At 45.4% G+C, this 72,089-nt stretch overlaps 1 protein-coding gene across 1 annotated transcript; it reads left to right on the top strand.

Moving 5' to 3' along the window:
* Positions 1-46,325: 46,325 nt before the first annotated feature.
* Positions 46,326-65,897, top strand: LOC146813258 (olfactory receptor 5B21-like). The gene is made up of 2 exons (XM_085615345.1): positions 46,326-46,339; positions 64,892-65,897. Exons 1-2 carry the CDS (start codon positions 46,326-46,328, stop codon positions 65,895-65,897), a joined length of 1,020 nt encoding a protein of 339 aa, XP_085471471.1.
* Positions 65,898-72,089: the final 6,192 nt, after the last annotated feature.

Here is a 72,089-nt window from a genome sequence, read left to right as displayed (position 1 = left end):
GTTGGAAATGAGCAGGAATAGCTAGATTATTACCTGCTGCTGCAACCTCTTCCTTCCATACCGGAGGAACCTCTCTCATGGGATAATTTTTTAGTGTCAATCTAACTGACGGATCAGAATCAAGGAAAGCCTGAGAGGACAATAAGGATCTATAAGAAATAGGTGTCCTTACAGCTTTCTCAACCTTAGAACCCACAACAAGTCCTTTATCAAAATCAGCCTGAACATCTAACAGATCTTGTGGGATCGGACTCGAATTCACATCTTCCCATTCTTTAATGAGAGTATCGCACATTATATCGAAGACAGATCTTTGTGTAGGCGCATTCCATTGTGAGAAAGTGGACATGATATCAAGTACACTGTATTGAGGACCCTTTTGATCCATTTACGTGCGAGAGAGTCCAACCTTTCTCGTTCTTCAAAATCTGGGAACTGACTACGAGATTGTCTTCGAGCAAAAGCCGGAGACACATTTAAAGCTTCAAGGAAAGGAGATAAAATACCTGTGACAGTATCTGTGAGACGCTTACGCACAGACGGAGAATTAGACATAAGAATAGGGGACAAAGTTTAGGCGAACTAGTAGAAGGAGAACCGATCTTTGCAGGAGGAGCAGAAGGCAAAGGAGATCGAAGATCAGTAGATGAGGGCAAAGAAGTTGAAGTTAAAGGCAAAACTGGCAGAGGCGGAAATACTGGAGGAGGCAGATGCGGAAGAGCCGGAACAGGCGGAGGTACCGCTGGCAGCTGAACAGGCTGTAACAATTGGGGTGCTTTACTACCTTGTACATCGGGCGGAGGCAACCTCAATGGATGGGACATTAAGGGATCTTCTTCTAAATCTTTCTTGTTATCGGAAGGGGAAACAGGCAACACCGGATAGCATTTATCTATCGCCATACGACGCTGTCTCTCTAAAATTTCAGTCGCATTATTAATTTCATCATCTTTGAATTGTTGGGCAGCCTGTATAATTGTCATACCCTGTGCTTTCCTATCTCATTTTGCTTGCTTAATTTCTCTCTGTTTGGCTTCCTTACGCCAAAGGCGGAAAGAGTCAAACATTGCCGGCCGGGCTTTTCTTTTGAATAGAACTGCTTCCAAATTATCTAGCACATCAGAGTCGAAACTACCATTTTCTGGCCATTTTAAAACACCATCTTTCCTTGTGTATCGGGTCCATGCCTCGTTAAAGGCAATGAGGCCAACACCATGTTTTGAATAGAGTTCATAGGTGGGAGTTCCAACCGAAGGAATCGGACAAGAGTCCTCAAGTCGGGAATCCCTACTACAACCAAAGCAACAAAGTTTCCCAAACTTAGTCAGACCAGGCATCTCGTGATTTTACCTGACTGTTCACAAACTTCAAGGGGGTAAAACTCAGTTTACACAGCACAAATGCACTTACCCTCGGCTTCGGCTATTGCAATAGTCGAATCTAAGGACCACAAAGAAACAAAGGACAAAAATTGTGGGCGCGACCCACGAATATACTTAACTAAGGACGTCTTCTTACACCAACAAAGGCCCGTCTATCGTCTCGCCTTACCATACATCATCAAAGGAAGGGCCAAGGCAGGGTGGCAGTCAGGGCAGCAGTTGTTAGTAGCCGTCAGGAAGGAGTAACCGCGCTGCAAAAGACCTTCGGACCACTTTCGACATACAGGGGTCGCTTGATGTGGCTCGCGATTCCTCCAGAATTTTCTTGCGGGGTTCCTCACGACCTTCGGGCAGAACCGGTGCCACTGAAGCCGCCCTACGTTGGGCGCCAGTTGAAGAACCAGAACCTTTTGGACCTGGCGGCGCAGGGTACGCCTTAATCTCCTGGGTTCTCCTGCTTAGCTACTCAGAGACACGGGAACACTCTGTTGGCGTAAAAGATCAGATTTATTAGCTGCACCTAGTACAGTTGTCCCAGAAGTACACAAGGTAGGTTCTCAGGAGACTGCCACTTCACTCTGTGGTGCACAATCTTATATACCATATAGGTAACATATACATTAACCAAATATACACCCAGAACATACAAGAAAGAGCCAATAAGGAAAGTTGGAAAACAGGACAGAACCAATAGGAGAGATTTGAAAACAAAAGTGTCAGATGACTCGAAGAAACCTCTCCTCCAACTATGTTTGTCACCCCTCCCTCAAACTAATTCATTAACGGATTCGTAACTAACTTGCAGGTGGCGAGATACGTTTGTGTGTGTTGGAGGACAGTTGTGAAACGAGAGAATGCTAGCAGAGGACGGTGAAGGCCAAATGATAAGATAAAGTCAGAGAAGAATAGTGTGAACCAACAGATAGTTGAGACGGGGATTAGGAAAACCAGACAGGGATTAGTGTACTCGGCCAAACCTAACACCAGCTTTGCAAATAGAGGCAGAAGGTTAATTTTGACACGAAGCTTGCAGAAAAAGCAGAAAAAGACTTCGACCGACGTGCTGCCTGAGTGAGGGCAACACAAGATGGCGGCGGAGCACAAAATGGTGGGTCGATACGATCACAATCGAAAATCGAAGTTCCTCACGGTGGCTCATCACACTCACTATTGAATAGACCTTGCCTTTCTACCCACCTTGGACTGACAATGATTGACTCAGATGCGGTATCTGGACCCCTCTCCTCTGCTCCTACATGTTAGACACCCTCCCACAGGTCAGCACCTGATGTGGTGCTTAAATGCCTGGTACTTGCACAATGGGAAACTCACAGATTCCCTAGGGGTGGCACTGCAAATTTATTTTGAAGAAAATGTAGGCAGACTCTGTTAACCATGTAGGGACCCTATGGACTGTGGGCAAAGCAGTACTGGGAGGCTCAGCAAAGAGCTGCATCAGGGCCCGGGAGCGGGAATGTGGAGCATTCATTGCCCAGATTGAGGCTCTTGCCCTCTGCCTGGGGGGCAAGAGTAGCAGTTGAGGTCTGCCCCACGGTCTGGTGTCTCTTGAAAGCTGGGCCTCATCCAGGATGATATTTATCTGCATTCCTTTGAAGCTTCCAAACACATTTGATGGGCTACAACAGCTAGGATCTAAAGCTGGGTAGATAAAAATGGGAAGCTAATTTACTGGCTGGTTTCTTCGCAACAGAGTGATAGAATCATCCCGAGATCTTGGGCGAAGCTGGTCATTTACAGCAGTCCCGTTCACAATATCACAGTCATTCACCCAATATAACCAAACTCTCTATGCCAAGTGCATTGCTAGGGATGGGATATCACCCCAGGATTTCCTGAAACCCATTTACCTCCCCAGGCTGACCCGAACGAGTCCCATGCACTGGATGAGCCTCTTGAGGCAGATGAAATAGCATGGCCGTGGATGGAATGACGGCGGGTAAAACCCTGGGTCCAGATGGTTTTCCAGTTGAGTATTACACTGCGTTATGGGAGGCTCTGATCCCTCAACTCTTAGTTCTGTATTAGGTGGCCTGTCAAGATGGGTCCTTCCCTCCAGAATTGAACTCCGCTAGCAAAGTCGTAATACAAAAATACGCAACCCCCTCCATGTTGTGTGCGGAGTGCCACCCGTTATGCCTCCTCAACTGTAAATTAAAAATATTTGGGAGATACTGGTGAGCATGCTCTGGTGTGTCCTACCCAATCTGGTGCAGCCTGATCAGTGTGGCTTTATGCCATCTCAGAGCACGAGCCACTGTATCCACCAGCTACAAGTGGCTTTGGCTCACCATAATCAACTTCCTTCCCATTTAGCTCTGCTCCTTATCGACTTTGAGAAGTCATTCAACATGGTGGACTAGAACTACCTCCAAGCAGTTCCAACCCAGGTTGGCCTGGCACCACACTTCTGGTTTATGGTCCGGGTTCTTCATTCCAACCACAGTGCTCGGGTTCAGGTAAATGGGATCCTTTCAGACTTTCAGATGCATTTCCCATAGAGTGTAGTACAAGACAAGGCTGTTCTCTATCTCCCCTCCTCTTCTCTTTGGCAATACAGCCTCTAATGGAGCTCGTCTGGACAGACCCCCACTACGTCAGCTAGGTCTGGGGCAGGGGGCAAGACAATCGCATCGTCCTCTATGCGGACGATGTACTGTTTTATTTTGGCCACCCAGCTGTGAGCGGGCCCAGATGTCTTATATTGCTCGAGCAGTTTGAGTGCGTGTCGGTCCTCTGAATGTACCACTTCAAGTTGGTACTGGAGCCACTGGTGCCCTCGAAGGACTGCTACAACTGGCAAACGACGATATCTAGGAGTATGGTTTTCTCTACACCACAAACTCACCTGGGTCCTTAATCTTCGACCCCTAACTCAAAAAGCTCAGTCAGATCTCAGTATGCGGCATACCCTCCCCCTCAATGTCGTGGGACATTTCGCCCTTTCACAAAATAATGATTCTTCCTCGAATTCTCTACATCTTTCAGAACTTACCACTTCACTTGCCCTGGACCTGGTTCTCCGAGCTAGACAGTGCAGCTAAAGCATTTCAGTGGTGAAGTTCCCGGTTGCGCATTGTGTTTGCTCACTGCAAGCGGGGACCCTACAAAGGCGGTCTGGGCATGTCCAACCTCTATTTCTACTATCTGTCTTCTCACCTTCTGGTCCTCCACGACTGGTTCAACTGAGGATAGTCCAATCCCGCCTACCGACTGGTACTGACTTTGATGGACTTTCTCCAACTCCAGGCCCAGCTTTATGGGTCTCTGACCCCCCCTCAATGCCACTGGTAACCCGGGTAGTGTTTCTTGCGTGGAAGGCAGCCCACCGTCATGATCAATGGGATGGGAGGCTCACGCAACCACTCCCACTTTGGCATGGTACTTGGCTGGGGGAAGTGGCTGGACTCAGCAATTTTTTTATCCTGGGACCTCATTGGCATTGAGAGGCTGGGTGATGTATGGTCGGGGACACACTTGCATTCCTTCCAGGACCTCCAGAAAATGTATAGTCTCAAACACACCCAATTCTTTAAGTACCTACCACTTAGGCACTCTCCCTACCGATATTCTCCCTGAATTCAGCCCTTCAGAAGCCAAGCTTCTTATGGGCCACAGATGTATCGCACACTCATTATCAACTCGTCTGGCTCATTAGATCACCTATGGGCCTGGTGGAGGATTGGATTGTTCCAGTGGAGAAAGAGGACTGGTGTGATGCTCTGATGGCCCCACGGGAGCTTACCACCTCCTCCGAACTGAGACCTACTCGGAATAATTATCTATATGCAGTCTACCTTTCACTGTCTCACTTGTACTGAGCAAGACTGCACCAAAATCCCGATTGCCCTAGGTGTGAAACCATTCAAGCTGATTTTCTCACAATGTATGATCCTTCATGGTGATTGGGCCGTTTTGGGGAAGGGTAACTCTGGAATTGTCAGAGGTGTCAGGGTGGGAAGTTTCCCTTTCTCCCCAGATGGTTCTGTTGGGGGTAGTTAAGGGTACCAGGGATACAAGGGCAGAGAGAGCACCTGGGCATGGCCCTACTAGTTGCAAAGGGACATTGACGTGGGTTGGATATCTCCTGGAGCTCCTACCCTTTCAAGATGGAGGGTGGGGATGGATGGTGTGTGCAGCAAGAACATGTGGTTTTGAGGCTTGTGGCTGGGACAACTGGCTTAACTAGAAACAGGGATGTGCTGGGGGCCTCTTTTGTAAGTTTACTGCTCTGTCAACTTGACATCTTACCTAGTATGGATTGCATACCTCCTGCAATTCTTATTGTTGTATCTTATAAGCCTGGTTGGGGTAAAATGCAATCAAGTTTGTTTATTTCCCATAAAATTAAAGTGGGCTTTTAATAGATATTAATAAGAGTGGTTACATTATTTTTCTAGCTGTTCCTAAACTTAAGTTAGCAGAATTTATAATTTAATCTGTACACAGTGAAATAGCTTTCTAACATTACATACATGTCCCATTTGTAAACATTATACATCCTACCTTGTGGACTATAATGCCTACATAGTTGTGACTTTTTAATATTTAAAAGGAAGGTTAGTTCCCTATCAAAGGAAATATTTTGGCAAGCTGGGCTGCAGGTCCAAACTGCACAGTGAGGCTGCACTAGGCACATAGACCAGAAAATAGAGGTGACCATGCAAAATGTGACATTTTCTCACACTTATACATATAAATCTATCATTTAAATTCCCACATTATGCGAATTCGACATATTTAATTTAATCTGTTGTTTCTGAAGTAGAACATGAGTGAATGGTGAGCCAGATGGGTTCAGTCTAGTGTCAGAAACCTACCACATATTTTGTATTTAGACCAGGCTACATCCTATGAAGTGCAGTTGGTAATGCTGCACCTCGGCTGATACATATCTGCACCCACGACACCTCGTTGGTGGCAGTGTGGAAAGCAGTATATGAACCATCATGTGAAAGATATTTTGGTTTACAAAGAAATTGGCAGAATTTCACAGCTGATTGGGGTCTTGAATATGCACCAGGTGGTGAATATCGGGAGAGTAAGATTATATGGTACAATATGACCAATCTAAAGGTTCGGGTGCAGGTGCTGAATCTATGCCTGAGAGAAATGCACACATCAAAGGATAATCGGTGCACAGAGATGTGGAAAAACTTGATCCATGACTGTCCTTGTTTCATCTAGTTGTGATCAAGTGTTCATAATAGCTGGGCATCTTTTGTGTGGAGTTCAAATATGAACGATTAGGTAATTGGTTTGATATAAGTTAGTTTTGGTAGAATAATTTTAGTTAGTTAATTGATGTCCAAAATTCTGATTTTTCCTAAATGGTATAATGAAACAAACCCCTTAGTCCCACCTCTAACCACAAAAGTGTAATTGCCTTCATAGTTTTGAAGGGTTAACAGTGCTTAATTTGTAAAATATTAAGGGTATATTCACAAGAACGTGTGCTAAAAATCACCTAAAAATGTTAATGCAAATTTACACATTGCAGCCTATTGCTGGAAAATAACCCCGTGTCAACGTGGCATTCACAACAAGGCAGTACCAAGCGATAGTCTGCCGAAACCGTGGACAATGTCCGCGATACAACCACCTCGATCGAGATAAAAACACAAACCACAACACAAAAAAACCTGCGATGGGCCAAAGCGCGATAAGAAAACAGTGACAACCAGCGCGAGGGCAGAAATACTCACGGGTAATGCAGGAAAAAGCAGAACAGCATACGGAAAATGCCACAGCAAAAAATACAGCAACTGTGGAGTACCACGGATGCACCCTGACCGACTGCAGAGGACAACATGTACCCCACAACATCCAACCACCGTGGAAGAACAGAACTGACAGGTACACCGCATGAAAGAGAGCAGTGGCAGACAAATCAGATCCACAGGAGCAACTCGCCCACCGTGCAGTATATGCACGTAAGCATAAGTGCACCTCAACATTGACAACAGCCCGGTACAAACAGCAACACCTCCACAACAGAACTCAGGACACAACTCGTTCCGCAAATGTGCACAACATGGCAAGTCACATCTGAAACCGCAGGAAAATGTAACATGACAATGTACAAGTACAACCTGTAACCTGCAAATATGTTTTAATCACACATGATGTGCAATTGGACAGCTTGTATTGTCCCATGATGGTCATGGACGGCCACAATGTGATGTGCTCATGAGGAGTAAGTGTCAATGATGGTGTTACTAATGGCCATTCCTGCTGCAGCTGCAGTGGGATGTGGACCACCTGTCCAATCGTCACCATCAGCGTCCGGTGCCTCTGGAACTGGGATCCATGGGGCATTGGTGCGAAAACAGATGTTGTGCAACACACAACATGCAACGATCATATTGCACATGATGTCTGGCCTGTCCAGGAGCTTTCCACCTGTGCCGTCCAGGCACCTGAAACGTGTCTTCAATACGCCAAATATGCGTTCAAAGATGCCCCTGGTTCGCATGTGGGCCGCATAGTACTGCCTCTGGGCGGGTGTGTCCTGGTCTCAGAGGGGTGTCATCATCAAAGGGCAGAGTGCATATCCTTGATCACCTGTGACAGTGCAGGGAGAAAAGAGTCAATACTTGGTTTGGCAGGATGTGATGGCAGGCCCACTAATCCAGTGACGCCTGTGCTGGCTGTTTGTGGGATGAGTGTAAGCCAGCCCTCAGGGAGTAGCTGGTGCTGGCAACAACTCCAACAGTCATCAGGCATTCAGAAATGCAATGTCAGAACAACAAGTGGGAATGACTCGAGTCGCACAGGGCTAGTGGCCCCAGATGCACAGCGGCCAACACAGGCCCACCGCCATGGGACGCTGACCTGCTGGAGACTGGGGTAGGGTCATGAGGGCAGAGCAGGGCCTCGCATGTGTCATAGGTGCCTTCCACAGAGTGTCACGGGGAGAATGGGAGGTCTACCCCCAGGGCATGATGTGGCAGGCACATGCCAGCTGTGTCCGGCAACATGGCGGATATGAATGCCAAAGACCTGGCTGAAGAGGGGTGAAACCCCGAAACCAGTCCTAGGATGCTTGTTTCCAGTCCAGGGAGGACCTGGCTTGGTAAATTTATGACATTGTTCTGCATTCTGTCCATGAACTGTTGTTTTAGTATTTGTCACCCGGAGTAGGACGGGTATGCCCAGATGTGGGTCCCGTGCTCTTCATGCCACTGGAATCAAGCTATCCAGGCTGAAGAGGGGTGAAACCCTGAAACCGGTCCTAGGATGCTTGTTTCCAGTCCAGGGAGGACCTGGCTTGGCAGTTCGGCCTGGACTGTTCCCATGAGGCACAGGATCAAGACTGATTTGCATATGGCTGGGTTCAAACTGGAATGGCATGGTGAGCAAAAAAACTATGGATTTAGGCCCAGATCTCTGTACTGGGGTGATTGTATGACATTTTTCTGCATTCTGTCCATCAACTGTTGTTTTTGCATTTGTCACCCCGAGTGGGACGGGTATGCCGAGACGTGGGTCCCGTGCTCTCCATGTCACTGGAATCAAGCTATCCTGACAGAAGAGGCATGAAACCCTGAAACCGATACTAGAATGCTTGTTTCCAGTCCAGGGATGACCTGGCTTGGCATTTCGGGCTGGACTGTTCCCATGAGGCACAGGGTCAAGACTGATTTGAATATGGCTCGGTTTAAACTGGAATGGCGAGCAAAAAAACGATGGATTTAGGCCCAGATCTCTTTCCTATTGTGAATATATGACATTGTTCTGAATTCTGGCCATCAACTGTTGTTTTTGCATTTGTCACCCTGAGTGGGACAGGTATGCCCAGACGTGGGTCCTGTGCTCTCCATGCCACTGAAATCAAGCTATCCTGGCTGAAGAGGGGTGAAACCCCAAAACCGACACTAGGATGCTTGTTTCCAGTCCAGGGAGGACCTGGCTTGGTAGTTCGGGCTGGACTGTTCCCATGAGGTACAGGGTCAAGACTGATTTGCATATTGCTGGGTTCAAACTGGAATGGCATGGTGAGCAAAATAACGATGGATTTAGGCCCAGATCTCTGTACTGGGGTGAATGTATGACATTGTTCAGTATTCTGTCCATCAACTGTTGTTTTTGCATTTGTCACCCCGAGTGGGACGGGTATGCCCAGACGTGGGTCCTGTGCTCTCTATGCCACTGGAATCAAGCTATCCTGGCTGAAGTGGGATGAAACACAGAAACTGGTCCTAGGATGCGTGTCCAGTCCAGGGAGGACCTGGCTTGGCAGTTCGGGCTGGACTGTTCCCATGAGGCACAGGGTCAAGACTGATTTGCATATGCCTGGGTTCAAACTGGAATGGCATGGTGAGCAAAAAAACAATGGATTTAGGCCCAGATCTCTGTACTGGGGTGAATGTATGACATTGTTCTGCATTCTGCTCATCAAATGTTGATTTTCCATTTGTCACCCCGAGTGGGATGGGTATGCCAAGACGTGGGTCCCGTGCTCTCCATGCCACTGGAATCAAGCTAACCTGGCCGTAGAGGGGTGAAACCCTGAAACCGGTCCTAGGATGCTTATTTCCAGTCCAGGGAGGACCTGGCTTGGCAGTTCGGGCTGGACTGTTCCCATGAGGCACAGGGTCAAGACTGATTTGCAAATGGCTGGGTTCAAACTGGAATGGCATGGTGAGGAAAAAAATAATGGATTTAGGCCCAAATCTCTGTACTGGGGTGATATTTTTACTGTCATCTCGCTAGCACGCCGTTTCTTAATTGACTAAAATTTACTTTTAACTTAGCGTGTGGTGCTGAGTTGCTGTGGATGGTGGGTGAGGCTTGGGGCTGCCACTCTCCCGGGATGGTTGGTGTAGCTCCGCCATCTTGGATAGGGTGGAAATTAGCAGTGCAGCTGCCCAGGCCGGATCTTCCCAGAGGCACATAAGTGCAGGCGCAGCCGCGACCGCGTTAGTAGAAGGCTCCTGAGGCTTGAGCCGGGAGCGAGTTCCAAGAAACCATTTGGTATTCTGTTTTGATATTTTTACTGTCATCTCACTAGCGCGCCATTTCTTAATTGATTAAAATTTACTTTTAACTTACTTTGAACACGTCTGTGGAATTGCGGGTGGTGCTGAGTTGCTGTGGGCGGTGGGTGAGGCTTGCGGCTGGCACTCTCCCGGGACAGTCGGAGTAGCTCCGCCATCTTGGATAGGTCGGAAGTCAGCAGTGCAGCTGCCCAGGCCGGATCATCCCAGAGGCACATAAGTGCAGGCGCAGCCGCGACCGCGTTAGTATTAGGCGGGGCGGTAAATTCCGTTCCGCTCACGGAATTTGCGGAATTTCGGTAATTTCGCCTTCCGCGGAGATCGCGAAATTGCCCAAAATTCTGCTTTCCGCGACTTCGCGAAATTTTTTCTTGTTCGCGTTCTCAAAATGCGTGTTCGTAAGATATTTCTCCCCGAGCAGGCAAACAGCAACTCTTGAGTCTGAACAGGAAAAATCATCGCGAACAAGCAATTCCGCGTGTTCGTGGAATTTCTGCGTGTTCGCGGAGATTTTTACCGTTTCGCGGAGATTTGCGTAACGCGATTACGCAAATTCCGCCCACCCCTAGTTAGTATAAGGCTCCTGAGGCTTGAGCCGGGAGCGAGTTCCAAGCAGCCATTTGGTATTCTGTTTAGATATTTTTACTGTCATCTCGCTAGTGCGCCGTTTCTTAATTGATTTAAATTGACTTTTAACTTACTTTGAGCACGTCTGTGGAATTGCGGGTGGTGCTGAGTTGCTGTGGGCGGTGGATGAGGCTTGGGGCTGCCACTCTCCTGGGACGGTCGGAGTAGCTCCGCCATCTTGGATAGGGTGGAAGTTAGCAGTGCAGCTGCCCAGGCCGGATCTTCCCAGAGGCACATAAGTGCAGGCGCAGCCGCGACCGCGTTAGTATAAGGATCCTAAAGCTTGAGCTGGGAGCGAGTTCCAAGCAGCCATTTGGTATTCTGCTTTGATTTTTTTACTGTCATCTCGCTGGCGCTCTGTTTCTTAATTGATTAAAATGTACTTTTAACTTACTTTGAGCACGTCTGTGGAATTGCGGGTGGTGCTGAGTTGCTGTGGACGGTGGGTGAGGCTTGGGGCTGCCACTCTCCCGGGACGGTTGGAGTAGCTCCGCCATCTTGGATAGGGTGGAAGTTAGCCTGTCAATCGCGCCACTGACCTCATTAGGTATTCGCGGGAGGAACTCCTTGCCCTGGCCTCTATTTGTCCTTCCCCACCCTGGTCCTTGCAGGAACACTCTTTCCATTGTGAATTCTGTTCGCTTGAATTGACTTTGGCACAGAGGGACACTTGCTCATCAGGGTTTAAGGAGTTCAGATTCCTCAGCCTTAATTGCCGTTCCTTGGCAAAGCACCATGCTGAAGTCTTTGACCTTCTGACCGATGAATCCCCAGATGCCCTCTTCCTCACGGAGACTTGGCTTAGCCAAGATGCCGTGGCAGTGCCTTGGTTGGCTCTTCCGTCTGGTTACGTGTTGAAAACTTTGAATCGTGAGGGGGGAGAGGAGGCGGGGTTGCAGTGGTAGTTATGGAGGCCCATACCGTCAGCCTGGACAGGGAGAACATAGTGGGCTGTGAATGCGCTTCTTTTAAAATCAGGCTAACCCACAACTTCACATTATCTGGCTTCTAATTTTTAGGACCCCCGGGCTTTAGGGAAGATCTCTTGAGCAAAGTGGGACACTTCGCTAGTAAGGCAGCAAATTTTACTATCTTAGGAGATCTTAACCTCCACTTTGAGAATGGAGAGAGAGCGGAGATCGTCCGTTTCCTGGCAGACCTAGAAGCTTTCCAGCTGAGGCAACACGTGCTCGAGGGTACCCACAATGGCCGGCCATTTGCTGGATCCCGTTTTTTCCAATCTTCATTGGATACAAATGTGTACTCCGATCCCGAAGGCTTGGACTGACCATTTCCTGGTCTCCTTCTCTCTGCAATTGCAGAATAAGGCAGACCCAATATGCACTGCTAACGTTTTTAAATGCCCTTGGCACAGGCTTGACCCAGAGCTTCTCTCTGCCTGGCTATCTGGCCATCGGCCTCAGCTATCTTCAGATGTGGACGCGGCTAAACGGTGTTTCCACGAATGGCTGATGGCAGGTCTGGATAGCTGTATTCCAGCTAAATGGAGTAGGAAAGGACGTGGGCCATCTAACCCATGGTTTGACGATGCCCTTTCTCTAGCTAAGAAGGGCTGTAAGCAGCTGGAGCGTGTTTGGTGACGCTCATATGATGCAACAGCAAAACTTGAATATCGGATGGCCCTCAAGCAATATCATAAGGGTATCCAGAGAGCACGGGCGGAGTTTGTGGCCAGTAAAATTCTGGGCAGTTCTAATCCTGCTAAGAGCACAGGAGCCATTAGGGCTTCTCCTATTGCCTCCAACCACCAATGTGATGAACTAGCCCAGTATTATGTTAACAAGGTGGACTAGATTTATCTGGCTCTCCCAAAGGCAGCTCCCTTGTTGGAGGAGGTGAGTCCAAAAGGGGGAGATGCTTTGGGGAGTCGCAATTTGGTACACTTCCTCTCATAAAGCCTTTGGAGGTTGGAGTTTGAGGCGCTATGCTTGAAAATCATATCGGGCTCCCCGGCTGACCCAGTGACCCCCATTCATTTCTGCCAGTTTTATTCTTCGATGTCGGACGTGAGTTTAGATCTGGCTAATCTGTCTTTGCTGACTGCGTGAGTTCCACAGGCATGGAAACATGCAAAAGTTGTCCCTCTGTTGAAAAAACCTTCTTTAGATGCTGCTGAACTGGGTAATTATCGACCAATCTCCCAGTTGCCTTTTTTGGCCAAAGTGGTGGAGGCACATGTGAATTCCCCTTTGGCTAACTTTGTTGAGCAACATGCCATATTTGAATCTACTCAACATGGCTTCCGGCCCAGGCATAGCACTGAATCCGCGCTTTTGGCCGTGTTGGAAGCTATCAGGAGCAGTCTTGAAGTAGGGGACTCAGCGGCCTTGGTCCTTCTGGACCTAAGTGCCGCTTTTGATATGGTGTCCCATAAAATACTTCTCAAACGCCTACAGGATATTGGGATCAGGGACTTAGCTTTGGCCTGGATTAAATCATTTTTAACGGAAAGATCTTTTCAGGTCTTGGCACCCCCTTTTTCCTCACAGGAGTTTGCGTTGCATCAGGGGGTACCACAGGGCTCCATATTGAGCCCTCTATTGTTCAATCTGTATGTCAGCCCCTTGGCAGAGCTGGCTAAGGGGAGGGGTTTGTCGCTGGTGTCGTACGCTGACGACACCCAATTGGTGATATCCTTCTCAAAGAAATGCACCACCAATCTTGACAAATTCAAGGATGATCTTCTGGCTCTCTCCGACTGGATGGCAACTAATTGTCTACAGCTTAACTCTGGTAAATCAGAGATTTTGTTATTTGGGAAGGACCGGGAGCTGTGGTCCGATCATTACTGGCCGGATCGCCTCAAACCTGCCCCACTTCCTAAGGAAACCTTGGGGTATGGTTTGTCCATGGACTGACCTTCGAAAAACAAACAAAATCTGTTGCGGGGGTCTGTTTCGGACTCCTTCGGGGTCTAAAACCTTTGCTCGGGTTCTTCCCTCCTTCGGTGCGCCAGACTATTGTCCAGGCATCTGTTTTGTCAAGATTGGACTACGACAATTCCCTCTACCTGGGAGCGACTAGGGCCAGCATCAAGCGCCTCCAGAGGGTTCAGAATGCGGCAGCACGGATTCTGGTCTCAATACCTAAACATTGCTCAGTAGCGCAAGTTCTCCCTAAACTCCATTAGTTGCCAATGGACAAACGGATACAATTCAAAGCACTGTGCATCTCACACAAGATCTTGTCACGACAGGCTCCACCGGGCCTTTTTCAACTGTTGTAAGCCTATGTGCCTAAGCGCTCGTTGCGATCCGCCGACCTAGCTATGGTCTGCAATCCCCGAGTGTGGAGGGCTAGGGCAGGGGGGCGTTCTTTCCGCTGGATGGCGGCAAAACTGTGGAACACACTTCCGACTCCTATTAGAACTCTTCCCAACCACCTGGCATTTCGTAAAGCTTTGAAGACATGACTTTCCCCCACTTCTACCATCTAATTGCCTTGACTCTTTCTTAGTTTCTCATCTCTGGTCCTTGTACTGCGCTGGGACGCCTCGTTGCTGTGGCAGCCATGCGCATTATAAATCTGTAAATAAATAAATAAATGTATGACATTGTTCTGCATTCTGTCCATCAACTGTTGTTTTTGCATTTGTTACCCCGAGTGGGATGGGTATGCCCAGATGTGGGTCCTGTACTCTCCATGCCAGTGGAATCAAGTTATCCTGGCTGAAGAGGGGTGAAACCCCAAATCCTGTCCTAGTATGCTTGTTTCCCGTCCAGGGAGGACCTGGCTTGGCACTTTGGGCTGGACTGTTCCCAGGAGGCACATGGTGAAGAATGATTTGCATATGGCTGGGTTCAAACTGGAATTGCATGTTGAGCAAAAAAACTATGGATTCAGGTCCAGATCTCCGTACTTGGGGTGAATGTACAACATTGTTCTGCATTCTGCCCATCAAATGTTGTTTTTGCATTTGTCAACCCGATTGGGACGGGTATGCCCAGACTTGGGACCCGTCCTCTCCATGGCACTGGAATCAAGCTATCCTGGCTGAAGAGGAGTGAAACCCCGAAACCGGTCCTAGGATGCTTTTTTCCAGTAAAAGGAGGACCTGGCTTGTCAGTTTGGTCTGGACTGTTCCCATGAGGCACAGGGTCAAGACTGATTTGCATATAGCTGGGTTCAAACTGGAATGGCATGGTGAGCAAAAAAAACATGGATTTAGGCCCATATCTCTGTACTGGGGTGAATGTATGACATTGTTCAGCATTCTGTCCATCAACTGTTGTTTTTACAAACCCATGCCAGACACTAAGTCCTTACCTGCCTGTTGCTGATGACAACCCCAGGCCACATGCTCAGACACCAACGATGTTCCGCCGGAGGATGATGGTCACTCATGGAGCACAGGGTGAGTGGCATCACATATCGCTGGCTTGCGTTGAACAGGGTTACTGGCACCACGTGTCACCGGCTTGGTTTGAACAGGGTTAGTGGCACCACGTGTCACCGGCTTGAGTTGAACAGGGTTAGTGGCACCACGTGTCGCAGGCCTACGATATGGACTTATGTCTCACTGATCGAAGGGGGTCTGGTGCTGTGGTTGCTGCCATGGACTTGGGGTCACTGCCATTCAGGACTCAGGACACTGTTCCACATGTGGAACCTACTGGGCCGAAGAGGACGCTGGTGGAGTATGTTAATAAGTCCGGCCCACCAGCATCGGGGGGTCCTGTGATGGTCTGCGGAGGCTGCAGAGGTCGTGGGACTGGGGCTTGGAGCTTGCACCAGCACATGGTGGGCCCTCTTTGACACACAATGGTGTCGGCAGGTGAGCAATGCGGCCCTTGTGCACTGGGGTGGGCAGGCCTGGTCTGTGCATCAGCATCCTGGGGTGCAGCAGGTGCACAGGGTCACAGGCCCCACTGCTCACGGCATCGGCCTCGTGGCAGGCCGCGCGGCGCCACACTGTCAGTGATGTTGGCCTTTCCGGGAGTGAACCACGCTCTGCGCAACAGGGTATTTGACCACACCCCTGCGCAGCCCTGGTGTACTCAGGGCCAACCCACTACGCATACCGGGGGTACGCAGCGTGCAACACTTCTGCTATCTGACCCACGGCCTGGGGTGACATGGTTGTGTCCACTGCTCACTACTCTCTAGTCACGAGCAGTTGTGGTCTGCATGGACATGTCTGTGGTTTGCATACCCATGTCTGTCCTGCACATCCACGCCTCACTTCTTGTTGTGTTCATTCCCATTCACGGGTCACTTGCATCCTTCGCACATGGCTGCATTCCGCATCTCCACACGTTCAGCTGTTGTGTGGCTGTTGTGCCATGATATGTCTGTATTGGGTGCAGGGATAGCCCAGGATGTCCACGGAGTGGTGTTGTCCTGTCTGGTAGGTGGTCGTGTAGTTTGACATGTTGTATGTGGTTTGGTCACGTGTGCATTCCCACAGTTTTGCGTGGTCTGTTGGTGGCTTTGGGGTGTGTGATGTGTTGATTTGGCACTTACCAATGAGCAGTCCAGTTCCATATGTGCCATCCTGGAAGCGCTGGTTGATGATGGACTGTCAGAAGATGAAGGAATCATGCACACTGCCTGGGTAGTTGGCGACGACATTGGTGAAGAGTCCCCGGTGGTCCACTATTGCCTGCATATTGATGGAATGTGTGTGCTTTCTGTTGTGGTAGTGGTGTGCAGTATCTGCAGGGGGAACAAGTGGGACATGTGTGAAATCGATTGCCCCAAAATTGCTGGGAATCCGGCTATGGCTTAGAAGCCTTGCTTTGTCTCCAGCTGTTCCTGTGCAGTGTTGGGGAAGTAAAGGTACTGGAGTATGAAGCTGAGGATGGCATCCAGGACAGGTATGATGAACTTTGATAGGGCTGGCTGTGAGACCCCTCCGACTCTGGCAGTTGTTGGTTGGAATGTACCAGAGGCCAACAGGTGCAGCACAGCCAGCAGCTTTGTCTGCGGAGGGCTGTTGGTTCTCCGCTTTGTTGGGACCGTCAGCCTTTGGGCTATGTGGGTCATAATGAGGAGGATGGTTGTCCTTTTGAGCCTGTAGTAGGCAATGACTTCCTCAGGCGTTAGGGCTGTGAGAGTGGTGCGTTTTCGGTAGGTCTGCTGTCTTACTCCGCGCTGCTTCTGTGGTGGTCCGGGGGGGTGGGTCCAGGTCCTGGGGGTAGTGGCGGTCCTGGGGGTGGAGGCGGTGGGTGTGGTGGCCCTGTTGGGGCTCCGAGATGCATGATGAGTATCTCCATGGCGTAGTTTGTTCTTCGGGTGTGGCTGTGTGCGGGCTCCGTTGCCTACTGCAGTCATCTGTCTTTACACCTGCTTGAAGCAGGTGTTAAATACCTGCAGCTACCGCTGCTTATCGCCTGTTTTTGGTTAACTTTGCAGATCTGGCAGTTCATTGTGAAATTGGTGTTGCGGTTTTTCCGTGTGTTTTTGCACAGGAATGCCTACTCTGCATCTCAATAAGGTTTAGTTGGTGGTGTCCACCATGGAGATACATTTTGGGGCAGCTATCGCGGGAATACTGGCGATGTCTGCAGTTTCCACCAGCTTGTATATCTCCACTGTTGATGCGTTAAGGTGGAGATAAATCGGAGATAAGTCCTTGTGAATATGCCCCTACGTGCCAGGGCTCTGACCAGGAGGTCACGGCACCTTGCACCACCTTTCATCCATGTCATCACTGCCAAAACAACTACTTACCATCTCTCTTGCATGTAAATGCGACAGTTCAGATTATTCATGGTCCCTAAAGCTAAAGAAGTGATTGAGGAGGCATGTATTAGCAATTTTTTTAATGTAAATTGTTTTCCTAAACAACTGTTATACTGCCCATCTCTAAATTACATGAGCAGCGCCACCTTGTGGCAGACTGCACTAAGTGTGGTGTTGACAATTAGGTGCCGGTGCTGAACACCGTAAACCAATTAAGTGCCGATGTTCAGCACCGGATAGCTCGGGCTCAAGTTTAGCACTGGTTAACCCACCATGTGAAGGTCGGATGAGAAGAGGATTTTGTGAGGGACTGGTCGGTGCGTTATTGGAATAGCTTTTCCGGGAATAGTAGTCACCTCCAAAATTATATATGTTATAGATTGCTGTACTATCTCATTGGCATTACCTAAATATATGTAAGCAATTAACTGCTATGCAAGACAAAAAGAAAAGATTGTAAAGCAGTAGTGCTATTTCAGAATCCATATTGTCATTGTACACAAGACGCACACACCATCTTAGAAAACAGATGCTCTATTAGACAAAGTGCCACATTATTGTCCTGTCCATAATTCACATTAATTAGACCTGATATACGGACATGTATTCCTACATATACATGAAGTTTCTTTACTTAAGCTGTTACCTTACCTTCATCTATCTTTTCCTGCACACAAATATATCTTCTCAAAAACTCTGTGATGACAATAATATTGTGGGACAGAAAATCACAGATAAACATTTTGGGGCATATTTACAAGCCCCTATCGCCACTTGAACGTCCCTTTTTTTGATGTTGGGGTGGCGATACAGTCTTCACCCTATTTACAAGGCACGTTAAGCCATTTAACATGGCTTAATGCTGCCTTGTAAATGAGGCACCATTTAATGCTATACTTAGCCATTACACAGCAACACCCATTGATTTTACCGCTGCTCCATTAAGCGAAGAGAAAACCTGGTCTTAATAGGGCGCAATGAGGAGAAATGCTTTATTTTTCCTTATTTTTTCAGTATTTATGTGTGCTGCATTGTGCAGCACACATAAAAACAGCAAAATCCCATGCAGGGGGTTCCTGAGTTGTGGGGAATGATTGTTTATGTGCAGGAAGGTGTCCCTTCCTGCGCATAAACAATCATCTGGAAAATGATAAGTTGCAGCTTCTATGTGTGCTGCACAAAGCAGTATAATTAGAAGTTACAAATCGCCATATAAGATTGTTTATGTGCAAGAAAGGACACCTTCTTGCACATAAAAAATAATTCCCCACAATGCAGTCACCCTTGCACTAATTTAGTGCAAGCGCAGGGGGAAACACAGGGCTGCACCGTATTGTTGTAAATATGATGCAGCCCTGCGTTTCATAAGTGACGTAGTGCGGCATTTAGCCAAGAAGGCTAACGCTGCTCTCCGTCATTTCTTTGTAAATATCCCCCATAGTTTTTAAAGTGTCTAATATTGTTTTATTTAATAGAATGTTTTATATTAATTTATTTCCTGATTTAAAATATTTTTGTATTGTTTATCATATTTCTGTTATAAGTTATCTTTTGCTAATTTTTTGCAATGATCTTTTTGTAGAGCACAATAATATTTAGCTTTTTGCGATATATTAAAAAAGACTTTTGATCTTTTGTTAACATTTTTGCTTGAGAGATGCTGGGTTCGTATGGGAACACGATTTTTATATTGGTTAATTAGATATTAATTATATACAATATTTAATTTATAAATTATTTGTTGATCTTTTTTAATATTACCTTTTCCAATTGTAAATGGGTAATTAGATTGTTAATTATGTATTTTTTTATTGTTTAAATGAATTGATTTAAAATATCTGAATGTATTTTGAGTCTCTTTTAAATATTTAATATTTTTATGCAATATTATTATTTTACTATAACTCTGAATCCTATTTGTGAGTTGTTGGATTTGTAGGAGAACATGGTGGGAAGTGTTTTACAGAAACACACATAGAGACACTTTTGAAATATACTTTGTTAAAATGTTTTTTTCAGTAATCACATATTTAAAATTATTTTTTAAAAAGGTGGGGAACATTGTGGTAATTAGGGAGAATGTTAAATATATTTTTTTAACCATATCGTTATGTTTTATTTTTATTATAATTAGTTAATTTTTGTTATGTTTGTTGGGTTGTTTAGTTTGTGTGGAATTGTAGATGTATTTATTAAATATATTTGCATTATTATTGTATTATTATTTAATAGGATAAATAGCTTATTAATTGTGTATACTCAATTGTAATATATGCAATTTGGTTCATATAAATATTGTTTGTAATTTGTTTATTTATATTATTGGGAATATGTAGTATTTTTAAATGTCATATTTGTTTTTTTATTTTATATTTTTTATTTTGTAATAATTTTTATTGATATTTTAAGGAATAGTTATTGAAGAATCTGTATGTCTGTTTAATTATATTTATTGATTTTTTTTTAATATATATTTTGTTTTGGTAGCTTCAAAAATATATTGCAATAGTATCCAAAAAGTAATTCTTACACAATCTAAGAACCATTACCATCAAGAACAAATCAATAAGGTGGCAGTCAATCAATACGTATGTATCATGACAATTGCACGAGAAAATGCATCACTTTCACAGTGATCTGAATAAAAGTGGCATTGCATCAAATTCTATTATATCCACCTATCTGATTTCTCTTTTTCGCATAGGTCTCAGCGCTCAGGTGCTGGCAGCTCATTATAGTTTACTGCGCTGCGCGGTGAGGCTGTTTGCTTTTAAAATTCCCGTTTTTCATTTCTGTTCGCTTTTGTTTGCTTGACCCTGCTTTTAAAATAGAGGTATTTACTAGGCTCTCCCTTTACCTGCACACTAAATTGTGAAGCACCGCTGCTCGAGCGGACCCGGTTCTGGGGTGGTCGAGGGTCCCCCGAGTTGGTTGAACGGCCGCCATTTTGGGAAGGGTATTGACGCTCTTTGAGCGCCATCTTGTGTGTCCTGGTGGTGCGCTTTGACCCTCACCTGGAGGCACTATTTAAGGCGGTCCTCTATGTCAGACCTTGATAGGTCTCAGCGCTCAGGTGCTGGCAGCTCATTATAGTTTACTGCGCTGCGCGGTGAGGCTGTTTGCTTTTAAAATTCCCGTTTTTCATTTCTGTTCGCTTTTGTTTGCTTGATCCTGCTTTTAAAATAGAGGTATTTACTGGGCTATCCCTTTACCTGCACACTAAATTGTAAAGCACCGCTGCTCGAGCGGACCCGGTTCTGGGGTGGTCGGGGGTCCCCCGAGTTGGTTGAACGGCCGCCATTTTGGGAAGGGCATTGACGCTCTTTGAGCGCCATCTTGTGTGTCCTGGTGGTGCGCTTTGACCCTCACCTGGAGGCACTATTTAAACCAGTCCCCAGAGCGTAGCGGGATTGCGTAGCGGGTCGGCCTTCGCTTTGCCTGAGTCTTGCCAGAGCCCTGCCCGTCTGCGTCCGTCAGCGTCTCGGAGGCGGCGGAGCGGCGGTAGGCTCTGGTGGTATTTTGTTCTTAGGCAAGATGATTTGTTATTCTGCCAGGGAACTTTTCACATTGCGGAAATGTTCCTGTACATGCCGATCCGTGTTCCCGGGACGTTATAGGGGTAAGCGGCTTTGCCCGGGGTGTGGTTGGGTGCCTAATTATGCCCCCGTTTCCTCACAAGGGAGAGATGAGGATCGAGTGAGACATCTTTTCCTATTGCTCAATACTAGATCGGTAGGCAAGCATGCTCTGGAGATCTTTGATCTCCTTGTGAAAGAAAAGCCACTCTGCCTGCTGCTGACCGAAACCTGGTTGGGGGAGCTGTCTAATCCGGACATCATGGCAGCGATTCCCCCGGATTATAACATCTTCCGGAAAGATAGAGCCAAAGGCAGGGTTGGGGGGGTAGCGGTGGTAGTGAACAAAGCAGTTTCCTGCTCTATTCTTCCTCTTAACGCCATCGCAGGATCTGAATCCCTTGCTTTTACCATCAGACTGTCCCCGCAGCAAGCCCTGAAAGGGCTGTTGGTTTATAGATCCCCTGGCTCAGTTGGATCCTTTTTCGACGATCTCCAGGCCGCCACTGCTGAGCTGGTCTTGAGTGCGCAGCACTCTCTTCTGGCAGGAGACTTTAACGTCCATATGGATGTTGCCGGTGATTCGGATGCCAATAAACTGCAGGATATCACGGCTTCTCTGGGCCTTGCCCCTTTTTTCACAGGTCCTACTCATGATAAAGGACACACCTTGGACCAGGTCTTCTCTTCAATCCCTCTCTTTGATATCAAGCTCCTTCCGGTGCTTTGGACTGACCATAGGCTGGCCAGATTCTCGATATTAGCCAGCAAGAAACCCCCTTGTAGTGGGCCGAGACAGCATGGCATGGCGCGGAGGGCTCTGCATAGAGTTACACCTGAGATGTTAAGTCAGGTGGCCGAGGACCATCCGTGCCCTAAATCAGGCAACTTGGAGCAGGACGTTGAGTCCCTACAGGGGTGGTTGACGGAGAGGTTGGATGATCTTGCCCCAGTTATGGCCCCGAGGAATATGATCAAGAGGGTCTCGGCCCCCTGGTTCACTGAGGCACTGCTGGCCACTCGTCGCCAATGCAAGGTGGCAGAAAGGGCGTGGCGCCTCCATTATGATCTGGAGGCCAGAGCGGCCTATAGGTCAAGGGTTAAAGCCTACCACTGTGATATTCTCCGTGAAAAAAAGGTTTTCTTGGCCAGGAGGATTGAGGCCGCCTCAAACTCATGCAAGGAGATCTTTGCGGTAGTTAGGGAGTTTATGGCCCCCAGATCCAACCTGCCCCAAAGGGTTCCATCTGAGTTGTGGGTCTGTAACCTGGCCAGATTTTTCATGAATAAGATTAAGTCCATTCAGGACTCTTTCGCAGTGGGCTCAGCCGTGGTGCATGCGAGCGTGGTGGTGGGACCGGTGTGGCGGCCTTCACAGGCTGCGGTCCTCGCAGAGTTTCCACCTATTTCCACCGATGCTTCCTTGGCGCTTCTGGTCAATCTTAAGTCGGGTTCGCCATTAGATCCTTGCCCGGCCAAATTTTTGGCTAAGATGGCGACTGTGGTCAACCCTGTGGTCAACCCACTTGTGAATTTGTCTCTGAGGGAGGGGCAGGTTCCATCGCCCTGGAAAAGGGCGATGGTGATCCCCCTCCTCAAGAAGCCTGGGCTGGACTCGGAGGTATTGGCCAATTACAGGCCGATCTCCCTCCTTCCGGCGCTCGCCAAGATCACGGAGAAGCATGTGCACGGCGTTCTTTCCAGCTTTCTTGAGTCCAGTGATCTGCTACACCCTTCACAGTCCGGTTTCCGTCCTAATTTAAGTACGGAGACGGCACTGTTGGAGGTGTCTGAGAATATTAGGGAGACGCTGGACTCTGGAGGTCGCGGTCTGAGGGGGACGGTGTTGGATTGGTTTTCATCTTTCCTGGAGGGCCGCCGACAAACGGTCTGGGCCTCTCCGAGCTCCGCCGAGATGCCGCCATTGGGAGTCGGTGTTCCGCAGGGATCTGTGTTGAGCCCGACTCTCTTTAATATCTTTATGACACCTCTGGCGGCACTGGTGGAGTCTTTTGGGGCCCAGATCATTTCCTACGCCGATGACACGCAGCTGCTTTTCGCTTGTGGGAAGGATCAGGCTTTTGATGGGGAGAACATCCGGGGCTGCTTGGAGTCGGTCTTTAGCTGGTTCCAGTCGAATGGCCTTAAGGCCAATTCAGATAAATCGGAGGTGTTGTTTTTTGGCTGCTCCCTCGACCCTGATTGGCGGGCCTGGTGGCCGTCAGATGTGTGTCCCCCTGCCCTGGCTTCGCTGGTGGCAAAGAATTTGGGTGTAAAGATGGATAATAGCCTGACACTGGTGCCACATGTTCGTGGTCTAACGGGCACTTGCTTCGGGCTACTCAAGATGCTCCGGAGGTTTTTGCCTCTGCCCTCGGAAGAGCACAGAAAGATCACTGTACAGGCCTTGGTTGGTTCCAGATTGGACTATGCTAATGTCCTGTACAGTGGTCTCCCGGACTATCTTGTTCAGCGGCTGCAGGCTGTGCAGAACGCTGCAGCTCGCGCTATTTTTGGCCTCCATAGGCGAGTTGGAGCCTCCGGTTTGTTGCAGTCGCTTCATTGGCTGCCCATCCGGAAGCGGATCATGTTTAAAGTTCTGACGCTGGCGCATAAAGCGCTTTTTGGCGTGGGCGCGAAATACCTCCAACGCAGGCTCGCCTTCTACCGCCCTGCCAGATCCTTGCGATCCGAATCTCTGTTCTTGGCTGTGGTTCCTCGAATTAGGAAGGCACGCTCTGGAGGGCGCTCCTTTAGTCTGAGTTTACTGGTAGAAGGATGCCTTCAAGGGATTTTTTTAGAGTACTCTGTTGTATATTTATTCAATATAGGGTAAATATATCCCTATAAATCAAAATCTCACATGGAGTTCAAATATTGTAGGCTATACACTATGCTTTGTCATATATATGTGTATCACCTCAAAGTGGTCAAATCAAGTAGTCAAATAATCAAATAATCATAAGAAGCAAAAGGTGTGTAGAAAAAATCAAATTTATATCAATAAATGTTATTTAGGGTACCTAAAATGTGGACAGCTTTACATAAATTCGGAAGGAAAGGAATACATTCAATAGTTCCTTCACTAAAGATAGATCAAACACTTTTTCTTAACAATATTCAAAAATTATGTAGAAAACAGTGTGAAAAGTCAACGTTTCGGTCTTTTAAATTTCAATGCGTAAGACCATCTTCAGGACAAAGTAGATTTAAAAGTTGACCCCTTATTGAAATACAGCAGACAAACGCGTGTTTTTATGATTAACAGGATGCTAGTTGTTTGTTAATCTGCCTTCAAGGCGCACAAATTTAGTTTGGAGTTTTACTTGTTGTGCACGAACATTTCGACTACTTAATTAGTCGGAAAGCTTAAGGTTCGAAGTGAAGTTCCGAACAGATCTCTTCGTGGAGTATAAATATCTTCCTCCGAATGTTACTGACAATCGTTCAGCAGTCGTTCAAACGGCATGAAGTCGGGTCACCTTTAGTCTGAGGGCCCCTCAGTTGTGGAACACCCTCCCTTTGGCCCTACGGTCCTCTATTAATCTGCTTCACTTTAGGAAGAGCCTGAAGACCTGGCTTTTTAACCTTTAGTATTTCTGTTGTTCTTTTTTTTCAGTTGTTCGCTGTATGGTGTTATGTTTTTTATTCTGAGCTGCCTCGATAAAGCGCCGGGACACTCCTTTGGAGTAGCCGTGCGCTATAAAAATAAATGTATAACATAACATAACATAACATAACATAGACTAATTCAAAGAATTTAACTCAATCTACTTTTAGCGTCTACTAAACAAAGGTGTATTTCAATTGTTTTCTAGCACTGCAGCATTAATTAATGGTCTACTGACATGCAACATCCGTTCTGCTACTAAAAGGATCCATCCTTGGGATTATCTTTCTTAATTATACCAAACAACATTTTAAATGTCTTATTCATAAACCTAAATATGCGGCTAGCTGATCCTAGAAATTATAGAGATATGTACAGGTGGAAGTCACATGCTGCAAATCCCACTTCCCCTCCTGATGACATCTGAAACAACTCTTTATGGAAAATAGATAAAAATTGTTCATTAATTTAGGAGTATAATAAAGAAGCCAGAATTGTAAAAAAACAAATACCTATCATTGGCGACCCTAAATTGCTTATAGCTATTTTGACTAAGGGTCTGATTATGAGTATGGAGGTCCAAAAACCCCCACAATCATTCTGGTGCGGCTATTACAACCTGGCCGATCAAACAACTACTGCACCACCACAACCGCGATCAGAGATCCCTGGTGGTGGCGCGGTGGTCTGAGGGCTGCAATATGCCTTTTGGTGCCCTGAGGCACCGCCAATCATATTACGACTTTCCTCACTGCCAGCGGTTTCATGGCGGTTCTTCTCCCATAAAGCTGCTGGTGGAGAGGAAATAGGGCCCCCTCTTGCCCCTGTGCATGGGGGTGCATGCAGGGGACACATGCTGTGCCCCCTGTACTTTTTCACCCCCCGTTCTTGCACAGGAAGGTATGCATGGCAAGGTGTATTCCTTCCTGTGCAGGAACGTGCATTGACAGTGTCGCTGCAGTGCAGTTTAAGGCTCAGTATGAGCCTTTTAACTGCACCATCATGGGACTGCCATTTCACCCACCTGTCAGACCCTACAAATACTTGTAATCTGGTGGGCAGTGGTGGGTTTTGGTGGTTTGGGAGCGTGGTTTGCTGCCTTCTCCCGCACCACCAAAACTCATAATCAAGCCCTTAGTTTATCCCTCTCCTTTTGTGGAACACTTTCCTTCTCTACTCTCTTAAGATGGCTAGAGAGTACAACACAACCTCTCTGTACACACCTGGAACTCTATACGGTCACAAGTACAACACACTTCCTGTAATGCCAGCACCACTCAAACTTTATATTACTTCTATCAGAGGTTGTTTTTACCCCATTATCTATCTCCAAATATAGTCCTGATATATTTCCTAATTGTTGGACCTGCACAAACACTCCTGGTTCATATTTACATTCCTTTTTCCTTTGTCCTAACATTACCTCTTTTTGGACACAGGTTAGTAAATAAATCTCCTCCATTTGATCTATTAATTTTCCTTTTGAGATTTACTCTATATTTCTGGGTTGTAATTCTGCAAATTGGTCTGGTGCTCACAAGTTAGGAATTTTTGGGGATTTGTTATTTGCCATTGGTTTAAAACTTATTACCTCTAATTGGAAATATGCCACTAAGGTCACCTTCTCTGACTGGTGGAACATTCTCTGCTATCATTATTGGCTGAATAGAGCTCTGCCACTACCTCTCATTAACTTCTTCAAAAGGAAGCCTTTTGGTCTCCACTTACTAATTATTTATCCTCACCTGTAATGCGTAACAACGTCAGTACTTTTGTTTTTCAACCTCCTTCAATATTGAGACTTTTTTTATTATGCTGTTCATATTAATACTTCATATTATTACCACTTAGCTATTTTAACTTTTATAGTGCCTGTTATCACATTTTCTTACTAAGTATGTTTGGGATAGATGTTTTTTTCTCCTTTCTTTCTTTCTTTCTTCTCTCTCTTTCTTTTCTTTCTTTATCTATAAAATGTAAAATGCTAAGCCGCTAAGGTATCTACTCTTGTATCACTGTTCCTAGTTCTTGTTTTTGCATTTTACAACAGGAATTTTATTAGGTTTTCATTCCACTATGGACCTATATACTCTATACTATTTTTATAATGTTCCTACAATTGTAGCTGCAATGCGGTACCTTTGTTCTAACTTTCATCAATAAAGCTCTTTTAACCTAAAAAAAAAAGATGGCTAGAGAGCTTAAGGTGGACATGCTGACTTACCTGCATCTGCCCTTACCAGCTGCAAATACCTCTAAGCTTAAATATAAAAATGTTTAAAAAACCAAAAGCTCTCTCCTCTAAAAGTTCTGGACACAATTGTAGTAGAATTTTGATTTTAAAAAAATATAAACTAGAGACTTTTACCAATATTGATATCTAAAAGACCTAGCGATGTATTTAAAATGGTCAACCGGGCTATTCAAGTGACAGAGTTCTTCATTGGAAACATTTAGGTCAAATACTTTACAGTCTTTCAATGAGATGAATGCATAGCTATCTTGTATATTATATGTTTTGAAAATTTGATTTTGCAAAAATATAGCTCGAGTTGATTTGTATTTATTTTTGTAGGCAAATTAAATATTTTAATAACAACTAGTAATTGGATTTCTTTCTCTTCAGTCATTACTTACAGAACACAATTGTCAAATATTAGGGCAAGGAGTTCATCAATTAATTGAAAAAATAGTGTCTGAAGAGACCTGCCTCATAACACATTCGGAGATGGGTAGAGCTAACCCACCAAGCTCTTTTTCCACTCAACTGCGTGCATGAAGAGTCACAGGTCGCCTGTGATCTCGCGCAAGACTTCCACAGTTAGAAAGCCCTAACAAGACTTTGTGCTCACTCGCAAGGCTTCTGGCCGCAAAGCCACCAATCTAGCATTCTAGAGCTGATTGTGATTGCCCCTTTTTTGCTTGAGAATGCAGCTTAGAGGCATTTGTAGTGGATTTTATTTTCACACTGGCCATTTGAATTCGTTTTGTGCATTAAGCCATTTTTAAAAAACATTTTTTAAAAACCAGAAGGAAGTGCTGTAGAGACTCCAACTTCCTTTTCCTGTTCAGCAGGCTCCCCACAGTGCTTTGTCCCTCTCCTAGTCACTTTTCATTGGAATTTGGAGCTGGAAGGATCACTCTCCTTGTCTGCTCCATATATACCATTGGATTTGAGGACTTTGGAATATCACAAGTATGGGGCCGATTCCGATCCGTTAAAAATATTCCCCGTACGAATCGTATCCGGATTTTTTTCCATACGAATTGTACAAGTCCCGTACAAACTGGCAAGTACGATTCGTATGTTAAAAAATCCATACGAATCGCATTGGGAAAATTCCCCGACACGTCCTCGGGTCGGAAACAGTGTCCGACACGTCCCCGGACAGTTTTACGTACGAATCAGTAAACTGAAGTCCGAGCGCGCAAGTATGATCCGTCCCGTCGGTCCGAATGCACAACCGTATGGAAAAAACACCGTACGGAGCGAACTCCCATGGCAACCATGGAGACATCCAAACATGTGCCCGCATACGCGCCAAACACCCCCCCAGCCCACCCCCCATGTACGCACCGTACCCCCAGCCCCACCCCCAAGTACACGCCGTACCCCCAGCCCACCCCCCACGTACGTGCCATACCCACAGCCCACCCCCGTAGGTATGGTGCGTACCCCCACCCCACCCCCGTAGGTACGGTGCGTACCACCACCCCCGTAGGTACGGAGCATACCACCACCCCCGTAGGTACGGAGCGTACCCCCACCCCACCCCCGTAGGTACGGTGCGTACCACCACCCCCATAGGTACGGTGTGTACCACCACCCCCGTAGGTACGGTGCGTACCACCACCCCCGTAGGTACGGTGCGTACCTCCACCCCACCCCCGTAGGTACAGAGCGGGGTGGGGTCGTGCATCGCAGCGCACTTAGCTTTTCCGGCACTTTTTGGGTCCCTTAAAAATATTGCCGTGCGAAGTGCTGTGGGTACGAATCGTGCTTGCTGGGCTGTAAAACGCTGCCTGACTCCATGCGAATGTCACGTACACGGTATCCCGGATCGGAATTGTGGGTATGTTTTAGCCAGTCGGTGTTTTTTACGATTCGTACGGAAATGGTGTTTCTGTACGAATCGTACTTGAGGGTTTGTAAGGTGTTTTTCCCGGGTACGAGTCGGACAGAGAAAACGCTCCGTCCGACGGTTCGTACCCGGGTTTTACAGGATCGGAATTGGCCCCTATGTTGTAAAACTGGAGTATAAGGGTGTTGTTTGTTTGTCTGGGGGCATGCACCTGGATTCATTTGTACTGTTATTCAATTTTTTAAACTTATTGTGGTGGGTGGCTTGCGGTTTTAGTAGAGGCCTAGTTTTTTTGTGCATGAAATTTATCTTCTTTTGTAAGGGAATTTGGTGCACAGTTCCGTACATTTTCTTCTCCATGTTTTTTAAATAAGGTTGCAATATTGATTAATTGATTTAATTCACTATGTGGCCTAGTCTGCCAATAAACCTTCCAGCCAGTAGCCTCTGAACTCTTCATGGGTGCATGAAACAATGGTTTTTGTGGTGTCTGTAGATTTGGAACATCATTTACCACATGGATGGCATTGGTTTAAAATACTAAAAGTGTTTAGGTGGGGAAATGCCTTTTGAGGATGTGTGTTGTTGTGAAAATGTTTTGCCTTGCTAATTTTCGTATTTGGCATTGCTGAATTAAATCTGTGTTACCATGCCTTTTTTGTCTGGCCACTATGTGTGTGTTGATGTGTTTATCATAGGCCACCATTTGTGCCATGTTGCCAAGGGCCATTTTGTATAGTTGTTGTCTACTTTAGGCCTGCACATGTCCTTTGTGTTCGAGGCCTCCTGCTTGTTGTTGTTGTGGGTGGCCAATGTGTCTGGCAGCCATTTTTTGTAGCCAGCCAGTGTGATTTCCCCATAAGCCTGCATTTCTTCTTTGTTTGTGGCCAGGCCCCCTTGCTTGTTGTTGTTGTGACCATGTGGCTGGCACCCAATTTGTGTAGCTAGAACTTGTGCCTTCCCATAAGCCTCTATTTCTTATTTGTTTGTGGCAATGCCCCTTGCTGGTTGTTGTTGTAGTGACTATGTGGCTGGAGGCCATTTTGAGTAGCCAGACAGTGTGCTACTTATAGACCTATTTGTTCCCCGTGTCTCCTTGCTTGCTGTATAACCATGTGGCTGGTGGCATAGTCTTGCGTATGCTGTTCTTCTATCAATATGTTGCGGCCAATGGCTCCTTGCTTGCTGGTTCATCATGTAGTCAGTAGGTGGCCATTTGTGTAGACTTCTAGTATGTTTTTCCATAGGCTTGCGTGTGTTGTTCTTCTATCAATATGTTGCGGCCATGCCTCCTTACCTCTGGTTCACCATATGGTCAGTCTACCATTTTGTGTAGGTAGCCAGTGTTCTTTTGCCATAGGCCTGCATGTCTTCTTTTCTTTAATCCCATTCTCAATTCCTATTTGCTCTGTGTTGTTGTTGTTGATGACCATGTGGCAATTTTGTGTGTCCAGCCAGTTGGCCCTTTGCCATATGCTTATATGGATGGTTGAACAATGAGATAGCAGTTTAATAAATTAAAACAAATGATACGCTTGAGGATAACGTCACTTATTTATAATTTTTATATATTTCTTTTACATTTTTGTTTTATTTTTCGAATGTTTGTATTATTTTTCAACTGTATTTTAAAAAAAACAATTTTTTAACCCTTTGCATAACATCTGGAATCAATGAATCGACCCCATGTCTGCTATAGTTGCACACCAGCAATCATTGTGTAAGGATTCGATTGTCATTTGTCAACTGCACCCCCGTGGGTGGCACATCCAATGTGATGCATCGCACATAAAGCAAACAGTTACAGCTGTATTGCTTTGTTGTTGTTGTTGCTCGTTCTAATCCTTCCTGAGTGAACAGTCACCATGAAAGTTTATGCTGGTGTAGTTTTCCGTTTTACAAATTAACACTGTATACTATTGTTAATTATTTAAATTAGCGTAAGTAACCACACTAAATAATTTTGTTTGTTTGTACTTTTACTTGAACTGCAACAATGCCACGTTTCACTGATGTGTTTCATGCTTGTTTGTTTCTAGATTCACAAGAGAAGAGACATCATCCTCAGTACTGCCAGACAAAAGGCCTCTGCATGATGTGACGCATGACTGACTAGGCAACACTGTCATCTCTTCAGCATGTAGTGAAGCTAAGTGACACTGCCAACTGACAGCTTCAATATGGCCCCAAAGAATGGAGCTTCCAGGAGAGGGGCTAGTGGGGAGCAGAAGAAGCAGATTTCCACCCCTGGCATGCCGACTGCAACCTTGTTCAGGAAAGTTGTGTCTGCTGCAGTGACAACAATAATTGCTAATCTACCCTTTTGCTAGTTATTTATACAGTTCTGTAAAGAATCAAGGATAAACAATGTCCCACAGAAATATGTTTTGCTTAATTTATTATCATTTTTTTTTTTCGTGAATACTTGCATCACATAAATATATACAATAAAAATGACATTCAATAGTTCTGTATGAAGTTCATACAATGCATAGGAGCCCTAGTCTAATGAGAAGAGAACCACACAATTTCAGTACATGTCTCCACAAATAACAAAAGAAAAACATGAAGAAACACATAATGGAAAAAGCACAGGTAACAATATCACAATAGACTCCGATCAGGAACACAAATACAAATTACACACAATGTACAGAATACAAAAATAACGAAGATGCGCTGACGCGCATTTCGGGGGTACAATGTACGCTACACCATCCTTCATCAGGGCGCAAGGTTCTAAGTTTAATTCAATGAAGATGAGTCATCTCATCATTGAGATATTAAAAACAGGCTCTACACAGTGTAATATGTTATATTCTGTGGAAACAAACAAACAAGATAAATATATATGTGCTTTCCAATTTTTGGTCATTTTAAATTTGTAAATTTTAAATTAATTAGAGAGAGCAAGGTGGCTAGAGGTACGCCACAACCACCTGTGAATAGTGGTACAGGAAAATCCATATCACTCAACGTGTCATATAGCTAGAAACAGATGGTGACAGTGTAGCGATAATTAGAGAAACACACACAGATCCAGAATGAACCCAATACTGCCTTGGGAGAGCAAGCTTTGAGCAGCACTCTTGCATCAACAGCCCCACCTCCCAAACCAGGGCCCTACTGGTTGTTGTGGGCACCGGGCATTTCACCGCTGGGCCGTAAGGGTGGGGGCTGTTTTTGGACCCCTGGTGGCCTCTTTCATTACTGGGGGCCAGTTTTATCAGCCCCCTACAACAAAAGCAGCCAAAGTGTTTTCCAAGCACATCACTGCCCCCCACCACGGCAGGTCTGACTCAATTGCCAGGGCTTGTTTGCTTATCCAGTCCGGCCCTGTCCCCAACCTAAGCCCAGGACCACTTCTGTCAGCGAGGCAGCCAGGGCAATCATGTCGATGACGATGTGTAGGGATGTTGAACTGGACTTGTCCCTTTCTCAAAGTAGTGCACAATCGTTTCAGGAAACATAGCCGAGTGGACAGCAGCTGCAGCCAGCAATGGATTTGTGTGATGTTGGAGCAGAAAAGGAGGTTGAGCTTCCTTCAGAACAAAAAGTTTAACCTCTTCTTTTAGAATCATTGGCTCCTAGATCTCACGGAAGGGAAAGCGAGGGTACTAGAGCACCATCTTCTCCAAGCACAACTTTTGATGATGATGATAGGAACATGGAGTGGATCCCGAGTGAGACCAGGAGACAACAGAAGAGGCAAGGGAAATAAAAATTCCAGAAAGACTCAGACTTATGGAAGGGGATGAAGAGGATGATGAGGATGACTAGGTCGTCATGGTGGAAGATGGCAAAAAGGAATCTGACATTGGTATTCAACCAGCTCCGAGAGATGTGGCACAAGTAGCACCACCACCAGCTACCATATTTGCAAAGCCCAAATGGGGCCTGCATGAACCCTTGCCTCAGGAGAAACATAGAGGAAATCAACGACATGCCCACCTACCTTCAGTTTGTCTTCAGGCATTGGCAGTGGCCAGGTTAAAAAAGTACTCCTCCCCAGTTTGGGACTTTTTTAGAGTTAGAAAAGAGAGGGAGCGCATTGCAGTATGCACCATTTGCCAGACAAATGTTTGTTGAGGTAAGCCTGGAACACATTATGGTACTGTAGTTCATATGACCCATATTAAAAAAAACACCACAAAAACAAGTGGGAGGAGCTCCTTTGCTGAACATGGTTGTCATGGGGGAGAGCAGGGGAGCATCAGCTACAAGTTCAAACATGGTGAAATGTGATGATAAGGAAGACGAGGGTAACATCTTCATGCTAAGCAGTCCTGTCCCCAGCTGTGTGCCAGCAGATTCATCCACCTCGGTGACTTCAAACTGGCATAAGAAGACTCAGAGTGAGATGGAGGCACCACAACATCCGGTCACTGCCCCACCACCACAACCCACAACCCACATTGAGTCTAACACTAGCATGTACTTCTCAAAAGACGCCTGTGTCAGTGCCTCAAGAAAAGATGAACATCCAGGCTCCTATTACCAGCATGTTTAGTCAGGTTGGGCCCTACGAGGGAAACCACCCAGCTGCTCATTTGTACAATGGGAAGATGGCAAAAATGTTAGCACTGAACCTCCTCCCTTTTCATTTGTGGAAGGAGTAGAATCTTTAGAATTTGTGCCAGCCATCTGCCCAAAATGGAAAGTACCAAGTAGGACCTATTTTGACAGAGTGGGTGTTCCAGTACTGCATCACGATGTGCTGCAGTTGGTTGGACAAGCTTTGCAGCAAAGTGTTGTTCACACCATCCATCTGATGACCAACATGTGGCCCAGTTGTCAGGAAACTGCTTACATGTGCATCACTGCACACTAGATCTTTTTTACAGGAGTAAAGCAAAAGATAACTTCAGGCCTTGGCCCTGAAGAAAGTTTTAAGAGTGTTCAGTGGCTTGCAACAGTGGCCACGTTCACCATGGAGAACTCACATACAGCTGTAAACATCTTGGAGGATTTTAACAGCAATGTGTATGAATAGCTGCAACCCAGATGTCTTAGAATCGGATTTGTTGCCACAGACAATGGCAGACACATATTCAAGGCCATGACAGACAGAGGCTATTCCAGGGTCCTGTGTTTGGCCCATTGCATTAACCTGGTGGTGCAAGACTTCCTCAAAAAGCAAGATATAGTCAGCAACATACTGACCACCTGCAGAAGAATCTGCACCCATTTCAGCCATTCTTTTAAAGCCCAAGAGCAGCTGCAGATTATTCCGCATAATAATAGAACACCAGTTAAAGACCTGATGCAGGAGGTGTCAACATGCTGGAATTCTACCTTTTACATGCTGCAATGTCTACCTGAGCAGTACAAATAGATCAATGACTATGTCATTAAAAGTGGAGAGGATGCGGTTGGTAAAGCTGTGACCGTGAATGTGGAAAAATAGGGACTAGTCAAATGCCTGACACAGATGCTACTCCCTGTTGAGGTTTTCACTCAGGAAGTTAGCATGAAGCACAGAACAAAGGGCCAAACTACCCCATTGCTGCATCTCCTACATGACCAGGTAAAAAAGGCATCTGAAAGGTTTGCACCTGCAGGTGTGACTGAAAATACAGAAGCACCTGATTGAGAGCTTAGTCTTGGACGTGGCTTCTAATATAAAGCTGCAACATGACATCTTCGAGTCCAAGGAGTACATATGTGCCACACTACTTGATCCATGGTACAATAAAATTCTGACCACTTTCATCCCTTTTTCTGAAGTGGATGTTTTAAAATTCAAGAGGTGGATTGTATAGCACGCTGGAGACTTGGAAGAAGAACAGTTATAACTTTGAGTGCTACCAGCAGTTCTGGTGTGCTGCCTTCAACTTCTGGAGAGGGCAGTCTTTTCTTTTGATTGATTGATTGATTTCTCATATTAGCCAATAACACCATCAACCAGTACACCGGCAGGGTTCAAGTCCAGTGCAGAGGCGATGGCAAAACAGGTACAGCAAGTGGCAGCACCAATGGCCACCCACAGGATGTTCCAGGAGTATCTGGATGATCAAAAAGAGGTCTATGTGGATCAAAATCCATTGATGTATTGGTATGGGAAGATGTGCCAATGGCCAGAGCCCAGCGGTCTGTCAATAAAGTATCTGGCTTGTCTGTCACCAGTGTGTTTGCTTTACATGTGTTCAGTGCAGCTGGTGTGGTTATCACAGTGAGAAGGAACAGTCTCTAACCTCAAAATGTGGATAGATTGACAATGGTCAAAATGAACCAACATTTTATACAAAACAATTACAACGTTCCTGAAAAAGCAGAGATTGATTGGTCTGAAATTGAGTCAAATGTGTTAGCTGACCAAATTCTGGGTGAACTGCCTGAGTCTGAGGATGAACTCTACTTCTCAGAAAAAGTATGCCAGTGTCCCTATAGAACTTTAAAATTGTTCTCATTGAACTTAGGGGCTGATTACGATGGCTGAGGGACCACCAACAACAGCCGTGCGGTGGTGGTCCCTCCGCCATCTGACTCCCATTTCCCCCAGCCACATTAGGATGGCAGGGGCAATTGCTCTGCGACCGCCCTCCACGCACGATTGCCTGGCAGAGCGGTCAGCAGGTGTAAACTGGTGGCGGTGCCTAGCAGGCACTGCCCGCCAGATTACAATTCTGGTGGAGGCTGGTTCGGGGGCCCGTTGCGAGCCCCATCTGTGTGGGGGATGGTGTTCGTGTACTGGGGGTACCCTTGGTACCCTGCTACTTTTCCATGCACAAAGTGGCAGGCACCACGCATTGCCTGCCACCTTGTGCATGGAAATGCATGACATGGCCATTTAACATTGTGGCAGGTGCTGCAGCCAGCCGCATCCACCGCAAGGTTAAATTGCTGGATGCGACTGCCACAGCGGCAGTTGCATCGTGATTGGGGGTGTGGGACTGGTACCTTACAGGCGGGCGGTCCCGATCCCGCTAGATGGCATGCGGACTCAAGTCTGCCTGCCATCGTAATCAGCCCCTTTGTTAATTCTTTGCAAAAAAACATTTTAAAGAATTAGCTAGAGGAACAATATTGTGTTTGCTTCAGATTTATGCTACCCCACATTTTTTGTATTGGTCACATATATATTGCCAGATTGCAGTTGGACCAGTGTGCATTGAAGAAACCTCCACAGTTCCTTCATGACAGTGGGAACAATGCCTGCTCCCCTCACATACCTAGTGGCTAATGCCTATCCCATTTTGCATCACTTAGTGCTAGAATGGCTGCCCCATAAAACCATTTATTATAAAAGTCCAACCGAGTGAGTACGATGTGCACGTATGCTTTCGGAATCTCGGTTCGGTCGGACTCCCATAGAAGTCAATGGGAGCCAGTTGTACGATGCGTACATGGGTTTCCATTGACAGAATGTGTACGTCTCGAACAAGTGTACCCCCTACAGTGGGTACACATCGGTGCCATCTGTGCCGTACGTGCCTGTGTGGGGGAGACCCATGTGTCTCCCCCTGTGTGCGAGTCGTACGGCTGCGGGTGTCGGGGGTCCGACATGGACCTCCGAAGTTCGACTCCGGGAGCTTTTGTGAGCCGGACACTCCGGCTTGCACAGGCAGTCTGACGCGTGCATCATACTGACTCGGTCGTGAAACGCATCCATTGCACGCCACGGTTAGCTTACGACCGAGACGTACGGAGCGGTTCAGACCCGGAAAAGACTCGGTCGGTGAATTTCATGTAGCTCGCATCGTACTGGCTCGCTCGTACAGCTGTACGAGTGGGGCGGAAAACACGTGTACGGCTCGTAGTTTTTCCGGCCGGATCGCGTTCGGTGCCCTTCCAACTCGGATCGGAATCGGCCCCTTGGTAGGGCAGTTGTGGTGAAAGCAACACCAACTTACTATAGAATCTTCTAAGCAGTAGCCCACACCAGCCCATACCAACCCACACATTTATAATGACCCATAGTTTTTTTGGTTATAGAATGAAGAACATCAGTCATCAGCATCTTCATCAATAAAGCCTTGTGTTGCCCTAACCATTTCACAAATAATACTGCCAGCTCCACTTATGTCATCATCATCACGTAGTCCTCAGGTGGTGTCAATTGTTTATAAATCTTTGATAAATATATAGCCCTCTACAATGCATAATCGTCAATCAGTCATTCAGAACAATCCTACAGTTGAAGCTCACCTGGGTGCAATTGGCGGTGGGACCTAGCTTCTGACGCTGCGATGCCTCCCCTACTATTGCTTCACGTATATTCAGGTAGGAAAAACAACTAGTATGGATGTAATGTAACTTAGCAAGGAATACATTAACTGCTACTGTTTTTTATCTAGATAGTTCAGATTCTCGATACAATTTAGCCTAGGTCATCTCATCATGGGATCACTCCCCATAATGGTCAAGATAGTTAGAGAAGTATAAGCCTGGACTTTATAGCCAAGTGTTATGCTATCTCTAGTCTTAAGCTACAAGCACATAAACAGGCTGCGTAAAACTACTTGAAGGCAGCAGTGCAAAATAAAAGTAAAATATACTACTTCAGGCATAAATTTAGAACATAAAAAAGAGTTTGCCCCTTCATTTATTTAAAAAGCAACCTACCCACTCCACCCAAACAGCGTGCCCACCCTCTCCTCAAAAAACTGACTCAAGCCCGAAAATTCAAAATGTTCAAGAAAGTCTCTTGAGTCCCACTTTCAACTCTCTTCCAACCCTCTCCACCCAGCCCCTAGAAGCAACAAATACCTTCCACAAAAACAAAATATTAAAAAAGGGTTAACAGAAGGCATTATAGATGTCGGTCCAGAGCTGGTCCATGCTATGCTTCATCGAGGTGGGTCAGCCCTTCATAGAGTCCACCTGCTGCAGAATGCGGTGCAGCAATGGCCTGTTGCCATTCTGGTAGGGGTAGGAAGCAGTTGGCTGGCGGCTGCCCTAGTGATGGGATAGCTGGGAGGCTGGAGACTTAGGGTGACCGGCTGTACTTGGGCCCAGGAGCTCTGCATTGATTTCCTCCTCCTTCTCTTCCAGGACCACCAGCCACCTGTATTCTTGCTGGATACACTCCAGCAACTACGGCCATGAATGGGCCGCTGTCTCCTGCCTGTTGCTTAGTCGGGCTGGACCAACAGGAGCAGCTATATTGAGAAAAACAAAAAAGACTAATTATAAATAATGCTCTGTCCAAACAATTGTTTTAAATAACAGCGTGGCACAGTAGCAAAACATTGCTGGTCCCCGCGGGATAATGGAATTTAGTTGATGTGATGATTATGATTAGGAGAATCATGAGGCTAATTGTATGTTTTCTTTTACCCACACATGTTGCCAAACATAAAAAAGCAGCGACTGAATGGCAGAGATTAACATCGCTGGATTAAAAAAACAGTGATTGGATTATTTTTTCTTCTAAAGGCTTTTCAAGTAACTATAAACAGAGTCAGACACTTTGAGTTGAAAAATAAAGGACTTCTCATTGATGAGCACGGTAATATGCACTATTATGGAGTACAAGTTGTGTGTTGTGCTAAAATAATGAAGCCATGCTTTTTGCTAGCAGCGCCTGTGCTAGTTTGCTACTGGCTGCAGCTGTAGTTGACAATTATCTGATTCCAATGGTCCTGCTCTTGGCCAAATGCATTTCTCTTTCTACCCTGTCTCCAAAGAGGCTGATGAATAATAAATAAGATACTACATCAGTCACACACCCCATGTATGAAATGCGGATATTAAAATATTATCCTATCTGACGTAAAGTAGATGTTGAGGAAAATGAATCTAATGGACTGCACTTCAGGTAAAGAAACGGATTATATAGATTGTATTTGTCACATTTGTCACTGTGTATCTCATATTCCAAACTTGATATCATATCATGCACTCACTACCACTTTACTCTGTGGCCTCGCCCACCACCAAGTTTTCCAACAAATACTTCAGCTGGGCAAGAATTAAGGAAAGAAAACTTGATTTTCTCTACTGCATGAAGTAGGGTAGGTGGATTAGACAGGTAGCTTAGAGCTTTTTTATATATATAATAGAGGGACCACTACACTGATCATCTATTCATCATCCTCTTGGATCTGTCGGCCGCGTTCGATATGGTCCATCACGGCTTGTTGATGGACCGGTTAGGGAAAGGTGGAATTCAGCATAAAGCATGGGAATTGCTTAACTCCTTTCTCTCTGATCGGAGCCAAACAGTATCCTTAGGATGCAGATGACACGCAAATCGTGGTATCTCTACTTCCTGGCCGTGAAAGGGGGTTGGACCATAATTTTCAGTCGTGTATGTCGGAAGTGGCCCACTGGATGGCTAGCAACTGCCTTAGGCTGAACTCAAATAAAACCGAGGTCATGTTGTTTGGGAATAACCACAGTTTCTGGACCCCATTATGGTGGCCGCAGGAACTGGGGACCCTCCCCATGCCGGTCAACAAAGTAAAAAATCTCGGGATGGTGGTAGACGACAAACTTTCCTTGGCATTACAGGTTAAGGCGGTAACCTCTAAAACTGGCTATATATTAAGAACGCTGAAAAAGATTCTGTTCCTGCTCCCTTACGATTGTCGAAAAACTGTGGTTATGGCCCTTGTAACATCCAGACTGGACTATTGCAATAGCCTGTACCTTAACATTCAGGAAAGCTTGCTGCATAGATTGCAGCTATTACAGAATGCGGCCTCTAGACTTCTAACCGGCATCCCTAAATTTTCACCCATATCTAAGGCCATCCGAGACCTACACTGGCTTCCAATCAAAAGCAGAATCCAGTTCAAGTCTCTATGCGTGGTTTTCAAGGCCTTAAATGGTGACGGCTCTGACTACCTAATAAAACTATTTAAAAAGTATGTCCCTTCCCGGTGTCTTCGATCAACTGAGGCCAGTCTGATCATGGTCCCTGTTATAAAAAAAGCTCGCTGGGGAGGACGCAGCTTTTCCTATGGTGCAGCCAAGCTATGGAATGGCCTGCCGCTGTACTTGAGACGCATGGATAACCTACTGCATTTCAGAAAAGTGCTGAAGACCTGGCTGTTCGTAAAATAATTTCTGCCACTTAGGATTAGGGAGTAGTGGACAGCGCCAGGACACCTACTTGGTAATCACGCGCTTTACAAGTCACGATAACATAACATAACATAACATCATCTTTGACTTATTCAGTCACGGTTCAATTTAAAAGGGAAACGCTGAACAAGTGTAAATTAATTTGTTATGGGAAACCATGATATATGTTCTGGAATCACTTCACATGGGTATCGCATGATAAGATGCGGCATATGCCTAGAATGGCCCAACCATCTTTTCACTCATATATAATTTCATTTCTTTTAAGATACCTTCTGTTCTTGCTTGTCTTCCTCAAGCCATCAAAGCTCATTATGTGAGATTTTGCTGCATTGCAGATGGAAGAGTCCATAATACCTAACCCACCGCTGTGGCTGGTAAAGCTGAGGGGGTTCACTTCACAGTCATTTTTTATGACGATGCCGAGCGATGCCATGGCAATAGCTAGTGAGCCTAGCATTTGCAAGAAATATGTGACTTACCAGTGCCCTCCGCTGCTGACGCTTCTCTCCCAGCAACTGAGCCATCGCCGTCTCCTCCTGCAGTGGCTAGAATATAAAACATTACACATAATTTAGATCCCAGATACACAATCCCATGTACAACAGCAATGCTGCACTACAGATCGGTTAGCACGTATTTTCCAAATATCAATCTGGGCATCTGATTGGTTGGCAAATGCAATGCGAATGGGACCTTATACTTTTTTCCAGTCTTGTTGCACTGTCTTCGGAAACTGGTGCTGTGCTGTAACTGTAAATGAACGGGTCTGACGCACCTTGCACTGAGGGGGGCTGTGGTCCATGCTACTGTCCCGTGAACTGAACTGTGTTAGTGCAAGGCATAAGCAGGAAAAGGAAAGCCTTCTGAACAAACAAGCTTACTTGGACCTGCTATCTGAATCTTCACGAATCATGATAGATAGCACCAGCATTCCAATAGACAAATAAATACCCCAAGATTCGACGGTTCTACCCCAAAAAGTCCACAAAAATCATAAAAGGACCTACTGGGATTGCCACGGACCCTCTGATTCATCCCTCTTCTTCCACTTGGGGGCTGATGAAAGAAATTAAGAAGATAAATACAAATAGATTAGTGATTCTGTTAATAATCTCCAATGAATGTTTTATGAAAAGCAAACGCAGTCGCTAAAACAGATCAGCTACAATACTACTAGTTTCTTTCAACTCAATTATATTGACTGTCATTAAATCAATATACCAAATCTCCTAAACAAAACTAATGTATTGCAGTTAATGATCTTTGATTTGATTCTATTCCCATTTCTCAACACCCTTGATGAGCAAACACAGTCCCCCTTGTTTGCTTGCAATGCATCGATGCATACTTCACATCATCACTGTGAATTCAATTAAATAACCTGGAACTGCACAAGCTACATTAACAAAGTCAGAAAGAGAATGCGCTACTGTGACAGAAGAAACAGTGTGCAATGGCTTCCTAATTAATCAGCCAAAGCTTGCTCCTGATGAATGTGATTAGGTAGTTGCACCTGCCTAGCAGATACTAGAAACTGGACCACGCAATAATGTACCAGCATAAACTTTACGAAACAAAACTTACCTGTGAGTGTGAGCAGCATGCTATTCGGATTTTTTTAAAGCATTATATAATACAAACACACCAAATAATTAACCCCTTCAGCGCTGCGCGGATTCCCCCGCGGTGCTGAAGGGTTCGAGCGCGGGCGGGGCCATGACGGAACGGTTCCGTCATGAGCACAGCTCAACCGATGCTCATGACGGAACCGTTCCGTCATGAGCATCGAAGGGGTTTTAATACTCACTGAGCCACAGAATCTCAAAACCTAGCGGCTCGAGCAGGACCTGCTCCCGATCGAGGATGTCGGCCCAGCAGTGCTTCAGCTGCTAGGCGATGCCCCAAACCTCACTGGTGTGCTGAACCACACCGGCACCCATCCTTCAGCGCTGCAGATGCTCCTGCAGGGAGTAGCCAATACCGGGCCTGTAGCCTGCTGCCAGCATAAAGGGGAAGTGGTGCTGCATAAAAAAAAGTGCTGCCAGCTCCTGTTCTCCAAAGATTGCCGGGGCTGCACAGATAAGTGGTGGAGCCACCCGCATGGAAGACGACCCTCTGCCATGAAGCAGGGTGAGGAAATAATAAACTAAGAAGGGAAAAGAAAGAAAGAAGGAAAGAAGGGGAACCAAACTAAGTTAAAAAAGTCACAAAACACAAATAAACAAAAATGTAAAATCCACAAATACAAACATGCACACTATTGTAAAAAGAAAACATTTGGGGTAAAAAAGAAGAAAAAGAAGGAGGAAGACAAATATTAACAAGAGATTAAAAATTAGGCCCAGCACCATAACTGAGAGTAGAGACACAGGATGGCTGCACCCATGCGGACTGCATGGTGCTGTTTGCGGGAAATTTAGAATGTGAGCACTCCACATTCCCAACGCAATGAGAATGGGTACGTCAGTAAACTCCACCCACATGCGGAACTCCGTGTAGCGCAGCAGAGTTTTTTTGAGACTCTGCAGATTTCTGCCTAGTGGGACTCCACAAACTCCTCCTACCCCTATTACAAACTAGGATTTTCTGTTGGTTTGCCTTGTTACAAGATGCTGATAACAATAGCATGTGCAAATCAAGCTGGAGCTGTCCCCTCCACAGAATTGAATTGAATGTTTGAATGTAGTAAAGATGACACTGCACGCTTTTTGTAGATCAAAGAGGTTTAATTCTGATATGAAAATATTAGCAACGCATGAGGGAAGTGCAAAAAAACAACTACCACAGCTGTGGAGGAATCTACGTCCACCTGTTGATTCCAACCAAAGTAATTCACATTCTCCCTAACATTCTATTGGATCCCCACCGCTCACGTTCTACCAATACTTGCATGTACTACATTCACCAATATTACTTGCGGTTCAGGAAAGTTCATTTTGTAAATCTCCATAGGAAGCCCTGTCTGCTGCTTTGCCATTATTATAGCTACCCTAGTTCAGCTTCATTTTTTTAACTGAAAATTGTTTAACAAGATCAAATTTTGGTGAAATTGGGGATAGTGATTGCTTTCAGGCATGTGTCAATCCATCATATTCATTGATTCCTTAGGTTGCATAAAAACCTTGGATTGAAATTCAATCATTCAAATCAATGTATCTTTAGTTTGTGTTTAAACCATTTAAAGGGATATCACATAAACGCTAATACCACAAATACATAGCATGACATGTCCTGAACAATATTACATCATATGTTCGTTATATTTTAGGGACAAATACAAGTGGAAGGATTAAAACAAAATCCAAAGATTAATAAAAGGCAACATACACTCATTTCAGTTACTTGTTATGTTGTGTTGTTATGTTATGTTATCAGTTTTGTAAAGCGCAAACAGCTGCCCCCGCAACGGGGCGTCCCGGCGCTGGAACCATAACACAACCAACTGAAACAGGGGGAAGGGAGGGACCTAACAGGGGGGGAAGAGATAGGTTTTAATAGCTCTGCGGAAAGCTAGGATGTTGTCCATGCATCGAATATTGAGGGGAAGGGAGTTCCATAATTTGGCCCCCAGTAGTTTGAAGGAGCGCCCTCCAATGCGGCAAAAGTTAGTGTAGGGTACCATTGCTAGGTGTTGCCCCATGGACCTGAGGTTCCGTTTGGGAGTGTAGGGGGTCAACAGCGAGCGGAGTAGCTCCGGGCCATCGTTCTTCATGATTTTAAAGGCGAATATGAGGGCTTTGAACTGGATGCGGGCTTCCATGGGTAACCAATGTAATCTGTGAATGGTCGCTCTCGCCGAGCATCTTTTAGGGAGACCTACTATAGCCCTTGCCGCCGAATTTTGTATCCGTTGGAGTCTCTTAACTTCAGTTTTATTAGCTCCTAACAACAAGGCACTCGCGTAGTCCAGTCTGGACAGAATGGTAGATTGTACGATGAGTTGACGAGTTTTTGAGTCAAAATAGCCTAAGATGGGGGTGAGGCTTCTCAGTAAGCCAATGCAGGTTGCGGCAACTTTTTTTGTGTGCGACTGGAAGCTAAGAGCAGAGTCCAGCCACACTCCCAGGTTTTTAGCTAGAGTCTTTGGGGGGGGGTGCTGGGCCCAGTGATTGGGGCCACCAGAGGTCATTCCAGTTGTTACTATTTTTCCCCATTATCAGCACCTCTGTTTTGCCGCCGTTGAGTTGAAGGCAATTAGCCGTCATCCATTTAGCAACGGCGGTCAGACCATCCCTGAATCTAGTGGCATCGGGAGAGGGGGCATGGTTGAGGCTGATGACCAACTGGGTGTCGTCGGCGTACGACACCATTGTGAGGCCCCATTTCTTGGCAACCTCCGCCAGGGGTTGCATGTATAGGTTAAACAAGGAGGGACTGAGGGCAGAGCCCTGTGGAACTCCTTGTCCTATGTTTTGAGGTTGGGAGATAAACGGGGGGGCAGATACCCTAAACGATCTGTTGGTTAGGAATGATCTAAACCATTGGAGTGCCGCGTCTACGATACCTATGTTTTCCAGGCGTTTCAATAGGATGGCATGGGAGACCGTGTCAAAGGCCGCGCTGAGATCGAGTAATATCAGCGCGGCACTTTTGCCGGAGTCCATAATTTCCCGTAAGCTTTCTGTGGAAGTTAGGAGCGCGGATTCCGTGCTATAGCTAGGCCTGAACCCGTGCTGGGAGGGGTCGAGGATGTTGTTTTTCGCCATGTGCTCACTTAGAATTTTGTTAGCGTGGGCTTCCGCCAGTTTCGCGACCCATGGGAGCAGAGAAACGGGCCGGTAATTTTCCGGTTTAGCGGGGTCTAGGGAGGGTTTTTTTATGATCGGTGTTACCCAGGCCTGTTTCCAGCAGGTGGGGACCGTAGCCGTGGCAAATGAAAGATTAAGGAGTGAGGTCAAGGGTGGGAGGAAGAATTCCAAGGCTTCCAGAAAATGAGTAGGCCTCATCGGATCTGTGGGTGCGCCCGATTTCACCTTCCTACAAAGTTTAGAGAGTTCTTCACCGGAGATGGCGGGTATGCGTGTGAGACTAGAGTCTCCGAGGATGGTAGTGGGAGGGTTGATGTCCTCTGGACTGTCCTGGGTGAAGGCATTGTAAATTTTTTTCACTTTATCCGTGAAGAAGGTAGCTAGGTCTTCACATTGTTGCGTGGAGGTAATGTGAGAAGCCGGCTTGTTTCCGTTTTGTAGTTTTTGCACGATTTGGAAGATCGTTTTCATGGGGTTAGGGCTAGCATTTATCTCAGTGGCGTAGAAGGCAGCACGGGCTACCCGGATTGCCTTGTGATACGTTCTGAGAGTGGTCAAATATGCGTCTTTGTCCTCCTGCTTGTACTCCTTTCTCCATTGTCGCTCCATTTTTTTACAGACTCTCCTCATTGTTTTGAGGTTCTCATTGTACCAGGGATTGGAAGGGGTGCTACGCCCTTTGGTCCACTTCGCTGGAATAATGGCGTCCAGTCCCTTGGTAATCCAGTTCTGGAAGGACATATATGATTTCTCAATATCATCTATATCCTCCAGGTTAGGTCTCCCCAAACTCGCTGCAAGGTCACATTGTTGGAGTTTGTGCCAAGGTCGTTTTAGGCAGGAAGTTGGAGACTTTTTTATGGTGGAGTGGTTATTAGGGATGGAGAAGGTTACTAGTGAGTGGTCCGTCCAGGCCATGGGTATAGGATCATCCGCTCTGGCCTCTGGAATGTTCGTAAACACTGGGTCCAGCAGATGGCCCGCAGCATGTGTTGGGGTTCGGACAAGCTGAATTAGCTGAAGAGCAGCTAGGTCTGCTGTCAAGTTGCTGATTTTAGCATCTGATGAATTGTCTATATGGAGATTGAGATCTCCTAAGATTGTGAAGTTGGCCGAGTCAGTAATCATAGCGTGTGTTACCTCAATGAGCTCTTCCGTGAATTTCGTGGAAGGCCCCGGCGGTCTGTAGATAAACAGGCCTGAAAAAGTGCAATTTGGATTAGTGGAAATTTTGAAGCGTGCGCATTCACAGTCCGCAATGCTTTCCTTTAGAAAGGAGCAGGTGAAGGAGGATCTGTGGATGGCGGCGATGCCCCCTCCTCTTGAATCTCTGTTAATACAGGTCATAGCAAACCCATCCGGTATAGCAAGATTGGGGATACTGGTTAGTTCATCTTTAAGCCAGGTTTCACTCAGAAACATTATGTCTGGGTTCTCATCCATTAATAGCGTTCTTACCTCCGCATGGTGTTTGACCAGGGATCTAACATTCAACTGCATGATGGTAAGGGACGTTTCCTTCCTTTTGTTCTCTTTCTGGCTGATATGGCGTGGTGCAGGTAAGACCAGGTTACAGCTTTTACAGTGGAGGGCGGTACGACCAATGCAGCCCTCTAGCTTGTCGCATCTCAGGCCAGGGTTGAGTGACCACAGTGTATCACTGTCGTATACGTATGACTTTTGGGCAGGGGGTCTGGCGAGAGGCGAGGACTTGGCGAGGACGGGCGAAGACGGGCTTGCCTTAGGCGCGCCTTCGGCGCGCAAACGGCGCGCCCGCTGCGCCCGTCCGCTGCGCGTCCGGTGAATGCACATCCTTAAAGGTGGGAGAGGGGGAGGGTGGGCGTGGCCTGCAGGTAGGCGTGGCCTCTGTTCCTCGCCGGTAATGGCGGCAGAACTGTTTGTTTTGGCGGAATCGGTGCAGCGAAGGGGTCGCTGTTTAGGCGTACTTCTAGCCCAAAAGGAGGTGCCTGAAGGGTGAGTGCGCAGTTAAAATGCAATTTTTTATCAGTGACACAAAATACAAATTTTAAAAATATTTCGTCCTCTCCCGGCTTCCGCCTCAGGAGATTGCAAAGTTCTGGCTAGGTCGCGCTGTCGGCAGCGTTTTATACCAAGGTGAGTGGGCGTGGCCTGCAGGTAGGCGTGGCCTCTGTTCCTCGCCGGTAATGGCGGCAGAACTGTTTGTTTTGGCGGAATCGGTGCAGTGAAGGGGTCGCTGTTTAGGCATACTTCTAGCCCAAAAGGAGGTGCCTGAAGGGTGAGTGCGCAGTTAAAATGCAATTTTTTATCAGTGACACAAAATACAAATTTTAAAAATATTTCGTCCTCTCCCGGCTTCCGCCTCAGGAGATTGCGAAGTTCTGGCTAGGTCGCGCTGTCGGCAGCGTTTTATACCAAGGTGAGTGGGCGTGGCCTGCAGGTAGGCGTGGCCTCTGTTCCTCGCCGGTAATGGCGGCAGAACTGTTTGTTTTGGCGGAATCGGTGCAGCGAAGGGGTCGCTGTTTAGGCGTACTTCTAGCCCAAAAGGAGGTGCCTGAAGGGTGAGTGCGCAGTTAAAATGCAATTTTTTATCAGTGACACAAAATACAAATTTTAAAAATATTTCGTCCTCTCCCAGCTTCCGCCTCAGGAGATTGCGAAGTTCTGGCTAGGTCGCGCTGTCGGCAGCGTTTTATACCAAGGTGAGTGGGCGTGGCCTGCAGGTAGGCGTGGCCTCTGTTCCTCGCCGGTAATGGCGGCAGAACTGTTTGTTTTGGCGGAATCGGTGCAGCGAAGGGGTCGCTGTTTAGGCGTACTTCTAGCCCAAAAGGAGGTGCCTGAAGGGTGAGTGCGCAGTTAAAATGCAATTTTTTATCAGTGACACAAAATACAAATTTTAAAAATATTTCGTCCTCTCCCGGCTTCCGCCTCAGGAGATTGCGAAGTTGTAACCTAGCAACACCCATGCTCTGTTTGTCATTTTCAGGGATTTGGAGGGACAGTGCACACTAAACCCAATACAACATCTAATTGCATCATCATTGCACCTGTGGTACCTCACTGCATTTGCACATTAAGGAGCCCCAGGGACCACCTCCCAAATGGCCTTCAGACAAGATAAAGTTCAGGCGCCGTAATGCACCCTCACCAGTGCAGACACATCCGCACAGATGCTTCCTGCAGACATGGACCCAGCTCCTGTTTCAGCAGTGACAGCCTCATTGATCGATCACTGATCCATTGCTTTTTCTAAACTGTGCTTCTCTCCTTAAAGCGAATGTTTATCATCTTGTTTGCATCCATTCTCTGAATCATGTCCCCTTTTCTTGTGTATGCCTTGTGGCCATCTATGCATAAACCCGTGGCGAACAGGTGAAAATAATCACCGTTACTTCCCTGCAGGTAATTGATTGTCTGTAAAATGATTGTGACTTTGGGTTGGCTCGTCTACCAAGGTCCTGAACAGCAAGTTCTTTATCAGAACCAAATCCTCAGACTTGCAATAACAAATGACACCCTGCCCTACTCTGTGATACTCATTTACAAGGAATCATGTATGGACCATAGGAGGATAAAAGGCAGAGACAGCCCATCCAGGATTCACCCTTGGTCTTAGGTCGCATACTGATCTCTGGATCATGTTTATGTAGGCCCAGAAGTGTCCTTTGGCTGTTTGGCATGTGTTGCGATTGTGAGATTTGTAGAAATTTGGGGGCTTATTTACAAACCCTTTGCGCCGCCGGTCCGTCACTTTCTGTGCCACACCTGCCACGCCACCTGCTGCCCCATATTTACAAGGACAAGTAAAGCCACTCTGCATGGCTTTTTTGTGTCCTTGTAAATATGACCCCTTTACACGCAATGTTAAAGGGGTGTGCCATGGGCGTTCCTGTGGGTGTTCCTACGCAAAAACACATTTGCCACATTTTCAGATTTATGAGAAATTGTAAACTTGGAAATGCCCCAGAATGCATTGCCTCGCGGGGGAGACATAGGGAGGTGCAATGAGGCGAAATCTTTTCATTTCTCCTTGTTTTTTTCATCTTTCTATGCATGCTGCATTCTGCATACTGCAGCACATGTGGGAAGAGGGAATCATCTCTTGTGATTGTTTTTGTGCAGGAAGGGACGTCATCATCCCGTGACGCAGGCTCCCTTGCACCATGGTGCACGGGTGCCTGAGTCGGCGCATGGCAGCTAATTGTGCAATAGTACAGGGGAGAGCAAAGAGATCCATCTTATCGGTATAGATATGATGCATCCCTTAGCTTCGGAATTAATGCAGCGCTCTGCAGCCAAATGGCCTGCGGCACCGCGCTGCGTCAATTCCTTGTAAATAAGGATTTGAAGGTGCAGAAGGAAAGGATTGAGCCCTTGTTTCCAAACAGAGCATCCCAGGGGACAGACTCCTCCCAGAAGAACAAGAAGGACTGATATAGAACTATAGACTGGTAGCCATCCATTACCGGTACGTTCGGGGAGAGGGGGTGGCCCTGGTTGATGGCTACCTGGCACAATTTTATGTTCTATATGCTTCTAATGCCCTTTCACCTTTCCGAACAGAGTTTTGTAAAAGCCATAACACACCGTAAGTACAAAAAATGTTGGAAAGTTCTACTTTATTTTTAAAAATAAGTTTAGGTTCAGTAATTATATATTGAAGTTTTCTTAAGTTACGAATTGATGCCCTTTTGAAATGAACTTTTCTATTTCATCTTCTAACTTCATGGCTGAGGCAGCGTCACCTACTTTCAAATGCGTGTAGGCCTTCCTTGCTCTGTGTGTGTTCACCACCCACACATCTTTGCCACTTTTTTCCCACTGCCGCTGTTTGGCGGCTCCCCTCTAGGAAGTTGCCCGTGGAGTGAAGTTTTTGTCCGTTTTCATTTTCAGCTGCAGTGCGTCTCACTCAGTGGTCGAAGTGGGGGGATCCGACGTGCCCATATATTTTAGAAAAACAGGTGTCCTCATTTATGTGAGAAGATAACCGTCCCGACACGATTACCTCCGAGGGTTAAAATGCTACAGGTGAAGGGCAAAACAGGGAGTCTCCTGTGCTGTGAAACCCAGGGAGGGGCAGGCAGCTAAACAAGCCTCCCTGCCAGGGGGCCTGCTTTCATGAGAGAATTGTAAATGTGCGCAAATGGTTAATCTGCAAATGTAAAGGGTGCTTGGAAACCAGTATTGGCTTTAATTGGTGGAATCACTTTAAACTTCATAATGAGAGTCATTTATTCTTTCTGAGAGATATTCTAAGGACGCGACCATCTAAGATGTAAAGTGTATGATTTTAAAAGACGGGTGTAAAAAATGGGCATTTTGATGACACCCATTTATTCTTTTTGACATATATTGAAAAGGAGCTACTTGGTAAACTGTGAAGTGTTAAAAAAAATTGCATTACTCACAGTCTGGCTATTACTCAATTCAATATTTTAGAAGCACTTTTTTTATCTTAAACCTTTTTGCGTATTTTGTAGCAGCCTGTCTTATACTGTGTGCCATGCAAGTTTGAATTAATGACTTACATGAACACAGTGCTTTCTGTCAGAGACTGGGAGCTCTTAGCACTAAACATACATTTCACTATTTCCTACTGCACCAACCAGGATTCAATTCTGTGTCTCTGGTGCAGTGAATTATCCAATAGAGGTTTCTTAATGTATGAGGGTGCATTTCCCACTGATTAACTTAACTTCCATTTAATGTTCATTTAGGCTGTGCGTTATTTTATGTAGTTACCTGAAGGTGAAAGTTCTAAAAAAGTTACAGAATAATTTGTATTTTTAGCCATGCCTTTGAGCACCCCCACGCTAGCTCACCCCGTCCCATTGCGTGCAACATCACAGTTCCCATACTTTGTAATGCACTTCAACCCCTGGTCTTGTTTATTTTTGTAGTGTGGACTTGTAAAGAAACAGAGCTTTACACTTCTATTTAATGGAGGTGCATGAGTCAGCAGTTCACCAATCAGATGTTCACCACAGGTACCTTTTTCGTTTGGGAATGCCACCACTTTTAGATGTGTAATGGCGGGAGACAGTCCTGCAAGTGAGTGGCGTGATGCACAAACGTGGGGACCCCCTACAGGATGTGATGAGGGGCTTCTGAGCCTCCCATATCTCACAGATATTCATCGACCTTGGGCTGAATGTGACCCCCTTGAAATCTTGAACCCCCGAATAGATGTGAGGGATGCAGGGGCTGCGAGGGCTTGCGCTACGCCCCTGCTGCAAGTGACCCACTGGGAATGTAGAACATCTCAGTTAGGGGTGGGCGGAATTTGCGAAATTCACTTTCGCAAACTATCGCGAAAATGTTAAAAATCTCCGCAAACACGCGGAAATATCGCGAAGACGCAGACGTTTTTTTCCCGCCCGTTCGCGGTATTTTCTGCGTGATCGCGGCTCGCCAACTTACCCATGTGGTTGCTCACGGGCACGAGATCTCAATCATCTCATAATCTCGCGGTGCATGATCGCGAGATGAAAGACGTGATCGCACGACGAATGACGTGATTGCGCGACAAATGACGTTAATGCGGGCGTGAACTGTTGCGAGACAGCGCAAATGGCTACCAACAATTCAACATCTCGTGGAGAACGAAACCAGATCGGAAAAACTTGTCGGCGAACTCGGGGATTCAGGTAAGGCGATCAGGCGCACGCGAGAATGTATTTTTTTACAGCGTGAGCAAGAAAAAAATTTCCGGTAAGATGCGGATTGAGGAAATGTTGACATTTTCGCGCTCTCCGCGGAACGCGAAAATGTCAAATTATCGCAATTTCCGCAAGCGGAAGGGAATTTTAGCCCAGGCCTAATCTCAGTGGTGGTCTATAGGAAGAGGTGTTGCGCTGTGGCCAGGGCAACTGATTCCGGAAGCTGGGGATCACGGTTCAACCCCCGGCGCCAGAGGCAGATTAGCCCAGCACCATGTGGGCAATAGCTTGCTTAATCTTCCAGACGGCCCCCAGCGCCTAGAGACCCTTACGGGTGATTCTTCACGCTTTACAACTGTAGATTATTATTATTATAAGTTTTGAGCCGCGATGCAAAAACAGTTGGTTATCCTTTTTAAACACCACATTCTCGTTAGTGGAAGGTTAAAAGAAATATATACAACAGCATTATAATTTCTTTCATTTGAACCTGTGAGTTCTCTTGAAGTGTCTCTCAGAGATGTGTGATCTGCCCACTGACCTTTCAAGGGAGGTATGCGGTGTCCTTGGGAGCAGAGGGTCATGACTTCATGGAGGGAGAATCTGTTGATTTCCAGTTTTTGGCACTAGGATGTTACAGGGCTGCTGTCCGAGAAGGGGCACGATAGAGGAGGGGAGCATATGGGGCCCACCACATCAATCGCAGCGGTCAGCGACCTATGATGATTTTGCAAAAGTAACCCAGAGTGACTCCCCATTCAGAGCACAAAGCGGTGGAGATGAAAACCGTTCTAGAGAAATGTCCAATATAGTTGTGGGGCGCATTGATGCATGGACCCCTTTTATTCAATTTATAAATCTCAAACCTCTTCCCGGCACTCGACGAGCTGACGTCACATGCCCGACCCTTGGTGGCCTTTCTTTATCGAATGTTCTTTATGCCGGTGCCCTGCTGCTCCTCAGCATCACCAGCATAGGGCTGCACAGGTCAACTAACTTCTGCCAGACGACATATGCCGCTGACAACGAGTTAGAGGTCAGCCACAAGAAACCCAAGGTAATTCCGCTAAACTGGTGTACCCCCAAACAGGGCAAATGGATCATAATGGATCCCCGATGGTTGAGACAGCTATCTATGGGGCATATCAACAACAACCGGCGATACTTATCGCTCAGCACTCTTGGCGTGAGGATAATTATCGCTGGCTAGCGTGAATTTTTATCGCTGAGATAGCGTGCTATTAGCAACGCTTATCTCAATAGCGATAAAAATCTACACGCTAACAGGCTAACGTGATATTATCGCTGGAAACCCAGCGATAATCACACGTTACCTTGTTGATAGGGACAGGCAAACTTAGCCATGATATCCTCCTTCCATAGGATATCATGGCTAAGTCTGAAAATTAGCAGACGTAAAAAAGCAGCGTTAACCGCGGTTAGCGCTGCTTTTTTTGTCTCTAACAGGGTTAGCGACATTCTTGATAATAGGAGAAATGTCGCTTAGTGAAATTTCTCCTATTATTTTACTCTGGAACGCCCCCTTTGCATCTCATTAGAGATGCAAGGGGAAGCGTAGAGTAAAAGGGTGCTAACATGCAAATTTGCGTGTTAGCACCCTGTTGTTGATAGGGTGCTAGTTTTATCTCTGCTTTTATGGCTTTTAAAGCCAAAAAAGCAGAGATAAAGCCCTTGTTGATATGCCCCCATGTTTTCCTACGTGTGAAGATAGACTCAAGGGCATCGTTTTCTCCAAAAAAGGAAACAATTAAGAGGAAAGCCCTGGCTCTTAACTTTGCGTTCACACCATTAGCGAACGCCATTTGGGGACAAAATGTTCATTCTCTGATTGTGGAAAATTGAATCAAAATTGATACGAGCTCTTTCCTATGAAGGTGAAATAATGTTGCAGTCAGATGCCGGACTGCTTAGCAACATCGAAAAAGAACATTCACGCAAGGATGCCAACATCAGCATCGCCAGCTCAAGCTAGGCTTGAGATTTCGCTGGGGGTCCTCTCGCATTTATAAAATGCTGTCACAAACTGGGATCTGCGGCTACGGGGCCATTAGCCAACTGCTTCTGTGCACTAATTAACCTCCAGACGGATAAAGGATGCTACAAGAAGTTCCTTAAGGATAACATAGAATAATTTGGGATGACTAACCTGTGGAAACTAGACATATCTAATCAAGTGTTTAAGACGATGGTAAATAAACCAGTCACACTGCAAAGTTGGGTGGGGGAAAAGGGAATGATGGCAAAACAAGTGCACGGGTGGCTGGTGCTGGGTTCCTTCGGAGACCAACTGACCCAGCCCTTCCTTAAAGCTACCTATTCCCTTCAGGTGAAAACCATCCATCGCTACTGAGATTGGGAGCGCTCCCCACCTTAGACTGTAAGCCAACATGGCAGGAGGAAGGACAACAGGGGACATGAAGTGCTATCTGTGCAAGGAGGCAAAGAAGACCTTGCTGCATGTCCATTGCATCTGTCCCTGTGTAGAACCAGAGTACATGACCCCGCTGAGAAAGAAGCTTAAAGCTGTAGGAAGTAGGATGTGCAGATCGGCTGCGATGGAGTCACTGAACCCACGGGACATGAGGCTCAACATTCGATTGGTGCAGCTCATGGACGCCTAAAGACCTTGTAAAGGCCAGAACTCCTGCGTTGACTGGGCCTAAGGATGACCTAAAACCTTCCTCTGGAGTCGATTCACAAGGATTCCGTAACCCCACTTGTGATCAGATGGGCTGTCCGGGGTGGAATAAGCTCTTCAAGGCTGAGAGTCGCTTAGAGCGCGTCTAAGGATAACTCTTAACATTGTGTTTCAGAGCCTGCAGGCAATGATCGTGCAACTTTATATGAGATCAGAGTGGGCTGCTATGGGCTGAGTAATCCCCCTCTCTTTCTGTTCCAAACCAATATCCCGCCTTGCTAGCATTGGGTACTATTAGGATTTAGCGTGCACCTCAGCACTTTATATGTGGTAGTTACTCTGGACCATGACGAAGAGTGTTTTTTAAGATGCATAGGCACTCAGAAGCTCATGGTCAGTGTTTAGTTAGCACTTTAAAGTCAGGGCTGGGGGCTGAGCAAGCATGTCTCCCCTTCTGTTGCTGCTCGACCCTTACCCTACTGTTTGAGCGTGCCCTCATTAGAAGGATTTAATATGCACTCTGGCACTTTATGTGTGGTAGCTTCACTGGGCTAAGAATAAAATACATAACTTTTTATCTTTCTCCTTGTTTAAAGTGTAGGCACCCCAAAGCCCATGGGCAGCATCCAGCTAGGATGAGGTGGGAAGCTTGGGAGGTTCTACTCTTAGGATACAAAATGCATCGGACACCTTACGCGTGGTAGCAATGGTTCCTTCGCTTTTTAATAATAATGTGTTTTATCGTTTATTATCATTGGCATTGTTTTGGTTATTGTACTTTGTATTTTACCATATATTGTATTTTAACATGTAAATGTTTATGGTTTTTATTGACTAATATGTATAAAGCAACAATTAGATAGGTGAACGCACTCACTGCTGTATTTCTGAATCAATGTTGAAAATGGTAGGTGGTGCAAATCAGGTAATCCTCCCGAGTATGAGGATAGAAGAATAGACTGAAAGGGCTGTCCTCAAGGAATGAGGGGAGTCTCCAGCTTGCACTCAATAATAACTTGCAAATGAATTATTCCAATATACATAAAATTCTTCTCAAATTTCTTTATTGTGTTGTCACTTTTTCTGTCATATGAAAAACAGGTGGGAACATTTCACGAGAGGTAAATGCTCTCGACCGTGATAGTTAGATTACCATCTAACTATAACGGACGAGAGCATTTACCTCTCGTGAAATTTTCCCGACCGTTTTTCATATAACGGATTGCATTTTAAGAAGATAACCTTCTATACTTTCACACAAATTTTGGCACTTATGCCCTCCTTAGTACTAAGCTCAAGTGTCTTCTATTTTTCTAAATAAATCCCCTGATGAAGGGCAAAAGCCCGAATTGCATTGGGCACATAAGCATATGTAAGACATGTGTAATTAAGTGGAAATTATCATCATGAATAAATAATGACCGAAATAAATGGAGAAAAAGTGACAACACAATAAAGAAATTTGAGAAGAATTTTATGTATTTTATGAATATTGGAATAATTCATTTGCAAGTTAATATTGAGTGCAAGTTGGAGACATCCGTCATTCTTTTAGAACAGTGCTTTCAGTGAGTTTTATTGACTAATAAAAAACACCAAATTGTACAAGCTGCATAGATAACAAAGAATAAATAGCACAAAAATGTTATCTGAAATAGGTTCATTATATTGATATTGTTTTTTTAAATATTATTAATCAATATAGCTTCCCGGATAAAATATGGTAGGAAGAGGAAGTGTGCTCTAATATCTCACTGAGCATTGACATGCGGCATCGTTTTATTATGAACAGTGGTCCAGTTGTAGATGGAAGAGGAAACTGAATGCAACTCTTCATGATGTGATGTTGAGTCCAAGCCTTACTTATTCAAATTAATTCAACCACACCAGAAGTGAGAGGGGGTTTCCGTTAGAAGCACACCATGGGCCTGCTTATTCTTGAGAAACGGATGCTGCTGAGTGCTGTGCACGATATGCAGTGGTGGCTCCTCCGCTAAGGTGGAGGAGCACCACCCCATTGCACTGCCGCAGTGAAATAAAGGAAGAATAACATTTTAATAACTCAAAGTTATTATTATTTTTTTCCTACTGCAGCAACTTTACAGGGTGGGGCGGGGCTGCTCTGATGACAGGAGCAGGGGGGTGGTGAGCCGAGCAAGCATTCATGCGCACTTTGCATGTTCTCCGCTGAGGCTGCATCACAGTCTAGGTGGAGAACATGCCCAGGCTCCCATTCCCTGGTTGAGCACTGAAGCACAGTGCTCAGACCAATCGAAATGCTGCATTGCAGTGTTGTGATTGGCTCAGGGGAGCCTGGATGTGCTTCCTGTTCCAGCGGTACAGAGGGAGGAGGAGGAGAGATTGAGGAGAAACGTGGCATTAAGGGACAATTTTTTCCTTATTTTAGATCCCCTTACCCCCACCACTCCCCCCTTCGAACCATGCTGGCCGCCACCGACCCTATATATAGAACAAAAGGACACAACACACGCGCTTTAAAGTGTACTGGACCAATCACAGACCACTCATTCCATAATTGGCATTGTTGTGACTTTGCAAAGTAGAACAAGAGCACTTCTTAGGACACTCGGGAGCAAAGTCCTAACTGATTTCCCTTGAGACAGTGCCTCAAAATTGGCACAATTCATTGTTGCTAACCACTAACATGTCACCGACAACAACATCAACATTCCTAATAATGCAAACATTGCTAAGAGTGCAACAACGGATTTATCCCAGCATGCATCAATCTAAAAATCGGTCCCAAACAGGCAGATTCGCAGAGCCTCTTTGCCACCGGTATTTTTGCAAATTGCGATGCCTTGAAGGCAATGCAAGATGCCATTTAGAATAGCTATTTCACTATTAGGGGCCGCTAATTACCGAAGAAGTATAACTAGTGGTAATTAGCAGGAACTTTGAAAAAATTCACTAACGTGCCTTTTTCAAAGTTCCAGGTTACACACACACATGCCCTTGGCGAATGTGTGTGCGCAACATGTGTTCTCATATCAAATTCAGGGGTGCAACAGGGTGTCCATTTAGCACCCTTGAAATTGCATGCGCAATTTGCGAGTACCTATTGGGTACTTGCCAATTGCGCATTCAATTCCCATTCATTCCTATGGGCCTGTAGGCCCATAGGAATGAGTCAGAAGCCATTCCTTAATTGCAAATCGCAATTTGTGACTCGCAATTAAGGAATGTTTGAAAATCTCTTTTTTATTAGCAATTCATACATGCATAGGCTTTTGCGATTCCTTATTTGCGATTCCTTAATAATTGCAATTTAAGAATCGCAAAAGCCTACCTTGATGCATGTGCCCCTTAGTTATCAATGCAAAACTGGTTGGAGAGAACAGACTGCTCAGAGAATATGTAGCTGACATTCAGACAGCAGCCTGTGTTATTTTTCAATAGAGGTGTCCCCATTTCAAGGTCAAAGCCAGTGTTATGCCCTCATTTGAATACATTTGCAATCAACTTGTTTTACTGCCCCAAATAGAAATGGTAGTTTCATTAGGACGTTTAGGGCTCAATGTACTAAAACAATGGTCATAAATAGTGGATTCTAATTAGGGGTGGGCGGAATTTGCGTAATCGCGTTACGCAAATCTCCGCGAAACGGTAAAAAATCTCCGCGAACAAGCAGAAATTCCGCGAACACGCGGAATTGCTTGTTCGCGATACTTTTTTCCTGTTCGCGATCGCTGTTTGCGTGCTCGGGGTAAAATATCTCGCGAACACGCATATTGAGAACGCGAACAAGCAAAAAATTTCGCGAAGTCGCGGAACGCAGATTTTTGGGTAATTTCGCGTTCTCCGCGGAACGCGAAATTACGCAAATTCCGCAAATTCCGCGAACGGAACGGAATTTACCGCCCAGGCCTAATTCTAATTTTCTATACCTAACACTAACTTTGTGCTACCTATGTATTAATAAATTTCAATACAAAATTTCCAGTCACCGTGGGTGTACGAGGACCTGCCTAATGTTCATTATTAAGCAATCTGTTACTTGTGACCCATTGTGTTTGGCTTGAAACACAGGGATGGAGGGCTGCAAAGCACAGCAGAGTACTATCCCTCTGTTTTCACTCCCAAATATATATATATTTTTTTTTAAGCAGCCTCTGTTGGAAGAAAACAGCCTTTGTAGTCCTCAGAACCACCTCCCACCTACAATGAGGCCTTCCTACACAATTCTCAAGGGGGAAGTTGTCCATAATCTAGTAATTCAATGGGAAGCATTTAGGTAGCCATTCAGGAGTACAACGTTAGTTGACTGTTGTAGTAGGACTAGAACTTATAAAGAAATTGCCTTTGGTTTAGGGAAACTGGGCTAGATTTTGAATAATTTTTGCTACAATGACACTCTTCATGATACGAGTTGCGATTCCAAACGTATTTGACTTGATTATGTCCCATAAATGTCCTTATGAATGTTGAAACTGATGTGTAACCCTAAACTTGAAGATTGTTGGAAGATTTGAGCAATCATGGATGCATGTGTGCATGTAACTGCCGTTCAATGTTGAAGACATTGAAAGATTACTTTGACAATTATGCAATAATGAGATAGATCATCGACCTTCCTTTTCTCCCCCTTTCCATTGATGTTTTTATTTGTCTTGCCTGATTTGCTGTTGCTTTCAGGAAAAGGGTTGGTTATCTAGATGTTTGTAATGTAATGTAAAATAAATTTCTATAGCGCACTACCACCCTATGGGTATCTGGGCGCTGGGAGAATACCTTGTTGTTATAAGCATGCTTGATCAGTCACCCTAAAAAGAAAAACAGGAACTTGGTTAGAGAGAGAGGGGGAGAACCAGACGAGATCAGAAGATGGATCAGTGACATTACATCTGTGTATTATTTCTCCCTCGGGAATAACCATTTCTTCAATTTTTTCTTAAGTTGCATTACATTCTCACTCTGCCTAATGTTGGATGGAAGCTCATTCCATTGTCGTGAGGCCACTGAGCTAAAAGCTCTTCCTCCTGTCTTAGCTCTTTTAAATCTTGGGATGTTGACCAGATTTGCTGTTGACGAGCGGAGGTTTCTTATAGGAGTATACCATGGAAATGTTCTCTGCAGTGGGCAAGGGCCCATGCCATGTGCTGCCTTAAAGACAATGCAGAGAGGTTTAAAATAAAACCTCTGCTGTATCGGTATCCAATGAAGGTCTCTTAGAGCTAGGGATACAGAAGATCTGTGCTGCCGATTTAAGGCCAGGTTTGCTGCTAACATTTGGATTCTTTGGAACTTCAGTATCATGGAGTTAGGAGCTCCAAGACACATAGAATTGCAATAGTCCAGTCTGCTCAAGATAACACTCCTCACCACTTGAATTCTGGCAGAGACTGGTAATAGTGGAACAATCTTACGTAGAGCTCTAATCAAGGACAATCAAGTGTTGACTGTTGTGTTAACGTGTGAATCCGATTAGAGATTGTTAACAATCAGCACCCCCAGATTGCGTACTGTTTTAGTTGGAGTTAACACGCTATCCATAGGGGTAAGCCGGAAATCAGCAGGAAGGGGACGGGCTATTTTGCTTGAGGTGCAGAAGACATCTTCTGTTTTGTCTCAGTTAAATTAGAGAAAGTTATTTCTAAGCCAGTTTGTAGTGCTTTCCATGCACTGGTGAAATATATCCATGGAAATTGTTTTATCTCCATCCAGCGAGAACATAAGCTGTGTATCGTCAGAGTAGTTGACCAGTTCCACTCCAAAGGATTTAATGATGGGAATGAGTGGGCGCAGAGAGATGTTTAAGATGTAAATTGGAAACCAGTGCCTTCAATATTTGGCATCCAAAGTTTTGATGTTATTCAATCATGTGTACCAGCGTGTGTTCATCCCCTAAGAATGTTTTTCATATCCAAGCTCATAATAACTGAAACAATGAGGCAGAGGGCCTTATTACTTGTGTGAGAAGTTGGCCTGATATATGTTTTCCACTATTTCTAGTGGGCACCCTGTATCAGTCTAAACAAACCCTTATGGTGATAGGTTAAAGACAACCTTTATTGAAAGCTATCCTAGTGGTGGCTATGGAGAGCAGCCTTCAGGCTAAGTCTTGAAGCTTGTTTTACCAGTCTATAATCTCTTGAATGGCTAAATGAGAGACAACCACACCAGGTATATATTTAAAATATATGTATTTAAGATAAAACACGGCCCTCTAGTCTCTTTATGAGACTGGAGTTCGAAGTACTTAAGTTACAAGTTAGCAATCAACAGTAATAGCACAAATAGACGTTTGGGCCCTAGGGGAGTACCAAACCATATTCCAATAAAGTGGTATAAGAACCACGACTGTATTAGACACAAGGCCTAGAACCTGTAGAATCGATGGGACTCCATGGAACCACCCAAGGTAATGACACAGGGGACCCACGGGGGCCGTGTGCAGTGTGTGAACACAGCCGCGGGTTCCCGTTAGCTTCTATGGGCAATGTCGCGGTTGGAAATTTAAAGATTAGGGACACTTAGAAATGAGTCAGGACCAAACCCTTCTGGACTTAGGAAGTTCTAGGGCTAGCACCCACGGGAGCACTGGAGTACTCGTGTTACCTCACCCAGGGAAGCCGGGTGCATAGGTGTCTTTTGGTGTCGGGTCGCGTCATCGATTTCAATGGGAGCTGGCGAAGAAGTGCTGCTACCGTGAAGAGGAGAAGTGTCCGAAGTGAGGAACCTGAAAGCAGAGGGGACAGAGTCTGGGTCACTTACCAGTGACCAAGGGCATGATAGACCAATGCCCACAGATGTCGCGTGCTTCAGGTGAGTTGACGGGTGTCTTGACTCTTCAGCCACGATGTCAAGGAGGTGCTGATGACAACCAGGAGCTGGATTTGAGCTGTACCACAAAGTCTGTCGAGTGCTGCGGTTTCTTCAACCAGATTGGACCCAACAAGCCTTGGCAACGGCAAGTCACTTGGAATCAGAGAAAGGACAGCGGTGCAGACCATCAAGGTCTGGGGGACTCACCCAGCAAGGATAAGTCAGGGCACGTCTGGAGCAATCAGGAAAGCCCAATCAGAAGAGGAGTTGCTTTTGTGGGGACCTACTAGCCAACAGGCTAGCTATCGCAAAGGAGCCTCGAGCGGTCATACTGGAAACTGGCCCACAGGTCACTCATGGAGTGGAGGCCAGAAATCTTCGGTGCAGGAGATGCTCAAGGCTGGGGCTACGTGGAGCCCAAAGCACAACTTAGAGGAAGACCAGAAAGATGATGGAGCTGCAAAAGATCACAGTGTCCAGGGGTCATGGTTCCACGTCACCCACGATAGCCACGGGCCTCAGCTTTGCTGTGGACTCAGGGTAGCCTTGGGGAAGTCTGGAAATCTACCACTGGTGATGCAAAGACTTCGATGTCCAACGGGAGCTTCAGCAATGCAGACCGGTCAGTTGTTTCTTTGGTGCCTGCCTCCTTGACCCCAAGGGAGATTTCTTCAGTCTTCTAAGCAAGTAGAACGTCGAAGGTCCAGGATATATATTGCAGAGTTACATCCAGGGTAATCTAAAGTCGCAAGGACTGGGTTCCCATACTTATACAAAGTTTGGGGGTTGAACATACTCTAGGGACCCACCTATGGGAGGGTTTGGAAAGAGGGGTGGTTACACCCATTTCCTTTGTCCAGTTTCATGCCAGAGCAGGGGAAGGTAGCCCCTGCAACTGGTTTTAACTGGACTATGCACAGGGGCAACAAGTGTGCCCCAGTGCGGGACTTCAAAGCACCAGAAAGTGCTCCCGCCCAGCCCCAATACAAATCTGCCTGTCTGGGGAGGTGGTTACACCTCCCTGGGACAGGAAACCTACTGTCCAGGTATCCCCTGCTGGAGTTTTGGTCAGCAGCAGGAGGCCAGACCCATGTCTGTGGCAGTGGCATCCATTTTGTGATGCCAGGGCTGTAGAAAGTATTTACCGGGTTAGACCAGTGTGAACATGTCCCTCCCTCTAGAAGTGTGGACTGCTACCCCCCCCCCTGGGGGGGGGTAGTATTCCAAAGCATTTGACACCAAACACAACATGTTTCTGGGCAGCCAGTCCAAAGTTTGCATTTACCGCGAGGTTATAAGGCACTTACGAGTATATGGTCAGGCTGCACCACAAGCAGCATCAGAGGAGGTACTCTGAATGCTGCAGAGGGGCTCTGCTCATGCAGGGGCACCCTCTCACATAAAAACCAAGCACTCTGCCTTCAGGATTGTTAAGGCCTGCCATAGGAGTGACTTATAGGTTTTATATGTGTGTGCAATGGTAGTGATATAGGTAGCCTATACCACAGTAAGGGGTGCAGGTACCACCTTACCCAGGCTGCAGTAGCAGACCTGTGGTGTCATTTTGGAAGGTTTCCCAGGGGTGGCATAATATATGCTTCATACCCTGGTAGGCTTCTGAGGTACCTATGCCCTAGGTACATAGTATGCCATATACTAGGGGCTTATAAGGCACTCCAGAATCCAATTAGAAATGTACCTAATGTACATGGAAACCATTTTAGAGAGGATGTAGCTAGGCTGGCGTCCTGATTAGCAGGGCCACAGCCAGACTAAGGTCTAAAAAAGTGAAGCACCAGCAAAAAGTGGGGGTACCCATGTGAAGCAGATCCTACTCTCCTACAACTTGCATTATGGAAAGAATATGGCAAACATAAATAAATCAATCAGAAATCACAATAGTGTGGGTATTCAAAAAAATAGAGATAATATAGGAAATGATCAAGCACTACTCACGCTCTAAGAAGAGTTTTTGAATATATTATGTTCTAAGACTCCACCAATGGATGAGGATGGCATTAACAAATAATTGAATTTAGGTTTAACATAGTGTTGCATTTCTATTGCTTCACAGAATGTATCACAAAGGCAACTCTAAATAAAAATGTATCAAGCCATGCCAGGCCACCTTGCATGGCACTGCGGTGCTTGGCAAATCTGGAGTAGCACAAGGCAGAGCAACTTGCTGCCTTGAGCTACTTTGCTCCAGAGAAGTGTTCAATGTGTGGAGTTTGGGTGTCCACCCATGGATTGTGACGCATTCCCAGATTTACCATAAGTGGGAGTGCATAGAGAGGCATAACAATCCTGCCCATAATTCCAGGGTGTGAAGGTGCCTGCATTGTCTCAAGCCCGCACATTGTGCACCAGTTCAAGGAAAGGACTGGAATGCACCATGTATTAAATATGATGCATTTCTGCCCTCTCCCTTCCACACTGCACAGCGAAGCAAGGTGTCTTTCAGCATTGTAATGCATGAACGTTTGAAAAAGCAGAGCCTGAGTGTCTTAACTAGTTTCACAAGATCTAAGGTAGGGGTTGGCTGCTTAAATTAATTCAAACAAGAATACTATAAATCTTGACCCATGCGTCCTAAGCCTTTGCATCATTCAAGGATACACAGGGCAACATTTATTTGGTATTTACTAAGCCATGCAAGGCCTGATTTCCATTGCCTTGCATAGCTTTACATGCGTTCCCGTGCATCCACCCATGGATTTCAAGAAATTCAAGATTTACTAAGGTTTGTAAAGCTGGAAATGTTTGTAATCGCCGGTATGCACACCACAGAGAGGTGTAAGGAGTAGAAATATGTTTATTTGTTCAAAGAAAAAAATGCCTCTTTAGGTTCTTTTGTGCAAGGAGTATCCCTTCCTGTACAAAACAATCCTGCGCTTAATGCAGGCACCCTTGCACTATGTTGGAAGAGTGCCTGTATTGGTGCTAGGCAGCCTCAAGTGCACCACTGCAGGGAGAGAGCTGAAAAGTGCCATATTATAGTAGAAGCACCACTTTGCACCTCTCTCCCATTCATGCAATGCAGGCAGCAACTTTGCTTGAGGTCCTGTGTCATGTGACCTTTTGATAAAGACACCCCCTTACGATTTGAAAGGCAGCTAAAGCCAGAATTGAGAAAATGGAGAGAAGTTTCTTCCAATATTTATATTTCAAACAGAACATACTACCTCACTAGGAATAAGTAGTTAATTTTGCAGTCTGCAAGGAAGTGAACCTTTCTATGTAGAGGGACCTTCATCAACCAATCTTCTTCCAGAATGTTCATTCAAAGGTCAGCATATTGTCAGGCTTTCTGAAAGATATAAAAAGATGACAGGACTACAAACGACAATCCAACTCATCCACCTGTTCCAACCAGGACACACATTAATATCTCATTTAGGAACCCGGGGAAAATGGAGGAAAAGGGGAATACACCGGAGACCTTTGTTCAGAATAGCATCAAGTGCTGTCCAACCAGTGCCAGGAGTGGGCTCAGCTGGTGTTGCATTAGTGTAGTCATGGTCAGCTGTGGCTAACTCACTGTATCCCCTTCCAAATGTTCAACTGTAATGTCTGATGATGATGATGATGAGAACATTTAAAGGCTCATCAATGTGGTTCATATATTCCCAGTGCAAATAACACTTCCAGAAATTGAAGCTGTCTCAAGAAGTTTCAATATGACACTCGACCCCAGGAAGATGAGCCTTGTCATGTGTTGATCATTCATTGCAATATAATGTGAGGTCAAGATTATTGAATATTTGTTTGAGTTCAACCTGTGACTAAAAAGAAGAAAAATGCATTATGGTACAGTAAAGAAAATATTTCAATTACTTCAACGAGTCTGTGTGCAATGTCTTCTGTGCAATCACTTGATTTATTTTATTCCAGTGAGAGTAAATGGAACGGACCATCCATTCAAAAATTAATCATCTTGGATCAATATGTGTGAATATAGTTAATATGATATCTTACTTACACTGTTTATGCTTTTGACTTAATCCACTGTTTCCTTTTTCCAACAGATTCATTTTAGCTGGGAATATAGAAAGAATGAACAAGACAATAGCTACACAATTTATAGTTTTGGGTCTGTCCGATAATCCCAAATTGCAATTTCCTCTTTCCATAATTTTTTCACTTATCTACCTCATAACTCTAATAGGAAACACTTTGATTATCACTTTGGTATGCTGTGATTCTCGCCTCCATACCCCCATGTATGCCTTCCTCTGCAATCTGTCCATCATAGATGTGTGTTACACTTCTGTTACTCTTCCCAAACTGTTGGAAATACATGGATCCCAGCATAAATCTATATCATTTGCAGGATGTATGGCACAGCAATATTTCTTTGGCATAATTGCTATAGCAGAATACACTACGCTCGCATTCATGGCATTTGACCGCTACGTGGCAATCTGCAGGCCCTTGCATTACACCATAATCATGACCAAGAGGCTCTGTGTCTTGCTATCAGGAGTATCGTGGACTGCCGGCTTCTTGAATGTCATTCCACTTACTGTTTTGGTATCTGGACTCAACTTCTGTGGCTCCAATGTGATCAACCACTTAATGTGTGATGTGAAGCCACTCATGCAGCTCTCTTGTAGCAGCACCCATACTCTTAAAATTGTCATCTTTCTAGTGACAGTGCTCTGTGGGTTCTTCCCATTTATGTTAATTTGCACTTCGTATGTTTATATAATATCAACTATCCTCAAAATACATTCTCACAAAGGAAGGAAGCGAGCATTCTCCACATGTTCATCCCATCTTATAATTGTTTGTTTATTCTGTGGACTTATGATATGCACCTACATTGGTCCTGCCTCTGTGGATTCTCTGGAGAAAGACAAAGTGCTGGCTGTGATGTACGCTAATGTTATTCCAATGTTGAACCCCATCATTTACAGTCTCAGGAACAGAGAAGTAAAATGGGCCCTGAAGAAGATCAAAGATCACCTGAGATCAACTGTTCAGCAATCATGCACCTGGCACAATTTTCCCACATCAAAAGTTGTCATCTGAGGTTTACTTACCTAACAGGAACCCCATCATTTATAGTTTCAGAAACAGAGAAGTAAAATGTGCCCTGAGAAAGATCAGAGGACAAGTTATATCAGCTGTTCAACGATTCTGGTTTATCTGGAACACATTAAGTGTTGGAATCTGAAGATCATTTAGAGCTGAGAAGTGTTCCTTGATGGCCAGTGTGTTGAATCTGAAGATCATTTAGAGCTGATAATTGTTCCTTGATGGCCAGTGTGTTGAATCTGAAGATCATTTAGAGCTGAGAATTGTTCCTTGATGGCCAGTGTGTTGAATCTAAAGATCATTTAGACCTGAGAATTGTTCCTTGATGGCCAGTGTGTTGAATCTAAAGATCATTTAGACCTGAGAATTGTTCCTTGATGGCCAGTGTGTTGAATCTGAAGATCATTTAGACCTGAGAAGTGTTCCTTGATGGCCAGTGTGTTGAATCTGAAGATCATTTAGAGCTGAGAAGTGTTCCTTGATGGCCAGTGTGTTAATATATAAGTGTATTTTAATTGGTCTTTGCACTTCACCAAATAAAAAATTGTCATCTGAGGATCTTGTTTTTTTTCTGGGGGGATACTGATAGTCTAATGAAAAATCTCATTACAGATAAAATTATATCTTCACATTTTGCTTCAACTTGGAATTTGCATGGTTTAGGCATTTTATAAATCCATCATACTCTGTCCAATCATAATTGAAAGTCTTAGGGCCTTATTATGACTGTGGCGGTCCATGGGACTGCTGTAGGTGTGGTGGCGGTTCGACCACCACCACACTGTGAGACTGCCTGCGCACTTTTACAAGTGTGGCGGTCCGACTGCCACTGAACAGCTGCTATCGCCTTGGAGCAGAGTGGTATAAAAAGGCCCTTATACTTTTACACTTAGGAATGATCAAGAACTACTCACACTCTGAATGATGTGACCCTGACATTTGAAAAACCCTCTTCACTGGCAGCTGGTGAAGTATGAATATGATTGGACATAACTACTCACATAAAAACGTAACATGCAAGTAAGTGATGTGAGTGAGTTTTACCACCTTGGGTGGGGCAGTTCCTGGGGAATTCTTTAATGAGAATATTCTTAAAAAATGGGGTGCAATTTTTTACTGCTCAGTTTACACATAAAAGTGATTTTCGCCACAATATTTATAAAAAGTCATAGGATTTACATAAATTAAAAAAAACGAGATTCTCTATTTTAAATATCTAGATTTACTTCAAAATGTATATGGCATCCTAGGACAGGTCCTCTTATTGCTTATTTTTTCTTTTCTAAGTTGATTAAAGGGTGTTATGGCTAAGAATCTATCTGGAAAGGACAAAGTGAAAAATAATACATTTGATTTAACATGTTGTGGTAAATATTTAATTACCTATACTATTTTTGATGCGGTAACTATAATAAGAATAACTCAGTATAATGAGAGGCAGAATCCGTGGTATTAGAGGTTCTGAAAGGGCTTTATTCCTTTACAGTTCGAACTGCAGGCATCATATTCCATCACCACGGGGGTTCAGGAAGTGAAGACAATACATTATTGACAGGTAATCATTTTTATAGAAAAGGCATTATAATGAAACAGATGCAGTATGCGTAACAGCTGATAAGACAAAATAAAATATGCATGCGTAACTAAAATAGGCGTATGTATAGGCGTAACTAGAAAACGTCATTATACATGATGTCACAAATGGGTGGATCCATGAAAGAATCTTGCAATGTCAGCAGAAATACTTGGCAGAGATGCGCGCGCAGCCGCATGACGTGTGATTGACGTGCAACTAGAGGGTGAAGGGGACTTGGCATTTAGCTCTACATGTGGAGACAGAAGTCTGGGGGGTCAAGTCAACCTGATCCCAAATCATATCTAATATCCTATGTTTAAAGAACTGTGTTATCCAAAAGGGAAGGTCTCTCGGACGAAATATATTCTATACTGACTGTGAGTGCGTGTACAAGCGTCTAAGTGTCTACATGAGATGCGAGGGGGCAGAAATCTTCCATGGTAACAGGAGCTATGAATTACTTGCATGAAGACAGAGAGGCCGGGCCCCTTGCTCGGTAGCTGGAAAAATGTTTATTTAAACTACTAGACAGGAATGCATTGGATGAGGAGCGGAGCAGATAACTTGAAGGTGAAATACAGTTTTTGGCAGGCAGACAGGCCGAGTCAGGCACCGTTAGCCGCGCAAGGAGTAGGACAAAGTTCATTGATACAGATGCAAGCTCAGACTGGAGCTGTCAAAGGTAGAACTAGAAAAAGGCTTGATGGCAGAAATCAGGGCCTACTCGCCTGGACTGTAAAATGGAGTAAATGAGCCACATAAAGTCGGTGGCCTTTCATACTTAGGAATGGAATATCCGGCCCATTCATGGCGGATCTGAAAGAGGACATGTTGACGGTGGACGCACATGTGTTTGCGTCTTCATAACTGGAACTGGAGGGAACATACATGTACTGGTAGCATATACATGGAGTCGTTGGGGTCTAAGATAGGGGACATAACCGGTCACAAAAATCCATATTTCCTCATTCCCTCCTTGTCCCCTACTGACCCTCAGGAGATATCAATCTTCATCAATCCATCGATCTGTTCATATAGCATCATTTGTTCTTCTTTCTTCTTCCGGGATCTTGAGTGAAAACTTGGAGGTGGAATACACGATGTGGCACACAGACCACAAATCGCTGGTCCACATTGTAGACATTTGAATTTGAATTTAAAAACATTTATTGAGCGCACGTTTACCATGCGGTTTCATGGCGCTTTAAGTGATGCAGTAGCGGTCGGCGGAAGGGCTAAACAGTGTAAGCTTGCTCAAATAACAGGGTTTTAAGGTCTTTCCGAAACTGTGTGTATGACGGAGAAGATCGGAGAGCAGGAGGGAGAGAATTCCAAAAAAACGGAGCCAGAACAGCAAATTTCGCTCCACCAGATTTCTTTTTCTTAAAGCGAGGAATGTTGAGAAAGGCCCTATGGGCAGAGCGAAGTTCACGGCCTGGGAGGTACGGTTTTATGGCGGCGCAAATGAATTCAGGGGCTGTACCTGCTCTAGCCTGAAAGGTAAGGCAACCCAGCTTAAAAAGGGCACGCTCCCTCACCGGGAGCCAATGCAAAGCTTTAAGCAGGGGAGTGGCACAATGGTATTTGGGTAGGCCATAAATCAAGCGAGCCGCTTGATTCTGAATGAGCTGCAAACGATGGACCGCATATGCTGGAGCTCCATTGTAAATGATGTTACCATAGTCAACTCTCGACAGTACCATGGCCAGCACAATGATTTTTAAAGCAGGAAGGGAGAAAAAACGGGATACTTTCCTAATTAATCTTAAAGAAAAGAAACAAGCAGAGACCACTGAACCCACCTGTGAGTGAATAGAAAGTTGTGTGTTAAGAAAAATCCCAAGAGTTTTGACCTTAGAAACAGGAAGAGGGGGAGCACCAAGTGACAAGGGCCAGTGAGCAGAGGTCCATGGACTGCAACCACCTCCGGTCAGGACTAACTCAGTCTTGTCCGGATTGAGTTTGAGGTGGTTGCAGTTCATCCAGTCTTGAATGAAGGTCATTACGGTCTGAACATTGGAGGCAGATGAGGGGGAGTTGGAGAGATTAAAGATTAGCTGGAGATCATCAGCGTAGTTAAACACCGTGACCTCCATCTGCTGTAACGAAAAAATGAGGGGGTAAATGTACAAATTAAATAAAAGTGGGGAAAGTGATGAGCCTTGGGGAACTCCGCACTCCACTTTGCGAGGGTCAGCAGTGAAGTTGGCCAAATGGACGGCTTGGGCCCTCCCTGTGAGGAAGGACTCAATCCACGAGAAGGCAGAGCCTTCTATGCCCGCCGCCCTGACACGGCTAAGAAGAATGGAATGATCCACCGTGTCAAAGGCGGCGGACAGATCTAATAAAATCAAGGCTTGCGGAAGATTGGTGTCAATGCCTTCACGTAGCACGTCCATAACCGAGATCACCACTTTCTCGGTGGAGTGCAATGGGCGAAAGCCTGCTTGACGGGGGGAAAGACAGTGATTGGTTTCAACATGAGTACTTAAGGTGGTTGTGACGTGAGTTTCCAAAATTTTTGCTAGGTAAGGCAGTAGGGAAATGGGACGGTAGTTGGAGGGGGAGGAGGGATCAGCGTCAGGCTTTTTAATAATAGGTATAACAACCGCTGATTTGTGTAGATCAGGAACGTTTCCCTTCTTTAGCGAGTCATTAAGGAGAGTCAGAGGGGGAGTGGGGGAAGATAAATAAATTTCCCTGAGGATATGGGCGGGGGCAAAATCTAAGGGAGAACCAGATTTGACTCGGTGGAGTAATGAGAAGAAGACATAAGCAGCAACTGAATAGTATGAGAAAGCCAATACCTAGGAAGGATAGGATCCTCCATCCCCAGGCTGACAACACGCTCCAGAGCCAACCGGACCAAGTCCAGGTGCCTGGATTTTGGTGTATCTGGCTTACAATCTTATGAAGGCGAGTTATAGCTTTATATACAGATGGCGAATTTTCTGGGATGAATACGCAGCAACTTGATCCGATGACCCTACAAGCTCAGCCCCTATCGGCCAGGATGACGTCAAGGACAAGACGATTTTGAAGAACAACAATCCGCATCGCAGACTGCTCCTCTGTTAAGTTGCCTAAGGCGGAAGTAGTTTCATTTACTATTGCTTCGAGGGTTCTAGTTAATCTACGTATCAGCTTACTATTAGTAACTGTACCTATATAAGGAAAGAAACCTTTATTGAAATCTGTATATTTTTCCCATGCCGTTTCAGTGTAGTCGACAATTGGGAGATCTCTCCGTTCTCTATTGTGTACTAAATGAGTATTTCTGTGATAATCGGGAGGGGCTAGGAAAACAGGTGGCAAAAGGAATGCGATGTAACAGGTACCATCCCAATCTAAAGACAAACGTATATATGCGGTCTGACCACATACAAAGTAGGAATGACGGGAAGCTCTAAATGTAGACTTGCCTTGATCACTGAATTCTATTACAGTGGTGCATTTACTATGGCCCATATGTATTGAACCATTCTTTCTTACACACAATTCACCTTTAACTGGAAATACTGACATAGCGGGCAAAATTGGTGCAGCTTCGGATTCAACATTCAGGATCATGAGATTAAGTGTAAAGTTACCTAATCCATATACTTCATTTTCTAGATCAGTTCCTGTTCTTTTGGGAAGTCCCTCCTTATTAGGGTAGCAGACTTTGAGTAAAACTAGGTTTAGGTTTCCCCATACCCAGTTGTCTTGATAAACTACTAAATTTGAATCTAAGGAATTAATTAAGCTAAACCATGCTCCACAGGAGCCATTGTGTGTGAACGGATATGGAAAGAGAGGCAGAACACCCTTATAATTCTGATAGGGAGGGAGTCGGCCACATATCCAACAATTGGTAGCATTGCTGGTCTGATGGGAATGATGTAACATACTAATGAAAGTGTTATTGCGCAGCGCAAATCTATAGGACAACTCATGCGGGGGTAATTCGCTAAAAGAATGTTCAGCAGTAACATTGTAAGCACGTTTAGAAATAGGGTAATATATGTGTAACAGTATACTTGTAATCAGAAGACTTAAGAAAAACAAAATTAATAATGTTACTGTGCAATGACTACGCAGTGATTTACAATACGCATGCTTTTTCAACTGCATCTGTCGATTTCTTTCTCTATTCAGGTCTAGGGGATACATGTCAGAGACAAATTCAACCGATTCACCTTGGAGAGGACTTAAACAATCAAATTGTCTGACTTGCTAGACCTTAATTTTAGTTTGTACAGTTCTGTATCGGATTGTTCAACCAAGGGGAGTTTTGAATCAATCTGTGAAGAAATGCAGGGCGTAATGTTCACATCAGATGGTAGTCCATGAAATTTCTTGATATGACTTGAGTGTAACCACCCTTTACGACCCTCGATCTTCACGGCTGTTCTTGTGGTTAGCAGAACGAGTTGAGGCGATTTCCACCTAGGCTCCAGCTGGGTTTTCCGGTCAAAATTCCGTACCAGCACTAGGTCCCCGGGAACCACGTCATGGGGTTTTACCTCGGTGTTATCGGGAAAGGCTGCAGCTACCTGTGAACGACAAGATTGTAGTGCAGACATCAAGGAAGCCAGGTAATCTGTCAGCATATTAAATTCAACATCAGT

Source organism: Triturus cristatus, chromosome 7, assembly GCF_964204655.1.
Source record: "Triturus cristatus chromosome 7, aTriCri1.1, whole genome shotgun sequence".
In the NCBI taxonomy this organism is placed as follows: domain Eukaryota; kingdom Metazoa; phylum Chordata; class Amphibia; order Caudata; family Salamandridae; genus Triturus; species Triturus cristatus.
This window is presented reverse-complemented; position numbering and strand designations above follow the sequence as displayed.